Here is a 72089-nt window from a genome sequence, read left to right as displayed (position 1 = left end):
GAGCCAAAAGTACTTCCAGAAGTGAGGAGAAATTACAGCTGTCACCCCAAGCAGCATTACAGAGTTAGGACTTGATAGGAGAAAGAAAGATCCACTTCTACCCCCAAATATTTCCCCTGGGTCAAATGTACTGGTGCCTGAAATTTTCCCATGAGAATTCTAAGTCTGAAAGATCTGGAATTAGGGGACTTGTGCATGAGTTTCTAAAAAATAAATTGATTGTGGGCATGAAAATTTAAAAGAAGGACTTATGTCTCCAAATTGAGTGATTGGTCTTCATTAAAATGCAAATACCTTATGAAAGGTACAGCATTAAGTTGTTTTCATCCATTTACCCCACAGTGTGAATTTCTGTATCAGGTCTGTTCCAAGAGAAACAACAAGAGAAAGCAAGCTTTCAATGAGGTAGATTAGAGAGAAGAAAAGGTAACTGCTGTGCACATGGGCATCTACCCCTAGGGAGAAAGACACAGGAAGACTGTTGTACGGAAGACAGCACTTAAAGATTATGTTCTAATGCAGGGACATTTATTTACAAAGCAGGTTAATAAAAAAATGCATCCCACTTACTCCTTTATGTACCCAGGCAATCTAAGCTCTCTAGATTGATCAGATATATTAGTATGGGACTATTTCTGTTAGAGGGGATCGCATTAGTCAGTTGTGGGCTAATTTCCTACTATAGTTCCCAGAATTTCAATGGGAAAGAGCATTTGGGCATTATATTTTTCTTTAAAGACACTGATTGATGGTTCATATGATGAACCACCTCCCCCAACCAAAAAAAAATCCTGTTTAGAAAATAAAGTAGTGACTTTGAGTATTTGCTACACATAGGAACCTGGGGAAAGAAGGGGGAGGTGGATACCTGGGAGCCAGAAAATGTTGATTCCTACAAAGATAAACCTTCACAACTGGCCTCATCCTCCCACTCAGGTCAAAATTTCCATGCTGTAAATCAATCCATAGTGGTATCACTATTCTTCCCCTATCACATTGCCATTATCTACTGGTCCCTGAATACTCCAGAAAACCATAAGCTACAGAAAAGCAGAGACTATGGCTTCATCATCAATGGATCCTCAACTCCTTACTTAGTGTCTGGTACCTGAGATATACACAACAGAGTTGAACAAATGAATGAATGAGTGAAGGAATGAATGTGCAAGTGAAAGAATGACTGAATGGAAATCAAGAAAGCAGAATGGAGAAAACTCCTGACTCAGGTCATCCAAGGCCTATGGTGGGAACAGGATATTCTCCTGTGGGAGACTGAGAATGAATTACTTTCCATCACCGTGAGTGAAAACAGTTTAGAGGCCTCAAGTTCAAGAACTGCTGCAAAGCTCCTCGAGTTGTAACAGTCAAACAAAATAAGTCTTTAAAGATCTACCCCCCACACACACTCCAGCTGCCTTCCGGAAACTGCAATAACATCTTCTCCTGGGAACACATGGTCCTCGATCCCCCATACTCTCCAAAGGAGTAGAAAAAGGAGGGAAGAGAAAGGCAGCAGAAAGAGGTTGATATGGCAGAAGCTGTAGTTTAAAGTCCTTAGAATAAGAAGAGCAGTGCCACTTGGCTCTGATTTGTACCTTTATCCATGGTAGCTTCTATGAAACAGGACTTTAATCTACTAAAAGGGAATCAACAGGAAGCTGTCAGCCATACCGCTTCACAAAAGGAGGTGTGATACCCTGCCACACCTCCCTCAACACAAGGACTGCCACCCCAAAGATTCTCCCAATCCCATGCTGGGCTAGAATTGTTGGTTATGAGTTCAAGAAGGAGAGGGCAGATCTATGTGGAGAAAGGGAGGGTCTGGGCATGGTGGATTCACCTGACACCCACACCCACCATGACCCCAAACAGGTTTGCAGTAATGTCCGTAGATACCCTGCTTCCTTTCAGTTATGGCCCCCCTCAAAGGGGGTTGGAGTGAGAGGAGTAAGCAAATGGAGGAATGATCCTCACACATCAAGAAACTGGAACAGTATTCAAGGTCTTTCCCCAGCACGCACAGAACAACTCTAGAGGTACTTCCACATCACCTTAATTCCCTAAGCATTCCAGCACGTTCCTAAAAGACAAAGGTCTACTATCTCTTCCCTTTAAAAATGCATATTCCTTCTCAAAGCTTCCCCTTCAGAGGCCTCCTTCGGGTCTCAGATAGCCACATGGTTGCCATGGGAACCTGCCCCTCATTTGCCTCTAATCACCTGTTCTAGAGGGATAAAACTTCAACTCTCATTTCTATTAGATGAGATCACATTAATCAGTTATACTAATTTCCTACAGTGTTTCTGAGAATTTCAGCTGGAAATAGCTTTTATGTTTTGTTAAAAGAAGCCAGTTGCTGATCCATGTATTGCACACTGCCACCACCCTTGCCTGCCCCTGTGAAAACCTCTCTGTTTCACACACTTGAATCCAGTCAGATAGTGACTATAAAATTTCAGCCCCTCTACATTAGGTTTAATCCATCAAATTTCAAAGTTGAAACTTTTATATTGTCAAACCTCCAGTGGCTTTTTCAAATAGAAGCTAGAGAAATAAACACCTTCAATTAGGATTACAGGTGAACTATTAGTGCACAAAGTTGTCCGAGAGTCCCATTCATGTGGAACTGGCCTCAGGTCCCTGTGTATAACATCACACAGCATTGTGTCTGAGGAAAACTACATTTTCTGGATTCTCGGATTTGATCTGAAAGGAAGATGAGAAACCCACAACCTTTCTCTCTTGCCAGCCTCTTCTGCACTGTTCTCTTATTACTGGGAGCTGATACCCTTATGACAGTAGAATTGTGAACAGTTTTTTACCCAGAGACTTGGTGTGAGATTGAAATCGCAGCTTCCTCACCCTGAGATGGCTCTCAATTCTCCAGCTCAATTCCCTCTGGCTTCATGATGGAGCCCACAGTATTTCTCCCTCCTTCTGTCCCCCACCTACCCCCTCTGCTCTTCTCACCCCTATCACAGGCCTGAATAGCATAAAGCACTCCAGCTGATGACCCATGACAGTTCAAAGGCCATTCTGCTTCCCCACCCCCACCTTCCTGTCCTGCCCCATACAGAGCATTGTGCTTAGCACAAAGTCCCTTGTAGAAGCTTAATACATACAGACAATAAAGCAGGCGCATTTGCATTTTCAATTCGGGGAGAGATTGGGTTAAGGGAAACTTCAATGTCTGAATATTAGATGGGGAGTATGAATAAAGGACAGGGTCTTCAGGGAAACACCAGAATCAGTGGCCCAAGGAGGCTGGACTCTGGAGACAGGGAGAAGCAAACAAGAAAGCCAGCACCAGGAGAGGGAACTATAAAAAGGGGGTGCAGCTTGCATTAAGCTGGCTCTTGCTCGTGACTTATTTGTGATTCAGAAAGAGTCCAATGCCCCAGCACTAAAAGAGCTGTGCCCCCTCCCCATCTTACAAGGACACAAGAAAGATAGAGAAGAGTAGCAAACCCACAAGAGCAATGGAACACTTTGCAGGGAAGAAACTTAGAAATACCCACAGTGTGGTGAATTTTATTAGTGAGCATTATCTCTCTTGCTTTCAGAAAATAACAAATGGCTTAAACAGCTTAAGGTGTCGTTACAAACAAAATATATACTGCAACTTCTTTATAACATTTTTCACTATAGAACAAAACAAGGCAGGTCCATCATGGACCCCATTCAAGGAGCTTTAGTTACTGAAGTATCAAAAGTGTCTTGCCAGGGCTTCCCTGGTGGCGCAGTGGTTGAGAGTCCGCCTGCCGATGCAGGGGACACGGCTTCGTGCCCTGGTCCGGGAAGATCCCACATGCCGCGGAGCGGCTGGGCCCGTGAGCCATGGCCGCTAAGCCTGCGCGTCCGGAGCCTGTGCTCCACAACGGGAGAGGCCACAACAGTGAGAGGCCCGCGTACCACAAAAAAAAAAAAAAAAAGAAAAGTGTCTTGCCATTAGGTGTTCCCAAGGCAAGAAACTTGAGGAAAGTGTTATTGTGATGCCATGGGTAATAAAAGCATCTAACAAAATGAGATACTTTCTTTCCTTTGCAGCAATGACTCTACAGGCTACTAGCAGGACATCCACTGGCCCAGGCCCCCTCATGGTCAATGGCAACAAATCTGTAGAACAAAGGTGAGCATAGCTTGAGTCAAGGTCAATAGCCCTACCACATTAAATCCAAGCAAGGGCATATGAAGAATTTGACAAGCCCACAAATAAAATATCATACATCTGTATGCTTATTTATTCCCTTTTTACTTTCGAAAATAATTGAATTGGCTTACAATTGGTAAATTCTTGCTACAATTAGACTAAAATCTGTTAACAAAGAATAAAATAAGTGCAAAGGGAAGGAGATGGGAAAAACAAAATATAGTGACCCCCCCTTATTTTTAGTATTCTAAAACAATCAAGCATAATTGAGAACCAAGTTTCCTGGCAACCAGGGTGAAAATCAAAACATAATGTTAATACTGGATTATAATAGTACCATCCATGGATTTCTGCAAGATGTGACCCATTTGTCTCATAGTCAATTAAAAAGTTTAGCAAGAAAGTATAGTTGAACTGGTCTAAGGACTTAGTGGGATTTAGAAAGTCAAATATCTCCTATACTCTATCACAGCAGACTCGGGACATGAAGCTTTCAGATCAGTAGATCTCCCTGGACTTCCCATGGACAATTAGGCCTTTTTTTCTGCCTGAGTACTACCAGTTCCCAGAGCTTCTTGGTCCTTCACAAATCAGTGATACTTGAGAAGAAGACCCATCTGAGGCCTGTTCCTAAATATTCCCAGCTCTTCCTAACCCTGGGGACCAGGCTCAGCTCCTAACCTTTCTGCTAGAGAAGGTCCTAACATGGTTCATCTTAGAATTTGATGGTGCCATCATTGTTGCCTGGAAATTCTCTGGATTCCCTATTAGATCTTTGGTATACAGCTGGTCAGTACTTCTCTTCAGAAGTTGAAGCTTGCCCTGCATCCTCAGTCTTGAGTGAGCTCTGTGAGCTGCCTGTGGCTTCCCCCTTACCTCTGACACTCCTCCTCTCAGCAGACTCAAAACTCATTCAGATGGAGAATTGTTGTGAACCCTCTGGCTAGAGTGTAGAAGTGGGGGTACTTCTGTATGATGGGTTTCATTGATTTCATTGTCTGGCAGAAGAAAGCAGACAAGTTCACTAGGAGAAACAAACTTTTTCCTGGCCCCAACTTTGGAGAAGAATTTGTCATGAGGTTTTACATAAGGAGGAGCATTGAGCAATATAATAGATGATGTCTTGGAACAAGAACAAAATATGGGAAACCAGCTGCTAACTCTACAAAAAACATCAGTGCACAACTGTGCATCTGGTGCTCGTAAATCAAAACCTCACTGAGTTTATGATGCTGTTGCTGACACTCCAAGACCATGACAATTTAGTCTGGGGCCAGGCACACCCCCATGCTTCCATCCCAACCAGTATTTCCATGATTTTAAGAATCTGAGCTTCCAAAATTCTTATTCTCCACTCTCTTCACTGGGCTTTATCTCAGACCTGCCAGATGTGATTAAAGCTATTCCTTGTGATGAGAATCAGGCAGAGAACCTTGTGGTAAGATGTTTATGGGGGTCCCTAATTCCTAGATAGGCAGCAGTATTCAGTGCCAAGGAAAAAAAGATAATTGTTATCAAGGAATGACCCTGTAACTCTTGGTCACTGTGCTTGGCAGCCATCCCCCATTCCTCACGTCCCTCAGACTGCTTGATGGAGAAGGCTTTTCTCTGTCCTGAAGTGAGCTGACATGGGGGATTCTCTTAAGGAAAGTGTCTCCTTTTCTCCACTCTCTATTTATTACCCTGAGCTTCACTTTATTGTAGCTTCACTTCCCAAAAAGCAGGAGGTGCCTGCTTGGCAACAAGGATAGGGAAGAGGAGATTTAATATGGAGATGAAGAGGGAGAGACGAGTTTACCCAGAGAGGGGTTCTAGCCACCTCTGTTTGTCTCTGGAGCCAAAGTCTCAGCCTTTCCTCAACTTTCCTCTGCCAGAGAAACTACCCAGGCAAGACAGAAGAACAGTAAGGCAACCATTTTGGAAAAGAGAAGGGGAGAAGTCTTCACCTCTTAAGTCCTACCTTCCTCTATACCTCTCTCTGTAAGGGTAGTATGCAAGTAAAGAGACATCTCCTCAGAAAGCAGAAATCAACTGCTCCATACTTGATTTCATTTCAACAAAATTCAAGTTTACATAACTCTTCTAACTTCATCCATGCTTATGCCTTCCACTCTAACTCTTGAGGTCCTGGTTCATCTACTCCAGAGATGAAGGACAACTAGTTCCTGCTATAAGGCTACAGTTGAGTGTCTTGTATGCTGTGGTCAGTTGAGTAATGGCCTCCAAAAGTATCCAAGTCCTAATCCCTGGAAACTCCTAATGTTATGTTATATATAAAAAGAGATTTTTCAGATATGATTAAGTTAACAATCTTGAGATGAGGTTACCTTGGATAATTTGGGTGGACCATAAATGTAATCACAAGGGTTCTTATAAGAGGGAGGCAGAGGGAAATTTGGCTACAGAGGAGAAGACACTATGACATAAACAAAGAGAGATTTGAAGATGATAACACTGCCGTCTTTGAAGATGGAAGGAGTGGCCATGAGCCAAGGAATACAAGGAATGCATCTTGAAGCTGGGGAAAGCAAGGAAACATTCTCCTCTAGAGCCTCTGGAAGGAGCACAGCTCTACTGACACCTTGATTTTAACTCAGTGAAACTGATTTCAGACTTCTGTCTTCCAGAACTGTAAGAGAATAAATCTGTATTGTTTTAAGCCACTAAATTTGGTGGTAATTTATTATAGCAATAGGAAACGAATACAGGAGTACTCTGTTCTGCTTATGTCAGGAAAATTATCCTATCCCACTCTCCTTCCCATCCCATGAGAGATACCCCATAGGATGGAAAAGTCAGCGATCTACTTGAGAATATGGGAAAAGTGAAGACTTAGCCAAAGAGAAATTGTGGAGAGCCTCAGAATGGTGCAAAGAGGTTATCGAAGAGGGAGAAAGGAGTCTATGAAGGAGAAGGTGATGTCTGAGGAGGGGCTACATTTGAAGGAGGGGGCCAATTTGTGGGGAAAGGCTGTGAGGGATTCATAGGCATGGGGATTGAGGAAAGATTTCTCTGCAGTTCTCACTTTCCTTCCATAAATCAGTGTAATCCAATGAGGTGTGTTTTGAAAACTCAGATAAAGACTAAGTTGAAATCGCAGTTCTGCAATGTTAGGCAAGTCACTTTGCCTCTCTGAGTTTCCATTTCTCTCATCCCTACAGCGTATCAGAATAATTATACTTATCTCATAATGTTGTTTGAAGGAATTAACTGAAATAAGGGACAGGAAATCACTGTGGCTGGCAGATAGTAAGCTCTTAATTAAATTAGTGGCCCTGGCCTCCTTGTCCCAGAGAACTCCTTTCAAGCACTCTGCTTTCCTGTTACTCCATTTCCTCTTTCTTGTTTCTTTTGCCTTGGATGCAGGTGAGGGCCTCTGCACCACCTACACACAGATACTGTGTAACTTGGCATATGGTCCTGGGCTTAGATTTGGGAACATTAGAAGAGGTGAACTGAGAACAGATGTCCAGGGCCTAGAACTGGCTGAGAGAAGAGGCTATCAGGCACACTCATAGGTAACCATGGCAACTAATTCACATCTTCTGAGTCTGAGACACCTGACTCGGGAGAGGGAGGGTGAGAAAAGGACAGACAGAGCAATAGGGCTTGTGCTGCAAGGTTCTGGTTTGAGAGTAAGGGAAAACCTGGCAAAGGTCAGAGCCTCTACATTCAACTTGGTGTCCTCAAAACTTGTCTTGCCCTCTGTGGCTCAGTCTACCTTGGTTAGAATCTCTCCTCCCAGAATTGCTTCCACTTGAAGCAATGACTTGACGTCGGGGAGGGGCCTCTTTGGGGAAAAGATATTAGAGGGGATTGGGGTTATATTAGGGGTGTTCTAATACTCTTAACATGGGGAAGAAGAGTCAGAGACACTTTTCACAAACCTCTGAACACCCCCTATAGGAAGGGAATTAGAACTGGAACCAGGTGAGTGGGGATAGTTCTTAATCTGTATCCCTGAACTGGGTGGTTAAAGCCACTAAGTCACCTTTGGTATGAACACTTCTTTGAGTATTTAACAAGTCCTCTGCAATGAAAAGTTAGATTGTTAAGGAAATAGTTTTAGAGATCTATGCATGCATGCGTGTGTGTGTACATGTGTATGTGTGTGTGTGTGTGCATGTGTATGTGTGTGTATGTGTGTTAAATATGAGTTAGAGTGTTGTCTACAATAGGTGAGAGGACTGAAAACTGAGGTGAGTGGTTACTGCTAAAACAATAGTTGTCCACTTCACCAGTACACCTAGAGCCATCCTTAGCTCACAGGCTCTTACAATAAAGTGAGTAGGTCACAGATAGAAAGATGGGGAAGGACATTTCTCGGTTGTGGCTTTAATCTTTGCCTTTTGGGCAATGCAGACCAGGCTAGCAAGGATTCTTTCACTGAACCCTTCCTACAGTCCACTGTATTTCCTTTTTGGGGGGTATTTGTGTGTGTATGTGTACTTCCTTCTTAAAGCTTCTCAAAACTTGAGAAAATACTCCACCCCTTGATGGAAGAGAAAGATCATGAATTTTGGAACCAGGGAAACCTGAGTTCACACTTTAGCTCTTGGGTGAGAAAAATATGTCCATCATTTGCTAGTTGTGTGAATTTGTGCAAGTAAATTCTGACCCTCGATTTATTAATCTGTAAAATGTAGGTAATATTACACATATTGCAAGATTGTGAGGATTACCAACAATACATGTAAAGTGTATTATATCACCCCCATATTTGCCAAAGCAAACATTCCACCTAGCTCTTAGACCTACCCTTTCTTACATTCATCAGGATCTCGTTCTAGTCACTATTAACCCTTGACACCAAATCTTTACATCTGCACTAGCAATTGTTAGTTAATAAACATTTTCCTTCAGCTAGCAAATATGCTAGGATCATGCATACCCTAAGAAGCCCTTTCAATAGTCCTAGCACCACTTAAGTATCTATTTTGCTCCTTTAATTTCACCACAAAAACTCTGCTGGGCATTTTCTACACCCACTGTGTCCAGTGTGTGACCCCGACTCTCTCTCTTCTTCATCCCCTTGAAATCTGGCTCTATTATGGAACTGTTGCTTGTCAATCACTAAAGATCTTCTGATCACTCAAATTAATAGTATTTTCCCATCTTTCTTTTCCTCTGACTCCTCTACCATATTGACAATGTCAATCACTTAACCTTCTCAAGATCCCTCTCTCACAATTCCCTGTTTCTCTCCCCTCCCCAGTGACATCCCTCATCTACCTCCATTATAACTGTCCCTCCTTGCCACATCAATTCAATGGCAGCATTCTCCTAAGCTTTTACCTTTGGCTATTGTCTCTCACCAAGTTCATCTCATTCATTTCCATAGTTACAAAGATCACTTTTTAGAAATCTCTCCCTGTTTCAGTCTCAAGTCCAAACTTCTCTCCAGGGTAGCTGTCCAACAACTCTTGTGACTGGCATCACCATTCTTCTAGTTAGAAAGCTTCTAAACCTCAGGGTCCCTTATTTATTTTCTAGCCCTCCCTCTTCCTCAACACCCACATCCAGTTAGTCATGAACTGCTTTTTCTTTTCCCTTCACAATGTCTCTCCTCTGGCCATTGCCCTCTTTGGCTTTCTTAGTTCAAGTGCTTAATATACTACCTTACACCCGGACTACTGTATTGCAATAGCCTCTTAACTGCCCCCAGTTTCTCTCCTTTCCCATCCATCCTCTGCACTGCTGACAGATTAATCTTCTTAAAGCACCACTATCACTGTCCCTCCACTACTTTAAAATTTCCCATTGTTTACAGGATCCAGACCCCACATCTTATGCTGCCAATAAGATGCTCCACAGTTTGGCTGTAGCTGTCATTCCTCCTTTCCATATGCTCTGTGCTCAAGCCACACTATGCTGTCATGCCTTTCCATGACCTGACTTGCAAATAGTCTATTGGTTAGTTGCATGCATGGGCTCTGGACTCAGATAGGTTCAGGTTCGAAATGTGGCTCTGCCACTTCATATTTGTGTAACATTGGACAATTTATATAGCCTCCCTGGTCTCAGTTTCCTCATCTATAGAATAGGGATAATAGTGGAATCCTGCCTCATAAGCTTATTATAAGGCTTAAAAGAGGTAATGCATCTAGACTGCTTAGCACAGTGCCTGGTGCATAGGAAACAGCAAAAAGTGGGGGCAAGAGTTTGCTATCATTTTATCCATATTAGACCCTCCTCCTCGGTCTCTTGGCTCAATCCATTTCTTCTGCATTGTATGCCCTCTTCTAATCTCACATACTGAAGTCCTTTGCACCCTTTAAGGAACACCTCAAATGCTACATCTTTTAGGAAGTCTTCTCCGCTTCCTCTAATTCAAGCACTTGGCTTGAATCTCTCTCTTGGCATTTTTCATCCCACCTTGGAAAAAAAGTCGCCAGCCTTCTGTGTCAGACTGAAAGCTCTTTTCTACCCTAACTGTGTTCTAATCATGTCTATATTGTCCACTGCACCTACCACAGTAGGTGGCACAGAACAGGGACTTAATAAACATCTCTTACCTGACTGTGGCTGGAAATCACATGATTAAATGGAGAGGGCTCAGAGACTGGTAAACCATGACTATGGAGTGATTAAAGTTGCTAGTGGTGGCATTAGCACCGTCTTTCTTTTCCTTCTTTCTTCCCCTAACTCCTACTCCCAGTTATTTTCTTTCCCATCTTGTTCATCTCCTGTCTTTAGTCTTGCTAGTGTGCACCATGGCCATTATTTAATCCTGCTGATGGCCCTTGAAGGGAAAGAGGTTCCTATGACAACCTCAGATCTTGTCCCTTTGTCCTTACCACTTAAGCTTTGATGAAAACCATCCTCCTGTCTACTACAAATTCTTACAAGAGGGGTTCATTAAACTTATGATCCAATTCTCCATCTGGAACCTGTGATAAAAATACAGAGCAGGAAATTAGACTCCTTTATGTAATGGCACTTACTAGCCTGCTCAAATACCAATCACCACTCTATATCAATAACATTCTTCCATTCTTGAAGACTGACTAGCGGAAATTTTGCTTTTAGTCTATAAGTAAACTTTGAGAACTAGTCATCCAATTTTCAAACTTTCTTTTCCTGGCATCTTCAATGTAAGTCATTTTAAGTACAAAATTATGTCCATGTTGAGTCACCTGTAAGCTTGATTCGTGTCCTCTGAATTTTCAACCATTCACGAAGCCATGTAATTACAGAGAGAAATAAGATATGGTCAGGCCTTTGCCCCCAAGAGATGTACAGTCTTCTAAATAAAGCTTTTATGAACTTTAATTTTTACACACCACTTGGTGAGAAATATTGGTTCTCCCAGCTCCTGACTCCCAATCACAGCATCAGCATCACTATGGCATTCTGGCTGCTTTTCTTTGCAGTAAATGAAGCTGTTCGTCTTTTTTTCTCTCTCTTTTTTTTTCACCAAAGAAACAAAAGGGGAGAGGACAGAAGGAACTAATATTTGTTGAACACTTACTTTAGCAGATGTTTTTCATAAAAGGCATTTGCATTTAAAACACACAAAAACCTAATGACGTTGTTGTCCCCATTTTACAGATGAGGTAGCTGAAGTGCACTGAACTTAAACAATTTGTCCAAGGTCACCCAACTAGCAAAAGGCCAAGTTGGGATTTGATGGGTTATTTCTGTCTTCAAAGCACATACTCTCTCCACTTTACTACACTACTACCCCTGCGTAAATCAATACCTGTACTCCACAGTAAATCCCTTTTTTTTTTGGCACGTGCACAGTGGATATGGGTCCCTTTCTATAGGCTCTGGTATCACATTTCCTCACTGCCACCACCTTTCTGTGATCCTCCACTACCAATGGAAGTCAGAATGCTTTCTCCAACTTCCTTGTCTACTCTGCAAGTGAGTCCTCTGTGTGGACTTCATCTTTGAGAAACTGACAAATCTATCTTCCCCATAATGTGATCACCCCCCAAAATGAATCCCCTCATTTTTACCCTAAGAAATAAAGGCCCTAAAAATGCATCTAGTTAATTTCCCAAGGTTGCATTCTAGAAAAAATGAGGCCATCTTTTGCTCCTAATGGGCTTCTTTAGAGAAAGAGGTAACACTGTTCTAGAAAAAATGATGGAGGAGAAGAAGAGGAAGAGGAAGAGGAAGAAGAAGAAGAAGAAGAAGAAGAAGAAGAAGGAGGAGGAGAAGGGGGAGGGGGAGGGGGAGGAGAAGAGGAAGACTTCTTGAATTTGTCTTACCAAAGAGTTTTTAGGGATGTAGTGGTAGATGTTTCCCTGCTGCTATCGGAAACCCAGAGAAATCTAGGGTCGCATGTTAACAGATGATAATAATTGGGAATAAAGGCCACTTTAAATTACAGGAATAACTCTACTTAAGAAAATCTACTACTTAAAATTCTATACTTATAAAACAGAGATATAGCAATCACACAAGTAGTCATATTACAAAATATTGCTCACTCTTCCCAAATTTGCCACAGGACTTCTTTTCTTAGAAAGCCCCCTAAATGAATTTGAAATTAGAATAGTTTTTGAAAAGTTAAAAGATATATACTTTTTAAAGGAGCACACTTACTATATAATTCAAGATATACCCATAGTGGGACTATGGAATGTAGCAGGCATTCAGTAAATGTTTTCTGACTGAATAATAGAATGGAAATCTAAAATGCAACTATTTTCCTCTAGAATATATTCAATAACTTGAATTAACAGCTTTAAATGTTGTCAAATGTCCGAGGCATTTGCTTTAATGAATAGACACAAATTATTTGTAATCAGCAATATTGATTTATACTACGTGTGCTTGATTCTCCTGAGGAGGTTAAGCACGACCCCTGCAACCTTGTTTACAATATTAATTTTCTCAATAAATTTTTCCTTCGTAGCTAGTGCAGTAGTGAGGCTCTGTACATCATTATTCAGAGGATTCCAAATTCATAATGAATTCAAGAAATTTAACCACAAATCAAGGCCTGAAAAGAAGAACTGATATTTTGAAGGGGGTCTCCTAGTAGTATTGAACCAAAACGAAGGGTGAAAGTTTGAAAACACTTTTTATTAGCTGTTGATTCATTACTGAAAATACTCAAGAGGAAATAGTTGTATTTTGGGATCTTTATTTTATTAACTCAGCAAATAATTTGTGCCTACTATGTGCAAAGATTTCCATCACAGATCTATATTCAGTTTTATATTAAATAAGCGCCTCAAAAATAAAACCCAAAGATAAACCCACGCACATATGGTCACCTTATATTTGATAAAGGAGGCAAGAGCAGAAAAGACAGCCTCTTCAATAAGTGGTGCTGGGAAAACTGGACAGGTACATGTAAAAGTATGAAATTAGAACACTCCCTAACACTATACACAAAAATAAACTCAAAATGGATTAAAGACCTAAACGTAAGACCAGACACTATCAAACTCTTAGAGGAAAACATAGGCAGACCACTCTATGACATAAATCACAGCAAGATCCTTTTTGACCCACCTCCTAGAGAAATGGAAATAAAAACAAAAATAAACAAATGGGACCTAATGAAACTTAAAAGCTTTTGCACAGCAAAGGAAACCATAAACAAGACCAAAAGACAACCCTCAGAATGGGAGAAAATGTTTGCAAACAAAGCAACTGACAAAGGATTAATCTCCAAAATTTACAAGCAGCTCAATATCAAAAAAACAAACAACCCAATCCAAAAATGGGCAGAAGACCTAAATAGACATTTCTCCAAAGAAGATATACAGATTGCCAACAAACACACGAAAGAATGCTCAACATCATTAATCATTAGAGAAATGCAAATCAAAACTACAATGAGGTATCATCTCACACCAGTCAGAACGGCCATCATCAAAATATCTAGAAACAATAAATGCTGGAGAGGGTGTGGAGAAAAGGGACCCCTCTTGCACTGTTGGTGGGAATGTGAATTGGTACAGCCACTATGGAGAACAGTATGGAGGTTTCCTAAAGAACTAAAAATAGAACTACCATATGACCCAGCAATCCCCCTACTGGGCATATACCCTGAGAAAACCATAGTTCAAAAACAGTCATGTACCAAAATGTTCATTGCAGCTCTATTTACAATACCCAGGAGATGGAAGAAACCTAAGTGTCCATCATCGGATGAATGGATAAAGAAGATGTGGCACATATATACAATGGAATATTACTCAGCCATAAAAAGAAACGAAATTGAGTTATTTGTAGTGAGGTGGATGGTCTTAGAGTCTATCAAATAGAGTGAAGTAAGTCAGAAAGAGAAAGACAAATACCATATGCTAACACATATATATGGAATCTGAGAAAAAAAATGTCATGAAGAACCTAGGGGTAAGACAGGAATAAAGACACAGACCTACTGGAGAACGGACTTGAGGATATGGGGAGGGGGAAGGGTAAGCTGGGACGAAGTGAGAGAGTGGCACTGAGATATATACACTACCAAATGTAAAACAGATAGCTAGTGGGAAGCAGCCACATAGCACAGGGAGATCAGCTCGGTGCTTTGTGACCACCTAGATGGGTGGGATAGGGAGGGTGGGAGGGAGGGAGACGCAAGAGGGAAGAGATATGGGAACATATGTATATGTATAACTGATTCACTTTGTTATAAAGCAGAAACTAACACACCATTGTAAAGCAATTATACTCCAATCAGGATGTTAAAAAAAATAGATGTGGTTCACTCTGTGACAGTTTCTAGGTTTATCCACGTGTCTGCAAATTGCACAATTTTGTTACTTTTTATTCCTGAGTATTATTCCATTGTATATATGCACCTCATCTTCTTTATCCATTCTTCTGTTGATGGACATTTAGGTTGCTCCCATGTAAGCCAGAAAGAGAAAAACAAATACTGTATAATATTGCTTATATGTGGAATCTAGAAAAACGGTAGAAATGAACTTATCTGCAAAGCAGAAATAGAGACACAGAAGTAGAGAACTGACGTATGGATACCGGGGGGAAGGGGGGGTGGGATGAATTGGGAGAATGGGATTGACACTACAGTGTATAAAATAGATAACTAATGAGAACCTACTGTATAGCACAGGGAACTCTACTCAGTGCTCTGTGGTGACCTAAATGGGAAGGAAATCCATAAAAGAGGGGGTATATGTATAGGTATGGCTGATTCACTTTGCTGTACAGCAGAAACTAACACAACATTGTAAAACAACTATACTCCAATAAAAATTAATTTAAAAAATAGATATGCATTTACTACAAATTAAAGAGAAAATATTTTGAAAGGAACTCTTAGAAGTACTGAACTAGAGGTGGAGAGAAAGGAAAAGGGTTCAAAGACAATATGAAACTGGGATGGAATGTGCTAGAGAAAGAAAGAGGAAATGTAGCTTCAGATCAACCTTTCCCAGTATCCCAGTGTTGCTGAGGGTTGGCCCTGTTCATCACAATAGGGAAATCTGGCTTCAGAGTAGTAATTGGCTCCTTTGAACCCACAAACTTCAAAGTTCAGGATTTGGTAAGAAATTTGTTGGCACTAGATATTCTGGATACTCTTTGTATACTCTACAATTTTAACTTTTCCAGTGGAAGGAGAAAACATTATCCTTGGGAAGCAGGCTTAAAGGAAATTGATTTTCATGAGAACAACGTATTGAGCAAACAGGCAGGACCTGACTCCCTAATGGAAGGAAGTTAAGGCAGGATATTAAGTTGGGCAGTTAGAGAAGCAGCTAGACTGAGAATGTTCTTGATGGAAGATTCTGATTCTCTGTCAAAGTGAGTGAAGCAACCAGATCATGGGGTCATGGGCAAGCCCCTCTGTAGAGGAAAAGGACAGTGAGAAGTAAGAAAAATCTCTCTGGACTTCTCTCAAGAGTGACCATATTAAAGCTTGCAGATTTTGGCTGGGATGGGAAAAAAGCTATACCAATAAATATTTATTAAGATCCTACTGGGGGCTCATTTCTTACGTTAGATATGTGAAGGAGATCAGAGGAGAACAGTAGAAAAACTACAAGATTGCACCTACTTTTGAGGCACTTACAACTTTGTGAGGGAGACAACACATAAAACATCTGAAGAGTAATCGTACACACAGGTACACATTGTCAAATGAACATGAGACTGAGCACTTACAGAGCGCTGAGCACCTCACCAAAACTTCACATAGATTTTCTCATTCAACTCTAATGAAAACACTTTAAGGTAGTTTTATTATTATAATTATTCTCTATTTTGCAGCTGAGAAAATTGAAGCACCACGAGGTTAAGTTACTTGCCCAGAGTCACACAGAGAGTATGTGGTGGAGCCAGAACACAGACTCAGGTCTATCTGACACAAAAGACCATGCTCTTAACTACTACAATATACTACTTCCCTGTGACATGATAAAGCCTTTGGTACAGACCAAAGATACCTCGTCACTGTGACTATTGCAGCTTCCTAACCACTGTAAATCTGTCATGATCAGTGAAGAAGAGGAGTCTAGGAGCAGAAAGCTTCAAAAAGAAAAAGAAAATGTGAGTAGTGACAGATAGTGCTCTTGAATGCTACAAAATGGGGATTAGAAAGCAGTGAGTAGGAGGGGTACTGAGGTTTTCTCCATTGTTAGAGTCAAACAGCAGGACTATGAGTGAAAGAGGCAAGAAAAGAAATGTTACCACTATTCAAATGCGTAACACCATGAGCATATGAGCAGATAAGAATTAGAATGATGGATCTAGATGTTTCAGTTCTCCTGGATATAAGGAAATGGAGCAGGCATAGAAAGTCCAGCAAATGCTATTTCTTGACTCAGAGGACAAGATGAACATGAGAAGTCAATTAAAAAAATATAACAGGGGGGCTTCCCTGGTGGTGCAGTGGTTGAGAGTCCGCCTGCCGATGCAGGGGACACGGGTTCGTGCCCCTGTCCGGGAAGATCCCACATGCTGCGGAGCGGCTGGGCCCGTGAGCCATGGCCGCTGAGCCTGCGCGTCCGGAGCCTGTGCTCCGCAACAGGAGAGGCCACAACAGTGAGAGGCCCGCGTACCGCAAAAAAAAAAAAAAAAAATATATATATATATATATATAACAGGTTAAAAAGTAAACTCCTCATTCAAACTGAGTATTTGGTATTGTGGAGACCATTTTTTTTTCTCTAGAATGGTTTATTGACAGAATGTTTTCTGAATTCCACCAATTTCGGATTTTTGCTATAAAGTAACAACCATAATGAGAGTCTATGTTGAGGTAAAGGGAAACTTAGGTGTTTATACAGATTATTTAGACTCTCAAATTTTTATATGAAATATCTTGACAGCTTGGGACCAAAAGTATGAGCCTGTTATTCTTTGCACAACTTACTAGGATAATCGTTGCCATTCTTCACATTTAGGCTAGGTATGTCACACAATGACACATCACATATCATTTGGCCCAAGAGATTTCCTGGCCCATTTCATTGTCTGTCGTGTTGACAAATGGAACAGAACAGGGGGCAAGTATTTGGCACCAAAGAATATAGTTGAATTAGAAATATCTGTCACCAGGTCTCAATAATGCCTATCTCCCAGTCTGTTTCTGGGTCTCAGTAATGTTTGTTTCAGCCATCTCAGCAATGCCTGTCTCCTGGTTTCAATAACGCCTATGTCTAGGTCTCAAGGTGCAAGAACACAAATAACAAAATCATTCCCCTGGACACCAAGGGGTTTCTTGCATTAATGTACAATTCCTTTAAAAAGGATCTGTCTATAATGTTCCACAAGTTGTGCTCAAAGGAAAATAAACTTATAATCAAATTTTCCTGCTGCATGGCACAAATTTGAATTATTCAAGAAAGGCACTACTTATAGACAGAGTTGATCAAAATAAAAACCCCAACTTCATCTATTGGTAAAAGAGCTAGTATAGTACTAGTTAAGGATTTCTTCTCTGCTCTGCTTTTTCAAAGACTGTCTCTGGGTAGTTTTCCTGCTCACCAGCCTAGTATCTCTCAGATATCACTTTCAGCAACAGGTTTATATGTATTTAGACAAAAGGATGACCTAAAGAGTGAGGACTGGGCTACCAAGATGACCTTCTGTACCTACCAATTATCCCTGATATCATTAAACAACTGCCCCTGATATCAGTATAGTATAATTTTGGGGAGAAAAAAGAGCTAGGGACACATTTGCATGTCATGTGTTTGTTGCTTACTTTTTAAAAAATGGATAGAGTTGGGGGTCTGAAGAAAGGGAGAGCACTGGGTTTCTAACTGTTTTAGAATGTATGACATGATGATTTAATATATGTATACATTATGAAATGATTACCACAATCAAGTTAGTTAACACACCCATCACCTCATGTAGTTACCTTCTTTTTTTGTGGTGAGAGCACCTAAAATCTACGCTCTTAGAGAATTCAAGTATACAATGCAGTATTATTAACTATAGTCACCATGCTGTACATTATTCATCTTATAACTGAAAGTTTGTACCCTTTGACCAACATCTTCCCATCTTCCCCACCCTACACACCCAGCCCCTGGCAACCACGTCTGTAGTCTCTGGTCTATCAGCTCATCTTTTTTAGATTCCACACGTAAGTGAGATCATACAGCATCTATCTTTCTCTGTCTGACTTATTTCACTTAGCATAATGCCCTCTAGGTTCAGCTATGTTGTTGCAAATGACAGGAATTTCCTTCTTTTTTAAGGCTGAATAATATTCCATTGTATGTATAGACCACATTTTATTTATTTGTTTATCCACCAGTGGACATTTAGGTTGTTTCTATATCTTGGCTGTAATGAACATTGCTGCAATTAACATGGGGATGCAGATATCTCTTTGAGATATTGGTTTCATTTCCCTTAGGTATATACTCAGCAGTGGGATTGCTGGATCAGATGGTATATGATAGGTATAGCCAGATCATTGCTCTCCTTATCAAGCTGTATATTTCTCCCTTCCAGCAGTTAATCTTCAGCCATTCTTTGGATTCCTCCTCACTACCCCCTTTTCCAAGAGATTTTCCTGGATTGACTCTAGAAGAGGTAATGAGTTTGAGCTCATTCCCTAGTCTCTCATTCCCTAGTTATGTTGCTACACTTTCAATTTTATTATTGTGCTTTTGCAACTATTAGCATCTTGGAGATGGTGGGGGGAGGTAAATTTGGGGGATTTTATTTTACACTGGGCACCAATTTTTCATGTTAATGAATACCTTTTGGTAATTATAAGGATATAGAAGAATTAATGCCAAGACAAGTCCTGATTAAGGGAACGTCAAGGGAAAGGGGGAAAGGGTATGTGTTTAATTAGATTTTCTGGGTAACTGAAGGGTAAGAGCAAAGCTGTTTTCCACTGTATTTGCTAAAAACAATATTCCACTAAGATATCTGAGTCCACTGTCACAACTTAGTAAATGAAGTATAATGATATACTTGAATCACTCTTTACTGATTGAAGATCTTTCAGAGCCTCCAGCCATTATTCTGAGCATTAATTCTGATTGGCCAGAACTACAAATGAAATGAAGAGAGAAAGAGTAGAACTGAATGTATTCCAACCCCGGGACATCTGAAAATTGTTTTCTTGACTAAGCTTGTTTCATTACCTCTCTCTTTCACACAAAGGCAAAATGAGACAAAAGAATTTTTTTTTAAATCTCAGATAATTGAAAGCTCTGGGTAGATGGGTTGCCATTAATGAAGGTTTCTTGGAGACCCACACTGAAGAGAGTCTAACAGTCGTCCATGGAACTGTGCTTTCCTGTGCTTCGTATGCACAGGATGCTCCCGATATGCAGTTGCTAACCCTGTGCTTTGAGCAATTTCTACAGAGTGAGTAAAGGTTATACAGACACTTTCACTCTCTTCTCTTGTCCCTTTTGAGACCAAGGACAAGAGTTTGTCAGACTTTTACTTAAGCTTGTTGTGTGGCCACAGTGAGAGCCCTGTCTCTCAGGGCCAGGGCTCAGTCTGTTACCAGATTACTGACCCATATGAGGATTGAAACTGTCATCCTAGCAATGGATCATAACCCACTAGATCTAACAAAAAGGAAGGAAGGAAGGAAGGAAGGAAGGAAGGAAGGGAGGGAGGGAGGGAGGGAGGGAGGGAGGGAGGAAGGAAGGAAGGAAGGAAGGAAGGAAGGAAGGAAGGAAGGAAAACAAAAGAAAATTCCCCTCAAACTAAATTACCTACTTGGTCCTCCCATCTCAGGAAAAGAGATGATCATGTATGCAGTTGCTTAGGCCAAAAGCCTCGGATTCATCCTTAATTCCTTCCTGTTCTTCATGCCCTCTTCTAATGCAATTCATCTGCAATCTATGTCATTTCATTAAAGTAAACTTTTTAAATAAAATGTATAATATGCATACAGAAAAGTATGAAAATATATATCAATTCTACTATGTAAAAAGCCTTAAAATTAATCCACCTTATCCGTCCCAACTTGATCCTACCATTTCTTACCTGTATTAATATATTAGCTTCCTCACCAGTTTTCTCACGTTCCCTTTTAGCCCTTTACTGTCCATTCTCCACATAGAAGCTTGAGGGATCTTTTCAAATTGTAAATCAGATATGCATTCTACAAATTCACCTCCTATCACTCTTTCCCTCACCTGCCTTACCTGCTGCCCTCCAGCCACAGTTGTTTTTTGCTGTTTGCTTGTATGTTTTATTCTTCCAGTAATCAAGTGCTTATCTCACGCAGGGCCTTTGCACATGTTGCCTCTCTACCTGTAATACCTCCCCTCTGACTGTCCTCATAGCTGGCTACTCCATATTCATCAGATCTCAGCTTAAATATGACTTCTTCTTCAGAGAGATCTTCCCTGACCATTTTGCCAAAACAAGGTCACCTCTCCCCATACTGTTTTTTATATTAAGACCCTGTATTTTATATTAATACCCACATAGAATTGATCACAATACTAGTTTTACAGTTATTTTTGAGACCACTTCCACTAGTAGGATGTAAGCTCTGGAAACATTGAGACCATGACTTTCCTGTTCATAATTTTATCTCCAATGCCTACCTAGCCCAATATATGACACATAGTAGGTGTCCAAAACTACGTGGTGAGTGAATAGATGACTGAACGAAAGAATGAATAGAATTCTGAGTTGAAACTTCTCTTTTACGATATCATTACTCTGTCTTCACTGCAAGAAAAGAGAGGATGGGCAAGGATTTAGGGAAGCTGGTGTGCCTTTGAATTTGGAGACACCAAGGAGCACACCTGTAAACCAAAAAGGGAAAATCAAGTTTATTCATTGTTAATCAATGAGACTTGGGATTGAATGATAAAAATCTAATGATGTTAATTTTGGTTCTCAATGCTGGCTGCCAGTCTCTGAAGACAAGGTAAAATGGTAAGTAATAGGACACTGCAGCTTAATCCCACAATTAGGAAGCAGCTATCACCCCCAGGGACAACTCTAGTTACTGACTGATTTTCCTTACACACTGTAATTACATTCAGTACCACCTTAGGCTCCCTAAGTGTCCTGGATACCCCCATTACAGGTGGACCTTCCTTTACACAAGCCCTGTGTATTAACAACCCATATCGGTACAAAGGATAAATTATGGAGAAATTCTTTCATGTCACAAAAACATTCTTAACAAGAGTCCTTTGAATAGCCAGTTCTCCGAGTGGATTTAAAATAGGACTTCATTTACAAAAATATGACTTAACTGTAATCTTTTAGGGACACATTGTCATTACCCCAAGCAAAGCAGCAAAGATGGCTTTTATTCCCTGGCCTCAGATTGAGCCTTCAGCCTAGAACACCAACTGAACCAAGCCGCTAACTGTGGCCTCACACTTACCCCTAATTTAGGCCACAGCACAGATTGATTGTTAATCCTATCACACAGCTCAGGCGCTAAGACCAGACAACCATTTAACAACTCTGGGTCTTTGAGCTGGGGGGGTGGGGGTGTGCTTGTGGGGATGGAGGAACTGCGTCCATGACTCACTGTTAACCCATCCCCGCTGCCGGAAAAAAAAAATAACTCTAAATGCACATCCTACTGCTTGTGAGTCAGGAATGTCATTTTCATTTATGAAGGATGGAACATAATTTTTCTCTAACATTTCAAGTGAATAACTTTACATACATTTTCCCCCCAATTTCCATAGGAATTTGATGCCATGGAAGCAGTCAGCTCCATGTCCCCAGAGCCTGGCAGAAACTCTTATTTTTCTTACACATACTTTAAGATCAGTAGTTCTGAATTCCCCTCCTGCCTCCAATTACGTTCCTGGTGAAACCCACCCTGACTTAGGGGTTCGGGGGGGAGATAGGGTGGTGTGAATTCTAATTCTATTTTATCATTTTGGACTCACATTTCCATTGAGTCTTAAAAGCTGAGTTTCAGAAGTTCAGAGAAGCTTCCGCACCATGTCCCCATTAAGAGGTGTTTGCCTCCCACTGTGAGCGGGCTTCCCTGGTGGCGCAGTGGTTGAGAGTCCGCCTGCCGATGCGGGGGACGCGGGTTCGTGCCCCAGTCCGGGAAAACCCCACGTTCCGCGGAGCGGCTGGGCCCGTGAGCCATGGCCGCTGAGCCTGCGCGTCCGGAGCCTGTGCTCCGCAACGGGAGAGGCCACAGCAGTGAGAAGCCCGCGTACCGCAAAAAAAAAAAAAAGAGGTGTTTGCCTCCCACTGTGAGAATCCCAAAGGTAGATTCATCACAGGTTATGTCAAAAAAAAGAGTGGAAAACAGCAAAGGAGACACCCTCGCTGTTAACTCTCCAAGGCATAGCTTCTGATTTCACTATAACTATTAGGTAAATACACCTAGTAGAACAAAACAGAAAATTTATTCCAGAGGAGAAAAGACAGGGTCTTTGAGTTTTATAATATATGGCTTATCTGGTACTGTTGCCCCCCTCCAGTAGCATGGCTCTTTTTCTAACTGGCTATATTTCTCTCCTTTCCTCAGGTATAATGCGTGAATGTCACAGATATGGGTAATCTGACCATTCTCAATGAATTTCTCCTCCTGGGATTTGGGAGTCTCCATGGGTTACAGTTTTTCCTTTTGGGGATATTTCTGGGAATCTATGTAGTGACCTTGCTGGGGAACATTCTTATCCTTATAGTCATTTCCCTTGATTGCAGCATCCAAACTCCCATGTACTTCTTTCTGTCCAATTTCTCCTTTAAGATCTGGTACACTACCTCCACTGCCCCTAAAATGCTGCAGACCCTTCTCTTAGGTCCCCAGGTGATTTCCTTTGTAGGATGTGTGGTCCAGTTTTACTTCTTCGGTTCCATGGCAGTAGTTGAGCACTTTCTTCTGGCAGCCATGTCTTATGACTGCTAATTTGCTATCTGCAGCCTCCTCCAGTACCCATCCCTCATGAACCTCTACACATGTATCCTGCTTGCAGGTGGGTCTTGGCTGGGTGAGTTCCTAACCCCTGTGGTCACTGTTACCATGACTTTCCAGCTGCCCTTCTGTCCAGCCTATAAGTCTGACCATTTATTCTGTGACCTGACCCCTGTGCTGTAGCTGGTCTGTTCTGATACTGAGACAGTGGAGGAAATCACTTTCCTACTGGCCTCCTTTGTCACTATGGTGCCCTTCCTACTCACTGTAGCCTCCTATATCCACATTGTTGCTGCTGTCTTCAGGATTCCATCAGCTGCAGGAAAGCAATGGGCCTTCTCCACCTGCTCTTCCCACCTCATATTGGTCACTCTGTACTATGGAACACTGGAAACAGTGTATGCCATTCCCACAGCAACCCAGGCTGTTGCCCTGAACAAGATCTTCTCCCTGTTCTATACTGTGGTCACTCCCATGGTCAACCCCACCGTGTATAGCTTGAGAAACAAGGATGTTAAAAAGGCAGTGAGGAGGCTTATGAGTCAGTGGGTATATGCTAAAAGGACCTAATGGCCCTCACCATCCACAGGGAGTCTCTTTTCTCAGAGCAGCCTGGGCTTCTGTGAAGGAAGCCAGGCACTAGGCTTTGTACTTGGGGGCTCAGACCACTGCTGCTCCCTCCTTCCAGAGAAATAGCCAACAGAGCAGGGACCACCCCTGAGGTCCTATAGCCTAAAGCCCTTGGGAATACCAGGTTAATCCTTGCATGGTAAAATTAAGTTTGCCAGACAAGTGACTCCCTCAGGCTATTCTACCAAGCCTTTTAGGGGAAAATTCTAAAGACCCAAATTTGTTTGACACAAAAGTCTATCTCTCTGTCTTTGTCTCTTTCTCTGTCTCTCTCTTTCTGTATGTGTGGTATAGAAATACCTGCTGGTGTTAAGGTTTTTGGTTTCATCATGTGCACGTGCCCAGTGTGCCCATGTGTACACACACACACACACACACACACCTACATACACACGTAGTCACCATACCCTTCCCATACAAACTTAGGTGCCCTTCACTGTGCCTCTCCTCAGGGTTCATGCACATTCACCTCACCTTCTGTGGTTTCTTAGATCATCTGCCTCTCCACTGATCAGAACAATCTCTAAAATCCTAGAGAAGCTATTGACTGTTCTACTCACTTGAAAAGGTAGTTAATCAAGACCCTTGAAGACTGGAATAACATCATCCTTATTACTCTTAATGTCCCCTAGCATGGTGCTCTGCACAGATGCAAAATAATTATTTGTTGATTGAATGATTCAATGACTTACCAAAGCAATGGAGGTTTGGTGGATGAAGAGAGTAAAATAAGTCACTTTCTTTCTGCCTACACTGGCCTCTCCTCCTATTTCCTCCTCGTGGTCATAGACACCCCCATCTCCCTCCACAGGCAGCTCTCACTGAGCACCACAGCCTTGCTCCTTGCCATGTCCCCTCACCCACCCTCCCCACAGTGGCAGATGTATCTTCCTAAAACCCAAAACTGACCCTATTATTTCCCTGTTTATCACTCTCCGTGGTTCTCCAGTGCCACTGGGATGGAATCAGAGATCCTCAGCCTGACTTGTGGCCACCTCTTGACCTCACCCCTCACCAATCTCCTTCTCCCCCTTTGTGCTCTAGCCACACCAAACTTCTCAAATAGAGTTGGAAACTCCTTAAAGGGAAGATCATATGCTCACCATGTCTCTTCAACAGTATCTAGATCCAGAGTGGGACAAAAAGTAGTTGCTCAAATAAGACGTCTTCAATCGAACTGTAATGGGACTCTCACCTTCCTTTCCTCTTTGTTTCCATTTATTGGCTTCTGGCCTATGAAGCAGCTTTGACTTGAGGAAAAGGTAATCTGGACTGACTGTCAGTGATGTGTGTGTGTGTGTGTGTGTGTGTGTGTGTGTGTGTGTGTGTGTGTGTGTGTGTGTGTGTGTTTACCTCATTTCACCTGCCTACCCTCCAGGTGGGCACCATCAGGAGCACAGATAGACTCCCTCCCCCAAAAAAACCTCCTCCTACAATATGAGTCAAAGAATGCCAAGCAGTTTGGGAAACACTTTCCCAGCTGGTTCTTCCTACTCCCTTCCTGATCACCCACAGAGTTCCCTCTTGTATAGGGTCTAATTGTCTCTAATCTAGCTTTAACTTCTTGTAATTACCCTCAATTAGGAAATAGAGCCTGCAGAACACACTCCTTGTGGTTAAGACATGAATCCAGTGCAGAAGTGTAATTACTTTTCAGCCTCTCAGGGGTTCTGCCTAGCCTTCTGTGCAGATGCACAGAGTGGAAATGCTTCATCTGCTCTATGCATACATGTTTTTCTTTTTTTCTTGAACCCAGGTTTTTGATATAGGTTGAGGGTTTCGTTTAGTGCATTGGCCATTGGGAATTTGTTTTTAATTTACTGGTTATAGGTCAACTGAGCTTAGAAACCTTCAACTACTTCCCATTGCCCTTAATAAAGTCCAAATGCCCCATGGAAGTAACCAACATTATCAACCAACATCCAAGGACTCCTGTAGCCCATCTAGAGCCTGGTCATGGCCAAAAAACGATATACCACCTGTCTCAATCTCCAGTCTCATCTTTTGTTGCTTGTTTGCTCTCTGAACTCCTTTCCTTCCTGGATGTCTTTAAGTTCTTCAAACCTGTTTGCCTCCTCATAACTTTCACACATGCTGTTCTTTCTCCCCTTCCTTACTCCACTTTTCACCTGGCTCATTCTTTGGGTTCCACCCAGTCTCTTTATCATATGCTCTTAGAGCACCCTAGCTTTTTCACTTTTTCATTATAAATTTCTCACAACTACATTTGAATATTCTGCATGGTATAATACAGATACAGATATATATCCTCTACCTGGATTATAAACTTCACAAAGGCAGGATCTGTGTCTGTTTTGTTTGAACACTACATCCCTAGTACCCACAGAGCTTAACAAGGAATAATTGTTCAATAGATACTTGCTAATAAAAGAATACAAAAGAGCCATCTAAAGTTACTTCATTTATTTGATAAAGCATTATGTTGCTTTCACTCAAGATACAGTTATTTAATCTTTTTGTGGCCCAGTTAGTTTCACTCTGTTCCCAAGACCACAGTGTACCTCCCTATTCCCTGCCAATCATCACACAAATGTGTATAATTCCGCTGAGGGAACTGGAGGAGGGTGTATGGCTCAGGACAGCTCATCCCTACTGGTGAGAAATATGTCAAAGTGCATGTCCTGCTCACAGTGGTAGTACAGCTTCCCTACTGAACACAAAAGGCAACATTTTTTTTGATTATGGTGCTTTGGTTGATACACTGCTTCCACAGTGTGAATAGTCTTTCTCTATTCAGTGAAACATTATGTTAATGATTGGACAGAGTAATTAATAGCAGATCAGATTACATTTTCATGTCTCTGTACAAGCCAAAGAGTAATTATCCTCATTAACCTGATCGGTACAAACTGTCATACTAGATTAGAAGAGGTCCAGCTTCAGTTTATACCTTAACCCTCACTGTTTTGGCCAGATGGCTTGCTGGTACCTCAGTGGCTGCTCAGGAAAGAGGGAGAAGAAATCTGGAATGGGCAAGTCAGGGGCAAGAAAAAACAACATGAGCTTCAGTCTTGCCCTAAAGGAAGCTTGCCAACAGCACCTGCCTCAACACTAGGAACCCATCCACATTAGCTTTTCTATACAAGGGGGTTAGGCTAGGATGTGGGGAAGGCTGCATGACTCTCACGGCAATGACACTAATTGTGAAAGGTTATAATTGTGCTCCAGAGCATTATAATTGGAAGTAGAACACCAGAGAAAGGACCTAGAGATGGATTTAAGTACCTTAAGAGTAGAGGACTGCCAAGAGATAGACAAGTATCAAGAACCCAGGCAAACGAACTGGGGTTCAGAGTGGGATTGAAAGGTTAAGAATAGAGGCAAACAATATTTAGGGCATTCCACTGTTTCTAAACTTTAACCCATTATCTGTTTCTTCAGTTTCTCAAGCTCTATAGATTCTTCAAGTTTAACTTCTATGTCCAACTTCACCTGTAGTGCAAGATCATTCGCAGCATAAATATGAATGAAGACACAAGCAAAATGTGGGGACATGGTGTCTGGTATCACTACTCTTCTAGCTGCTCAAGATTAGGGTTTAATAAAGCTGATATAAAACAGTGTTTCACAGTACTAGTAAAGTAATAGGAGGGATTATGTGAAAAACACATCAGAATTTTTATATCCAAATGAGAGTTATCCCCTTCACAATAAAAATTAATTTAAAAAAAAGAAGAAAAACAAATAAGTTTAATTCTTTTTTGTTTTGTTTTGTTTTTATTAATTTTTATTGGAGTATAGCTGCTTTACTATGTTGTGTTAGTTTCTGCTGTACAGAAAAGTGAATCAGCTATACATATACATATATCCCCTCTTTTTTGGATTTCCTTCCCACTTAGGTCACCACAGAGCATTGAGTAGAGCTCCCTGTGCTATACAGTAGGTTCTCATTAGTTATCTATTTTATACATAGTATCAATAGTGTATATATGTCAATCCCAGTCTCCCAATTCATCACTCCCCCCTTCCCCCATGGTATCCATATGTTTTTTCTCTAGTCTGGGTCTCTATTTCTGCTTTGCAAATCATTTATACCATTTTTCTATATTCCACATATATGTGCTAATATACGATATTTGTTTTCCTCTTTCTGACTTACTTCAATCTGTGTGACAGTCTCTAGGTCCATTAACGTCTCTGCAAATGACCCAATTTCATTCCTTTTTATGGCTGAGTAATATTCCATTGTACATATGTACCACATCTTCTTTATCCATTCCTCTGTTGATGGGCATTTAGGTTGCTTCCATGACCTGGCTATTGTAAATAGTGCTGCATGGAACATTGGGGTGCATGTGTCTTTTTGAATTATGGTTTTCTCTGAGTATATGCCCAGGAGTGGGATTGCTGTGTCATATGGTAATTCTATTTTTAGTTTTTTAAGGAACCTCCATACTGTTCTCCATAGTGGCTGTATCAATTTACATTCCCACCAATGGTGCAAGAGGGTTCCCTTTTCTCCACACCCTCTCCAGCATTTATTGTTTGTAGATTTTTTGATGATGGTCATTCTGACCGGTGTGAGGTGATACCTCATTGTAGTTTTGATTTGCATTTTTCTAATAATCAGTGATGTTGAACATTTTTTCATGGGTTTGTTGGCCATCTGTATGTCTTCTTTGGAGAAATGTCTATTTAGGTCTTCTGCCAATTTTTGGATTGGGTTGGGTTTTTTTTTTTGATATTGAGCTGCATGGGCTCTTTGTATATTTTGGAAATTAATCTCCTGTCAGTTGCTTCATTTGCAAATATTTTCTCCCATTCTGAGGGTTGTCTTTTCATATGGTTTATGGTTTCCTTTGCTGTGCAAAAGATTTTAAGTTGAATTAGGTCCCATTTGTTTATTTTTATTTTCATTACTCTAAGAGGTGGGTCAAAGAAGATCTTGTTGAAATTTATGTCAAAGAGTGTTCTGCCTAGGTTTTCCTCTAAGAGTTTTATAGTGTCTGGCCTTACATTTAGGTCTTTAATCCATTTTGAGGGTTTTTTGTGTATGGTGTTAGAGAGTGTTCTAATTTCATTCTTTTACATGTAGCTGTCCAGTTTTCTCAGCACCACTTATTGAAGAGGCTGTCTTTTCTCCATTGTATATTCTGGCTTCCTTTGTCACAGATTAGGTGACCATAGGTGCATGAGTATATCTCTGGGCTTTCTATCCTGTTCCATTGATCTTTATTTCTGTTTTTGTGCAAGTACCATACTGTCTTCATTACTGTAGATTTGTAATATAGTCTGAAGTCAGGGAGCCTAATTCCTCCAGCTCCATTTGTCTTTCTCAAGATTATTTTGGCTATTCAGGGTCTTTTGTGTTTCCCTACCAATTGTAAAAATTTTGCTCTAATTCTGTGAAAAATGCCACTGGTAATTTGATATAGATTGAACTGAATCTGTAGATTGCTTTGGGTAGTATAGTCATTTTCACAATATTGATTCTTTTAATCCATGAATATGGTATATCTCTCCATCTGTTTGTGTCATCTTTGATTTCTTTCAAGAGTGTCTTATAGTTTTCTGCATACAGGTCTTTTGCCTCCTTAGGTAGGTTTATCCTTAGGTATGTTATTTTTTTTGTTGCAGTGATAAATGGGATTGTTTTCTTAATTTCTCTTTCTGATCTTTCATTTTTAGTGTATAGGAATGTGAGAGATTTCTGTGTATTAAGTTTGTATCCTGCAACTTTACTAAATTCATTGATTAGCTCTCGTAGTTTTCTGGTGGCATCTTTAGGGTTTTCTTTGTATAGTATCATGTCATCTGAAAACAGTGACAGTTTTACTTCTTTTCCAATTTGTATTCCTTTTATTTCTTTTTCTTCTATGACTGCCATGGCTAGGACTTCCAAAATTATGTTGAATAATAGTAGCGAGAGTGCACACCTTTGTCTTGTTCCTGATCTTACAGGAAATGCTTTCAGTTTTTCACCATTGAGAGTGATGTTGGCTGTGGGTTTGTCATATATGGCCTTTATTATGATGAGCACAGGTTCCTCCTATGCTCACTTTCTAGAGAGTTTTTATCGTAAATGAGTCTCGAAAAAACTATAGCAAAGATCAAGGAAACTAAAAGCTGGTTCTTTGAGAAGATAAACAAATTTGATAAAACTTTAGCCAGACTCATCAAGAAAAATAGGGAGAGGACTCAGATCAATAAAATTAGAAATAAAAAAGGAGAAGTTACAACTGACACTGCAGAAATATGAAGGATCATAAGAGACTACCACAAGCAACTCTATGCCAATAAAATGGACAACCTGGAAAAAATGGACAAATTCTTAGAAAAGTACAACCTTCCAAGACTGAACCAGGAAGAAATTGAAAATATGAACGGACCAATCACAAGTAATGGAATTGAAAATGTGATTAAAAGTCTTCCAACAAACAGAAGTCCAGGACCAGATGGCTTCACAGACAAATTCTATCAAACGTTTAGAGAAGAGCTAACTCCTATCTTAATCAAACTCTTCCAAAAAATTGCAGAGGGAGGAACACTTCCAAGCTCATTCTACGAGGCCACCATCACCATGATACAAAAACCAGACAAAGATATCACACACAAAAAAGAAAATTACAGGCCAATATCACTGATGAACATAGATGCAAAAATCCTCAACAAAATACTAGTAAATTGAATCCAACAACACGTGAAAAGGATCATACACCATGGTCAAGTGGGATTTATCCCAGGGATGCAAGGATTCTTCAATATATGCAAATTAATCAATGTGACACACCATATTAACAAATTGAAGAATAAAAATACCATATGATCATCTCAATAGATAAGTTGAATTCTTTAACTATTATTCTTAAAGTTATGAGCCATTAAATGTTGTCCAGTCTCATGGGTCCAATCAGAGATGGCCAGGACTTAAAGATCAGATAGGCCATCAGGGATTACATTAGCTATAAAAAGGGCCTAAGTATTATGAAACAAATTTAAGGAGGTGACCAAAATATCAGGGAGACATGGAAGTGGCAATAGTAGAGGTCAACACAAGAAATAGGCAGAAGGAATCCAGGAGTCCCAAGAGCAGATAGAAGTGTAGTATTAAAGTAAGAATTAGAAAGGCCTGAAGAGAGGCAAATCAGTACCCTACTCTTAGGGGAAATGTATTATCAATTGTGGAATCAAATAAGAGATTTGGATTCTAGAGGAAGTTATAGGAAATTAAGCAAGACCCCAATAAATTTATGGGGTGAAAAAGTCAGAGTAAGACTGAATTTCTAATATTTCCTCTGTGCAAAACTAAAATTGTTCCAAGAGCTTAGGACAGAGCTAAACTCACAGGGATTTTCAAATGCTCTTAGGCACAACCAAAATTGTAAAACTTGTCAACCACAGCACTGTTGTAGTGAAGAAGCCAGTCACATAATTCTAGTAGTACTTTAGAATGACTATCCTATTAGCCTGACTGCCTGCCTTTGAGAATTGAATTCTACATGGACAATATAATCATTGTTAGCAGAATAGCATCATCATTGGCAGAATACTTATTCTCATGTTTAGTTGGATCCTGTACCCTTTTGGGGTCTCTGGCATGCTGAATTTGCCTCTGAGGTTTCTAGCACTTTTACTCCTTGGATATACTAGAAAAGCCATCCTCCACCCTGGTTACTATTCTGCTTGAGAACACCTTGCTTTGTCCAACTTCCCTTGAAAGTTCAAAACAAATGTCAAGTCCTTCCTGTTTTCATTCATCACTCAAAATGCACTGATATCTTTTCAAAAACTTCCTTGTGTTTAGTGTTTCTTCCAGAACAAGTTAGCTTCTTCATCCAAATTGGATTCCTAGCCATCATTCTTATAATTGCAAGGCACTAAGACATTTAACAAAGCAAATCTTTGACCTTTTCAATATTTCCATTGGGGTCATTTCGATGACTAGATGATCAATTCGTACATCAGCATGGACATCTTTCCTGAACCAATTCTTCCTCTTGATTCTATTCATCCCCTCACGAGTATCTCTTAACACATAAAGTATCTTACTTGCAAATTCATTTCACACAGTATCAATATTGATCCTTTGCTCTACACAATAGCCACTCATTTTTTTCAGTGACATGAAAATAGCACGCATTTCACCACCAGTGCTAGCTAGTGCAAGACTGATTGGCTGATGTTGACAATTTTGTTCCTGAGAGTTAAAACATCGTTCCCGTTTGGCCTTGGTCACAGTTTCAAACATTGAGTAACAACTTCCATTTGGATTGTATAGAGGTAGACTCAAGGATGATTATTTTAGAAATTAGGACACTTATGTTGTCCTTTCTCTTTCATATATTTTGTAATCATCATCCCAGCCAGAACTAGCTGAAGGTCATTGCTCCATGGACTTGAAGGTAGGTAAGTAAGGCTTACTAGGGTCCCTGAGTCTCAGCTTAGTTACTGACATGTACCTGTTACAGCACCCTAGAATATTTGTCTTATCCTATCTCTTGAGGAACTACAGTATATGGTAGTGGTTAAGATAGCAGGCCGTGGAGTTAGCACTGGGTTTGAAACCTAATTTTACCATTCTCTACCTTGGTTAAGTGAATCCCTTTCAACTAATTGCAGTTTCCTCATTTATACAATGAAAATAATGTCTACCTGCAAAGTTCACAAGGCTTAAATGAAATAATATATGTAAAATACTTAGCTTGATACCTAGCACATATTGATCTCTCTACTATTAATTGGTGGGAAGACCAGTCTGACTTAGTGAAAAGTCAGAATATCTTTCAAGGCTATAAAGCAATGCCTCCACTAATATTGACTCTTCTTTCAGAAACTTGCTTCACCGAGTAATGTCAGAAACATATTCCATTCCAGCCATGCTCCAAGGGGAGGCTGTGACTCTCTCAGGCTTGTGGGATATATTTCTGTTTCCTTGGGACATGACCCCACACCAGTCATTCTTGAGCTAAAGGCACTGCAGACCTTTAACTTCCCCACTAAAATGGTCTTGGCTCTCTCTTTTCTTCATCTGCCACTACCACTAGTTAAGGACTGAGAGCTTCCATTAATTCTCTATGTCTCTGTATACCAGGCTGACTTTATTCAAATGAACTTCCTTCTCAATGGATTGATTAACTGAGGTCTTGTTGTTTGTTATTGTTACTTCCAAATATACACAGTGAATTGTATTACCAAATAGATGGCTTAATGGGATCCATATTAATAAACAGATAAATATAGTCAGGTTTCATGTGAAAATGAAACTTCCATTACCCATGTGGTTCTGTTTAAGGTATTAATTTGCCACCAACCCTCTCCCTTCTTTTTGTAGCTGGTGAAATAGTAAACTCCAAACCTAGTTTATAAATAAGACAGTCCCATATTATGAATTAGTGACATCCAAATTAATGAGGTTTACTTTATCTATATTAACCCTAACTACAATGATATATCATTTATCTGAAAGTTCCCTTCCTAGAAAACATAATTGTCTAGTACTCTCAGAGCTAAAGTCTAAAAACTAACCTTTAAAAACTTTAGAACAGCCAAAAGAGATAATATAAAATCTATACATCAAAAGTCATGCAGAAAAAAAAAAAAGTCATGCAGAGTACTTAAAGAAAAACTCCTAAAGCTTTCAGTCTTACTTTATACACACTTGTAACTCAGCATGGTTTCTGAGCCTAGGATAGAACAGAAGATGTCAAAGGGCTACTGGAGGCATAAACAATTTAATCAGCAAGCAAAAACTTTAGAAAGAAGACAGGATTCTTCTTAAAAAATAGACAGCCTGGGGCCATTTATTGGATGATTAAACAGTCTGACACACTAAGGACACACCTTATATCCTAGCCCAACTCAATGATTAGTGTCCATAAAATGACCTGGAATCAACCTGAAAAGGGCAAATTGTGTCAGGTTCACTTGGCATGAAAAAACAGGGATGGGCAAAATAGGTGAAGGGGATTAAGAGATACAAACTTCAGCTTGTCTTGGGGATGTAATGTACATGTAGGGAAGAGTCAGTAATATTATAACAACTTAGTATGGTGATGGATGGTAACTGGTCTCATTGAGGTGATCATTTCATAATGTATAAAAATATCAAATCACTATGCTGTACAGCTGAAACTAATATAATATTATATGTTAATTGTAAATCAATTTTAAAAATATAGAGACATCCATTTGAAACAATTATAATGAAAAGGACATGGCCACTGCAAGTACACTTCTATTATGTGAAACATGCACTTGCAAACATTTCCTTGCCAACCAATGCCAAACAGATCAGGTGTTAAGGTATCTGCCAACCAAGGCATGTCACGCTAGGTTCTGCCAGCCTGGCTTCAATGAACAGATAAGGGTTTGTAATAAGTCCATTATTTATATGTAAATAAAGCAGATGCTGGTGAAATGTTCATGAAACCTTTTCTCTCCCCTCCCTAAGGTGTCGCACATGTGAATATTACCAGAGTAGGTGGTGTCCCAGTTATTTACAACTTTGAGTTAATGAGGTGGCTGTTTTGCTGCATCTGTGTGTGGTGGTGGTCGGGAGTGGAGGGGTATTCTCCAGGGATAAGTCCTGGAGCTCCAGAGAGTTTATTAGACAAAAAGGATACTTGGGGCTGGCCATTTTGCCATACCACCTTCCAGAAGAAATATGTTCCAGCGAGAAAGGAAGATATTGGTAAGGAAAAGTTATTTTTCCAGGTTTCTAATGAAATCAGGGAATTTCCTCTCACCTTGTTACCAATAATAAACATGCTTGCTGGGGGGAGAGAAGTGCAAAATAATGGCCTCCCAAGGAGCTGTTATGCACTTGCTTCTAATAACTCCCCGTGAGCCCATCTCCCAGTGAAGTTCTTTGTAGTTAAAATGCCTTCTTTAACTGAGTCATGTGCGAACAATTAAAACCACCAACTCTGCAGTGAATGCTGTACTAACTCCTTAATCCTAAAAATTAGTGTGCAAAGGAAGGAAGGGAAATGACGAAAGAAGCAGGCTATGTGCTATACGAAACGGAGCCACTTACAAACCTAGCTACAGGGAGTGCATATGTTGCTTATAAGTAAATGCACTGTGTGTGTATCTACACAGTATGATTTATGTTCATCTTGTATGGAGACACATATGAAAGATAGTGTGTGTGTATATATTCATACCCATATATATCTGTGCACATGTATGGATGATGAGTGTCTATGTAAACAGAATGTTTACACTGGGGCCGTTTAGTGGAGGGATAAAGAGTTCAATACACTTTAACAGAGCTCCTAACAACACCCTATGTTTTAGCCCAGCCCCCAATAATGAGTACCCATAAAGATGGTTTGGGATCATCCAGAAAATGTTGTATCAGGTTCATTTTGGTATAATAAGACAGAAAGCTATCTGTCTGAGAGAAAATAAAAAGACTTTGTTATTTCAAGTTATGCTTCTATTATTTGGGACCTGCATGTATAAAGAGCTTCCTTCCCAGCCAGTTGCAGACAGATCAGGTGTTACAGTATATGCCAACCAAAGCAGGTCACACTAGGTTCTGTCACTGTGGGTATGGGTCTGTGTGTCAACATTTTGTGTCTGTGGTGTGTGCATGTGTGTTTGTGTGCACTTGCTCAAGTTGGGGTGTGTTTATGCATGTAGAAATGGGCAGATGTGAGGGGATGTACACTTTTTAAATGAATTCAATCTGATGCGAACACTTGGTTTCTGCTCAGAATCTTGCCTTGACTATCATTGTTCCTAGTTTCCCTTTCTGGTACCCTATTTTGCCTTTTTCAATGGAGGTCCCATGGATCAAATTTGGCTCAGTTAGAGATTGCTCGGATTATCTGATCCTGCCCAGTAACCCCATTGCCCCATCCTGTAGCCTCAACTGCATCCTCTTGCCAAAGCTGCACCTGTTCTTTGGTCCATTCTGGCCAGAGCTACTTCCTTGAAACTGACCTAATGACCCAGCTTAGGCTAAGTTAAGCACTAGTCCTGGCAGAACTAGGGGCAGAGTAAGGTGACAAGGTTGGACTGTAGGGCTCTGCATGGTGTGAACCAGGTTCCCTTGGGGACAGTAGGAACCTGGATGCATGAGAGGCTGTCTGATGTGGGGAGTACTGATTTGGGGTGGGGGAAGCACACCAGAAGCTCTCAGGATCCTTGATCCAAAGAGAAAACCAAGTGGAGAAGTGAAATGAGAACCAAGTGTGGAGGGTTGATGGAGGGTCATCAGTGAGAGGAAGGAAGAGGAGAGAAGAGTAAAAGAAAATATGGAGTGTCCTGGAATACCATTCCAAAGAGAGCCAAGAAGTCCCAATGCTGTCTCTAGGAACACAACAGACAACCATTTATTGAGAGATTACTATATGTCAAGCACTTGCCAGGCACTGGGTAAATAAGACATAGTCCCTTCCCTCAAGGAGCTTGCTGCATATTTGAGGAGATCAAGAAGCAAGTTGTTTTCCCTATTTCTGTGTGAGAAGTTCCACAATAGATGTAAGAAAAGACTTCCTGGAAAAATGGAGTTAGGCAGGTGAATAGTGGGGAGGGGAATGAACATTTAAAGGCCACGTTTTGACTTCAGGATAAAGTCCAAATTCCTTGGCTTGGAATAGAAGGCCCTTCATGAATTGGCCCCAGCTTCTCAGTTCTCAGTTGTCACCACCATTGCCCACACACTCTAGATCCAGTCACGCTGGATTTCTTGCAGTAGTTTGGACATGCACACTCTCTTTCACTTCCAAACCATTGCAGATGATGATCACTTTACATGGAATGGCTTCCCCAGGCCCCACCCACGCAATCTACTTATTTGATTCAACTCAGATAACACCTCCGCTGGGAAGTCTTCCCTTAACCTAGCCAACCTCCTGCCTCAGATTGGTTTGGGTGCCTGTATTAGTTTGCTAGGGATGCCATAACAAAGTACCATAAATTGAGTGTACTAAACAACAGAAATTTTTTCTCACAGTTCTGGAAGCCAGAAATTCAAGATCAAGGCAGCATTGATTCCTTCTGAGGGCAGTGAGGAAGAATCTGTCCCATGTCTCTCTCCTAGCTTCTGGTTGTTTGCTGGCAATCTTTGGTGCTTCTTGGCTTATGGACATATCATTCCCATCTCTGCCTTCATCTTCATGTGGTGTTCTCCCTGTGTGTGTGTATTTCTGTCTAACTTTCCCCTTTTTATAAGACCACCAGTCATATTGAATTAGGGCCCACCTGAACGACCTCATTTTAACTTGATTACCTCTGTAAAGACCCTATCTCCAAATAAGGTCACATTCTGAGATACTGGGCATTAGGATTCCAACATATCTTTCTTTGGGGGACAAAATTCAACCCATAACAATGACTCTCCCTCCCCAGCACTGACATAAGACCCTACACTTATCATAGCATTAATCAACCCAATTATAATTTTCTGTTTACTTACTTGTCTCTCACCAAACTGTGAGCTGCATGAGAGCAGGGAGCATGCTTTATTCATTGTTGTAACCCTAGTATTTCAATACTTAAAACAAAACCAAGCACATAGTAAGTATTCAGTACATATTTGTCACAGTATAAGTGTCACTCCTTTGATCAGAGGCCAATCCCTTCACATATGCACTGGACCTTGGACCTTCCAGCCTTTTCAGGGACCATAAAATACTATATCCCTCTGGTCTCCTGCATCTTCAACTTCTCCCTTTCTAATAAATTCTTCTTCCTAGTAGTATTAAAATATTTTCTATTACTTCACATTGTAAAAACAAACATCTTCCTTTAAGGTCCTCGTTCCAGTTCTCACCAAATCAATTTCCTTTCAGAACCAGGTTTCTCCAAAGCATTATCTACACATGGTGTCTTCTTTCCGTCACCTTTTATTTATTTCTTTCTCTCACTCCAGTATGACTTCTGCACTCATCACTCTACCAAAAGTTCTTTTAGTGAGGTTATCAATGTCCTCCATGTTATCAGATACAATGGACTCTTCTCTGTCCTCATATTACACCTCCTCTCAGCAGCCTTCAGTATAGTTTACCAGGCTTTCTTCCTTAAAACACTCTCTTCTCTCTACCTGAATGAGCCTACACACTTATGGTTTTCCTGCTACCTCTCTATCCCTTCCTCATCCTTATTCTTCCTCTGTGTGACCTCTAAATGATGGAATTCACAGGGCCCCATTCTGGGCTCTCTCCTCTTCTCTCTCTAAACAGTTTCTCTACATGATTTCCCCCATTTCCATGATTTTAAATGCCATCTACATGCTGATGGCTTCTAAATTCTTATTTCTAGCCCAGATATCTCTTCGGAGTTCCAAACCAGTATATTTAACTACCAACTTAACATCCACTGCTATATCAGTATACTCTTATACAAGATTAATCTCATCATTTCTCTTCTCCCCCAAACCTTGTCCTATTCCAGGGTTCTTTCATCTCAGCTAGTGGCACAAGCACATATTCAATTCAAAACCAGTAACCTGAAAGTTATTTTTGATTCCTCCCTCTATAACCCATTACCAAACTCTATAATTCCTACCTCTGACTATATTGAGTTCAATTCATTTCTCCCCATCTCTGCCACTACTCTTCTAGCCCTTACCACCATTGTCTCTCACTGGTAACAATGTAACAGTGTACTAATTGGTTTCCTAATGTCTGTTAGCTCTCCAGTCCCATTAAAAGTCATTTTCCACATAGCAGCCAGATGATCTTAAAACATAAAATGGATCCTGTCACTCTACAAAAAAATCATTCAAAGAGTTCTAATCTCACAGCGAAATGCAGTGAGGCATGGTATTATCTGGTTTCTGCCTACTTTTCTAGACCCTTCTGTGATGTTCTCCCCTCTGATCACTACATTGTAACCATATTAGCACTTTCTCTGTTCCCCAAACATTCTAAGGTCTTTACTACTGCAGGACCCTGCTGTTATCTAGTCCCTCTGTTGAAATCCTGCCCTACCTTATCAGAGAAGTCTTCTCTGATATTTCCAACCCAATCCAAATTATGTACCTGTTGTGGTCTGAAAGTGGGTTGGAAAAGAATTTCCAGACACAAGGAAGAATGTAAAGAAGATGGAATTTATTAAATGGAATGGTCACTGCCAGAACAGCGGGCTGACTTCCTAGTAGTCTGAGAGAGCGGACCCCGAACATGTGCTATTAGTCAGTTTTTATAGCCAGAGAACAAAAGAATGGTTTTCTGATTGGTCAAAGCACATATAACATCCTTCTGTAGGGTGGGAGTGGGACAGAGCAGATGCCTTTCCTTATTTGGGACAAGAGAGAAACATGTCCCAACGCCCAGGTGGGCTCAGGAATTTCATAACCATCGCAACATGGCGGGGAGGACAACAAGAGTCTGATAGGGTGTGTATCGCTGAAACTTTTTCAGGCACGATTGTCCTTTGTCCTTGAAGCACTATTGTCCTTGGAGCACCACAGTACCCTTGTTATATGCCATCCTAGCAGCCTGTGCTTTTCCTTTATAACATTTATCACAGTATTAAATTATGGAGGATCATCAGTATATAGGTAGTACTTGAAGTCAAGGAAATAATAGTAATGTAGTAAGGGAGGAAGACATATAACCATTCAGCTATTCACTCAACAAGTAGTCATTGACTATCTCCTATGCCAAGCACTAAAAATTCAGTGGTAAAACACCAGATAATGTGATTACTGCTCAAACCTAGGTCCACAATGAATCCCATAGAGATACAGGAGAGTATCACTTTACTCAATGTGTTGGATGGGAGAAAACAATCAGGTAAGATTTCCTGGTAAAGATGATGATGAATCCAAGTGTTAAAATATGATGGGGCATTAACCATGTGAAAAACAAATATAGGCAGGAATTTTCAGGCAAAGGACACGAGTAAGGATGCACATGTATGATATGGTAAATTGTGAGATGGAGCTTGGTGGGAGATGAGGTTGCGAACGGAAGCAGGAGTAGGGTCATGGAAGACTTTGAATCCCACGCTGAGGAGCTTGGATTTGATCATGTGAAGACAAGTATCAAATGTTGACTGTGTGAAGTGTACTATGCTGGGCACTTGGGGGTACAGCTAGAAATGACTTTCTATCTCTGTCCTGGGAGGGTTTACAATCTCACTGGAAAGATAGGGCATGCACACAAAATGTGAAGAGCAGTGCATGCTTACTTGTCAAATAAAGGGGAATAGAGTACTTCTGAGGGGAATAAATTACATGAGGAAGACAGCAGGGAGAATTCTGAGAGAACATAGTACTTGAGTTGGGTCTTAAAGGAAAAAAGGGGGTGTATTTAGCTAAGCAAGGGACATTCTGAGCTTTTGTGTTTGTTCATATGTTCTACTAAAAGCTTTGTTAGGTCTTTTACATTATGTTGTTTCATATTAATTGTAAAATTATTCTTAAAATTAAGGTAAATAACAACATTGGGATTTTATGTGCAGAGGTTCTCTTTATAGACAGTGCTTTCAAGAACTACATAGTCTACAAACAGTGTAAAAATATATAATCTGAGCAATTTGAATACCAAGGCCACCAGACTGTAATATCTTTGAGGTCAGATGCTGTATCTACATTGTTCACTGTTCTATTCCTAGTACCTAGCACAATGCCTGGATAATATTAGTTTCAATGCATATTTTTGATTGTCTCCCTTAGCAGAGTCTTTTTGCTTCCCTTCTCTCTTGAAATGTAGCTTGAATATATCCGTTGATAATGTTAGATAGCTGGTAGCAGATACAAAAATAAAACAAAAGCACAAGTGAGGCCATCAAGGCTAAATCAGGTACATAGCAGAAGGAGGATCTGGGAGGGGAGCATAAAGAAAGAAATGAAAACACAGTGAGGAGCTATGAATGCCAGAGAAAATTCAACTCAGAAAAGAGTGCCTTGAGGCAATCTACATGTCTAACAAATTGCTGTAAGTGCTTAATGCACATTTCTCCAAGACTAGTCTTCTAGTGAGCTTCTGTATATTTTATTAGATTCCACTTTTATCTTTCTTAGTCCTAGGCCAAGTGCAGGTGCAGTATTATTAGTCATTTAACACAGTCAGCCTCACTACCAGAATACTTGCCTGAGTGCTAAGCAAATAAATACGGTCCCTTCATTTAGGGAGCTCTCTTATTCTTATCGGGGTAGCACAGTTATTGCTCCTCCAACCCCAAGATCTCCCAGTCTAATTTATAACACACTCACGCACATGCACACACACACACACACAGAAGAAACCGAACACAACTAAAGCACACCTGCCAATCCTCACCTCCAGGATTGAGCTTTTGAAGGGATTATATGCTGCATTATTTATTGTCTATCCCAGAATGGTTCCCCTCCCACCAACTAGGAAATACTCCTCCCCTCTCACAGTATAAATATGCTCAAGGAGAGCTAGATCACTTCAAGGAAACAGAGACAAATCTACTAACCTCTCCCCCAAATCAGCTAAATAGATGATTTGAAGATTAACCAATATTTCAGGTTATAAAGATTATAATCTATCCTAAGTTTTGCTAATCAGACTGGGAGTTCCCTGAGCATGGGGAGAGTGCCTTGACCTTCAGACTGCCATCATTTTGGTTGATTGAATGAAGCTCATCATTATAGACACAACCCTCAGCTTCCTCAGTGCTTCCTCGACATCTTTGTTTTTGAGGCTGTAGATAAGGCAGTTACACGTGGGAGAGACAACAGTATAGAGCAAGGAGAAGGTATGGTTGAGAATTGGCACCTGGCCAGCCAAGGGCAGAGCAAAGACTAACACCAAGGTCCCGTAAAACAAGGTCACAACCACTAGATGAGAAGAACAAGTGGAGAATGCCTTCTGCCTACCAGTCATGAAAGGTATATGCAAGACTGTGAAAAGAATCTTCCAGTAGGAGGCTAGGATTAGTCCAAAGGGGGCCAGAGTCACCAGTGCTGTTAGACTCATGCAGACCAGGTTGACTAGCTGGGGATCTGAGCAGAAGAGCTTCTGCAGAGGCATCAAGTCACAGAAGAAGTGGTCAATCTCATTGCCGCCACAGAAGGTCAAGCTGGATAGCAGCCTGGAATGCAGCTGCCACTGTGAAACCACTAACCCATGAGCCAATCACTAGCCCCAAACATATGGCTCCATGCATTAGTGTTGGACAGTGTAAAGGCCGGCAGACAGGTATTGGTCATATGACATCACTGCCAGAAGACAACATTCAGTGCTACCCAGGGCCCCAAAGAAGTAGAGCTGAATAATACAAACTACCATGGAGATCACTCTGTTCTCTCTCAGCAAGTCCACGAGCAACCTGGGCATGATATTCAATGTATAACAGACCTCCAGATATGAGAGGTTTGCCAGAAAGAAGTACATTGGTGTCTGGAGTCCCTGCTGAGTGCTCACCAGGATCACAAGGAGGAGATTCCCAAAAATGGTGGCCAGGTAGACAGCGCCAAACACCAAGAAGAGCAAGGGATCCAATTCCTCGAGGTCTCCAAACCCCAGTATTATTAACTCAGTCACCATTATAGTGGTATTTCCTGGTCTCACAGAAGTCAGAAATTCCTGGAGATGTGTCAGTTTCTTCATATTATTATGTCAGATTACCACTTAGATTTCCTACACAGTACAATTCTAATCAGCGGTTGGAGCTCTGCACTGATTAGGGCATTTTGGGGGGACAGGCTCTCATTTTAGCCAGTTAAATTTGCCCTCAGAAAAACTTTTATGGAAATTAGCTGAACTTGTCATCTAGTCAGGGTGTGGAATAAGGATGAGGAGACTAAATGGTGGAAGGAATGGCTCAGTGAAAATCTGTCCCCATCCCTAAGGAAACAATTCAGAGTACAACTATATAAGACCCCCAAATTCACATCCAAAGGAGACATGTTTAGCCCATGCTCGGCATCCTTTGTGCCATTTTGGGTAGAAGAAATTCCCAAGGAAAACTCTTACTAAATCCTGACAATTCAAAGAAATGGCAGGCCAGATAGCAAATCATAATCACGATCTTCTTTATCAGAGCATGTAATGGAAGGTGAAATGCCAGGACTGAAGCAGAGAATCACTCCACTGATGTTACTGGGCCATCCATGCTTGTTTGCTGATGACATCTCTGAGACAGTAGAACAGTAGTTGCTGGAGAGACAGTAGATTCTGGAAAACCAGGTGTACTTACTAAATATGTATGAATACAGATTTCTTATTTTTAAATCCTTCCCCATAAGAGGCTGTATTTTAGGCTTCTGGGTACAAAGCCTAGCAGCTGACATCTGAAACTGCTGGTTAGACTCATGTGCACACATCTGAACACACACACAAACACACACACAGAGACACACACACATCTGGATCTACACAGTCAGGTATAGATAGTCACATGTGCTATCTTCTTTGCCATCAGTTTTTTTTGTTTTTTGTTTTCTTTAAATTTATTTATTTATTTATTTTTGGCTGTGTTGGGTCTTCGTTTCTGTGCGAGGGCTTTCTCTAGTTGTGGCGATCCGGGGCCACTCTTCATCGCGGTGCCCGGGCCTCTCACTGTTGTGGCCTCTCTTGTTGCAGAGCACAGGCTCCAGATGCACAGGCCCAGGTGCTCCATGGCATGTGGGATCTTCCTGGACCAGGGCTCGAACCCGTGTCCCCTGCATTGGCAGGCAGATTCTCAACCACTGCACCACCAGGGAAGCCCTGCCATCAGTTTTTAATTTGGCTATCCCAGAATAGTCTTCTAGAAGTGAAATATTTGTGACATGGGACTTTGCCTGCAAATCAGAACTACTGACATTAGGGAGGTAGTGGCCATGGATTAGATCACAAGGCCCAAATAACCAGGCTTTTCATATACATCATAGGCAGTGGAAGAGAAAATAGCATGTTTTCTCATTTAATTTTTCTACTAGTTTTCGTGAGGCAGTGTAGTAAAATTATTAAACACATGAACTCCAGTGCCATACTGCTCAGAATCAACTCCCAGCCTCTCTATTTACTAGCTATATGATCTTGGGTAAGTTACTTAAACTTTCTGGGCCTCAGCTTTCTCAGCTGAAAAAATTATCATAGTGGCTTCTCACAGTGTTGTTTTGAGGAGTAAATACATGTAAAGTAATTAAAACATAGTTAGCACTAAATAAACATTAAAGATTTTTCTTTACAAAATAATTTTTTTGTAAGAACAGCCCCAGAGAAGCATTAACCAACATCATTAATCACTATACTTAAATAAGATGATACGATATAAATGCACAAGGAAAACTGTACATCTCTCATTACTTCTTTACTGTTACTTATCACCACTTAATTTCACCACTTAATTTAACTTAAAGATAATTTAAGATAACTCTAGTGTCTATCTATAGAGTTATATAAGGATTAGATGAGATCATGAATATAAAGTGCCTGCCACATAGAAACTGCTCAATAAATCATGGCTAATAATAGTACTAACAAAAATTTGCCTGAAGTCATCAAATGAACATGAGCTGAGATTCAAACACAGTTCTGTGTGACTCCAACATTCATAATCTTTCCACCACACAAACTGACTCACTGCCTGTTATTATCTACACGTATGTGTATAAGCAAAGAGTTTTCAGAAAGCTGTCTAAAAGAAATAAAGGCAGACTTACAATCTTATACCTTTTAGCCAGCCTTCTTCCTACACATCTACTTTGCACCAGGTACCCACCACATGCAAGCCATGGGCACCCACACTGTTCTCCAGTTCCTTCCCAGCTTCTGACCTTGGTTCTGCCTCCTTTGAGAAGGAATAAGGGGTTTTTATTGGGTATTCTCATCTCAGACTCCCACCTCTTCCTCAAGAGCTATGGCTCAGATTCATTCTCCCTGGTTTCCCCAATATTAAGACCATCCTTAACCAGGTCTTTGGGCCTCAGGCTACAGTGCCGACCCCTGTTGTTGGATACATAGCTGCCTGGCTAAAATCCACATTTTCTTTGCAGTTGGGTCAGGCCAACTGGGTGTGAATTGAATGATGTGCATAACTTTTAGTTCGTGCCCTTAAAAGAAAAGTACATATCCTCACCCTCCCCTTTTTACTCTTCCCATTGGCTGGAATACAGACCTGAGAACAAAATCAGCAGCTGCCACCTGGGACTGAGATAGAAGTTGGATATTGAAAATAACATAGCAACAGCACAGTGCCAGCCTGAACCCTCAGCTAGAATAACACTAAACAGCCTACCTGGCTCTTCTGTGGAGATAAACACATTTCTATTTTGTCTAAGTCACTGAAGGTTTTAGTCGTTTTGTTACAACAACTTAACCTGTACCCTAACTAACAAATGATTATAACTATCTCCTGGGTTATTGTGATTATTCAACAAGATAATCCATATAAAATACTTAGCACAGTGGTTGGCAAATAGTAAATGGCAGCTATCATGATTTCTGTTGTTAGTGACTTCATTCCTCATCTCCATTCTTCCCCTTCTCTGGCATCTTTTTTTTTTTTTTAATAATTCTACAGCATTTCTATTGATTGATTGATTGGCTGTGTTGGGTCTTCATTTCTGTGCGAGGGCTTTCTCTAGTTGTGGCGAGCGAGGGCCACTCTTCATCGCGGTGCGCGGGCCTCTCACCGCCGCGGCCTCTCTTGCTGCGGAGCACAGGCTCCAGATGCGCAGGCTCAGCAGTTGCGGTTCACGGGCCCAGTTGCTCCGCGGCATGTGGGATCTTCCCAGACCAGGGCTCGAACCTGTGTCCCCTGCACCGGCAGGCAGACTCTCAACCACTGCGCCACCAGGGAAGCCCTCTGGCATCTTTAAATACCTTATCCTAACCAAATTTTGGTTCTCTCAAGACCCAGTGCCTGGTCAGGCCCAACAACCTTTGATACGGATTTAACAATTTCCTACTCCCATGGGCTCAAAAACTCCCCGCTCATTCAGGAAGGGAATTTAAACACAAACAACCAGATTTTGCCCTTTTCCTAAACAAACCACAAATAACATATTTGACTGATTTGGGACTGGTTCATATTCCTAACAAGCTAGATAATCAGTCTTCAAACTGGGGTATGCAGAACCCAAGATCAATGGTACTCAAATGGGGGAGATTTTGCACACATTCACCCCCCCATGTATTTGGCAATATCTTCAGACATCTCTGGTTGCCACAACTGGAGAGGGGCATCTAGCGGATAGAGGCCAGGGATGCTCCTAATCACCTTATAATGCACAGGACAGCCCTTTACAAAAGAGAAGTATCTGACCCCAAATGTTAATGATGTTGCTGTTGAGAAACCCTGCCCTAGAGATGCACAATGACTTCCCAAAGAGGTAGGCAGACAGAGAGTGTTTTAAGAAAATTAATTTCTACTTTATATATGAACTATTCTCTAAAACTGATCTACTGTGAATGTGCCTGTGGTTGAAGAATCATTCCGGTCCTCTTTTCTCACCTCCCTTTTCACAATTACTCTTCTCCCACTTTTCAAGAGAAAGGTCTACTCATTAGGCATCTTGAAACTTACCATCGTTGCAGTCACTTCCTTCTGTGAGAGTACAGCAGAGTGGAGTGGATAAGATCTTGAAGTTAGTTAGAGCATAGTCTCAGGTTCTAATTAATTCTCTGTCACTAACTCTGTGACTTATTTGCTTGTTTATTTTAACACTTTGCAGACTTCTGGTAACAGGGTTTTTTTCTTTAGTTTAAAATTTCATGGTACATATATATTTGTTGAATGTATAATAGGATGATCAAGAGAAGACTTTCAAGTATAAAAAGATGTATGAAATTAGGATAAAATTCTGTGGGGAAAGTGATTGGAAGTGTGAGTTCAAGAAGAAAAGGTAATGATGTTAAGTGTCTGACTGTTAGAGAACTTGTCCATTTATATTTTCCTGCGTGATAGTGGACATCAAAATACTACAGTATTTAGAATTCATTGAAAAAGTTAAAAGAATGATGCAAGAGTTTAATTTTAAACTGCCAGTATTTACAAGGTGACAGAAATTATACAGTGTTTGCATCTATTTGAACTTACAATGAAAAATTTCTAGATGTCAATTTGAAAATGTGTAAGGGGCCAGAGTACAGTACAAAGTTTAAAGAGCTATGTTCCTGCTGAATCCCCTCTGTGTCCTTTCTTGCTTGATGAAAAAACAGAAAGAGGAAAAAAAACAGTCACATAGAGATGTGATTAAAATGCAGCAGCAAATCCTACTGCACAAGACCAGTTTTCTCCGGTCCCCACTCACCCTGCCAGCTAGCTTCCAAGTGTTTTTCTTCTCCTGTTCAAGGAGTTCTTCATGCTCCCCCAGCCTTCCTTTCAAACTAACACCTATTTTTTTCCTTTTTTATGAAATAATTACTCTCTTAGTCATCACTGCAGGTCTCTGGACTCTTACAACCTGCCTATGACTCAACATGCTTTTAGCAAGTGGGCCTCCAGATACAATCCACAATTATCAGACAGAACTTTGAAAAATATATTAAAGAAAAGGAAAAGTTTTAAACAGTGGTATAAGGTGGTCCTCAAACACACACTCACACACACATACAGGCTGCACTCACAGAAAAGTTTTCTTCCCCATGCCAAAACCACTGGGAAAATGGACAAGTCAATCAAATGAATAACTCAGTTGTTTGTTTTTATGCAGGAAATGGCAAAACCTGGTTCTTTTTTGGATCGCAACCTTTATTGTTTCAGGCAAGTTATGAAACCGGTGTGTGTTCACAGGCTCAGGAAAGTAATTTCATATGCACACACAAGCATACATCTACGCACACTGGGGATGTGTGATTGTAGCTGTGGTGAGCAAGAAAGGGTGTGTTTTTTGCCATCCAACAGCCCAGACCTACATTTTCACATTGAAATCAGAGAACACAACCTTAAAATAGAAATGGCAATAAACAAAATAGCTCATTTTCATCTGGATTGGTTTGCAGAGCATAGTTCTCTACTGGACTCTGGCCTGGTAAATGTCTCTTGCCTCCCTGGAAGTCTGAGCTGCCATTTGATTCTTCCCTGTCTGAAGACAGCTTCTTTACATTCTAAAATAAGCCAAGGAAAAAAGTTCTTCCTCATACACTCCTTTAAGACCAATCAACAGGTGTGGATTTGATTTCCAGCTTATCCTATATTCGCTGTGTGACCTTGAGTAATACTCTTAACATCTCTAAGTCTCAGTTTCTTCATCTTCAAAACAGGGATAATGCTATACACCTTGATTGAAACACACAATGAGTGCTGAAGAGTAAATGAGACATACTGTGTTTAACGATTATTTAAAGTACTATATATAAAATACATTAAAATAACAATTATAAATATTACAATAATTAATTGTTATTAGTAGCTCCCAAGACCACATATTCCACAGTTGATAAGCTTTAGCTATTAGAAATAAATCAGAATCAGAATCCTTTTAAATTCATCCCTGGTCTGCTCACTGATTCTATATAACATAGATCTAACATTTTCTAAGGTAATAGATAGTATCTTGATCTATATCTTGATCTTCAGATAATTGAAGAGAGATATTGTGGTCCCATTCTACTCCCACACCTAGATTTTCTTTGCTCTGGGCTAAAAGAAAACTAATCGATTGAGAAGATTTTAAAGAAAAGAAAAAGTACAATATCAGTGTACTCACACTTCTGTTCTCAACATTATTGTTTACTTGACTGATGGCTACTGTCCCCTTTGGAGGTTGTTAACACATGGAAATGATGTTTTTTGAGTCTGGAAAAGTGAAAGAAGATGCTTCAGTTTGCTCTTTTATTCCCAGTACTAGTTAGCGCTTAATACCCTTTTGATGTACTCATGAATAAGTGGATGAAAATCTGTTGTCGATTTTATTTTTCCTAAGCAGGATGGCCTGGAGCTCCCAAGTCCTGCTGCACAGCCCAGCATGATGAACCCCAGGATCCTGAGCCTTGATTCCAGCCCACATTCACAGAACACCTGGCTTTGCCCCTCTATTCTTCCAAGAGGGTATTTCACAAACTTTTGGAAGGCTGATGGCACCCTGAGGCCATCTGATGCTGGTGTCAGTAACTGATGCCAAGATAAACCATTTTTTGTTTTGTAAGGGGGAGATGGGGCCCCAGCAACCTGGTCCTAAGTTCTCTTATAGATAAAGCAAGTGGGTGTACTATATTATTTGCTTATTAGGAATTAATGATGCAGCCTCAACTTCAGATCAGATGACTTAAAAAGAATAGACTTAGCCCTTCACAGCCAAAGAAAGAAAACTTCCATGGGACCAACTGGAAAGAAGAGTTTTGTATGTTTATTTATTTTCTTTATGGTTTTTGTTTGTTTTGTTTGGTTTGGTATTTGCTTGCTTATTTTTTAAATTATGCACACTTCACCCCCTCTCTAGATTTCCTGAGCTAAGTTATGAGGCTACATCAGAGGTAAAAAGTCAGCACCTCCCGTCCCACCCTAGTCCTAGTTCTCTGCCACCTCAACCTGTTCAGCTCCATAGGTGAAGGGGATTAAGAGGTACAAACCTTCAGTAATGTAATAAATAAGTTGGGCAGAAGATTACTAGACTTATCCTCATGATCATTTTTTAATGTATACAAAAGTCAAATCATTATGTAGTACATCTGTAACTAACATAATATTGTTCATCTACTATATTTCAATAAAAAGCATAAAAAATAAAAATCATCTTTTTGTTCAAGATCTTAAGTAGTACAAGTTAAAGAAAAGAGAGAAAAATCACATATTAGGAATTTTATATAACACAAGGCCCAAACACGACTGAGGAGCTATTTTTCTCCAATCATCAGGTCGAGTACATCCCAGAACATGATAAATTGTCAATTCCGTGAGTAGGAGCAGAGTCTGTCTTGCTTATGCTGTACTCCAATCTCTAGCACTGTGCCTAGACTTTTAAAATGCACTCAGTAAATATTTAAGGAAGGAAGAATATAAGGAATGTAAGGAAAAGAAGGAAGTTTCTAAGCAAATATCTAAAGAAGGAATGGTTCTGGAATAAGGCATTCTATAACTCTAAGGCCCTGGAGGTAGAAGGGACCATGAGGGACCACTGGTGTCCAGCCTTTCACACTCACACAGGAGGCTATCTGAATTATTTATCATTCTATTTGAAGAATTCATAGGACAAAATCTCCATGGCTCTCTTTGCCTCCCATTTTTATTGCCAGTAAAGTCATGCTCACACTCTGGTCTGTAACTTAATGAAAGTTTCCAGGCTACACATCCAGGTTCACTACTCCCACTTGAGCTATCAATGTGCCACTTAGGAAATTTACCTGTATTAATTTAGTCTCCAGAGCAGCCAAACAACTGGCCAATTTTCAAAAGAAAAAGAATTCAATCAACCTAGCTGTATCCCCTTTTCCCTACTTCCTTGAATATGCATGGCACCTAGATAAGTCTCTCTATATAATAGGCACTCTGGTTTATTTAGAGACAGGGAAAAGGTTCTTGTAAAATTATAATTAGTTGAGATTCAACAAAACTAAGAAAGTTTAATATACTTTGCTTTTAGGGGAGAAAGAAAAATTAAAATAGAAGCCATCACAATTAAAATTACAACAATTTTCAAGGGCTCTCCTGCATTCAAATCACATTCAGTCCAGTTTCCTATACGTTCTATAGCTGAGGCTTTGGACAATGGTAACAAAGGGTATGAATGATCCTCCTATGGCCCTGAAAGAGTTTCAGTGTATCAGGATTCACTGATCATCTCAGATGTTTCATAGTAATTCAAGCCATGTGGACACAGCACCTTGGAAAGATTTCAAAAATGGGGTTTGAAATTAAGAAAGTTCTTTAGATGCTAAGAAAAGTATGACATGACTCTTCAGAGATCTAGAATAGTTTATGGACAGAACACCCAATTCTTTAACCATTCTGCAATGGTTTTGTCATATCATCGTTGTACTGGTAGAAGTGGTGGTGACAGTGGTCATCGCAGTGGCAGCTGTTAACATTTATTGACCCTTCACTACATGGTGAACTCTAGGCTAAACCTTTCAGGTGGATTAACTTATTTATTCATAAATTATCTTTCTTAATCCCCAAAAGAAACATATCAGGTAAATACTAATATTATCTTTACGTTGCAGATGATGAAGCAAAGGAAAAAAGACGTTAAGCAACTCATCCATGGTTACTAACAGGGCAATTCAGATTTTATTTTGGCATAAGGCTCTCTGTCCCAACCACAAATATACCCCACTCTTTGGCCCTCTTCAAGTCATACTCTAACATACAAATTAGTAGAGATTAGATGGTAGGTTTAAAACCAGGTAAGAAACCAGGTTAAAGTCAGAGGAACTCAACCCCAACCAATCCCCATTTCTGTATACATAGATAAAAACTTTCTCCTCATGTTGAGTAAAGACCAGCATTTTCAGATGCTAAGGAAAATATGGCATTAACATGTAAAACTATAATTTATATGAAAATGGTTTTCTAATGGTTGTTACATTTAGAAATATAAAATTAATCTATTCATAACTCACTATAATAAGGAAGAATTAGACAAGCACTTTATATCTATCAACTCTGTGATCTTTTGTCATCTTATTAAAATCAACATAATTCTGATTATAGGCCAGGTGTCCAGACTGCCTCCTAAATTGATAGCAATATAGGATTAGCACCTCATTCTTTAAAATATTCACATAGTTTATGCAAAAGCATGATTGTTAGCAGGATAATAATTGGCTTAATTAGGGAAAAGGAGGGGAAGGAAACAAGCATTTATTGACCACCTGCATCATATTGTACTAGGTGCCTCCACATACATTATCTTGTTATGATGATAATACATATCTCACATGGTTGTTCTGAAGATTAAATGAGTCCACGTACATGAAAGTGCCCAGGAGAGGCAGAGAAAGGGACCTGACAATATAGATCACATCCCATGTTCCAGTCCTGTGATGTGTGCTATCACATACATTATTTCCTTTAATCTTCTCAACAGCCCTGCATACTTGGCCTTGCTACCCAGATTTTATGCATAGGGATACTAAGTCTCAGACAAATTTTTAACTACTAAAGTCACACAGATAGTAGATGGTTGAGTTAAGAGTGCAGACCCTGAATTGACTGAATTATACATCCACGATCTTGCCACTATATCAGACTATAGCAAAAGCCTGTTTAACAGCACTTTGTCATAGGGAGGGAGGAAAGAAAGGTATCAATATCCATTCATTCATTCATTCATTCATTCAACAAATATGCTTTCAGCATATACTCTGAACCAGGCACTGAGCTAAATTATCCCAGTAAATCTTCACAACACACCTAGGAGACAGGTACCAGGATTACCCTAATTTCAGGAAAATGGGGCTCAAGGAAGTTAAGTTGACTTTCTCAGCATCATAGAGCTAGGACATGGGAGAATCTGGATCCAAAATTAGTTTGTCTTCAAAGCCTTTACTCTTTCCAGAATATTGTGCTACTTTTAGAAGGCAAATTATGTGCCCCCCCCCCCGTATGCAAGGTATTTTAAATTATCTCAGATACGATTAGGAAGCTCAGATTGCTGGTCCCCAGTCCTAGGGCTCTATTACATGATCTGACCTCTGAAGCCTAGGAGGGAGAGACACAGAGGCAGAAAAAAAGACACAGAAAGAGAGAAACAGAGAGAGAGAGAGAAATACTCAACCATGCTGGTCACCCTGGAGATGGAAAGGACCACAAGAAACCATCAGGTCTAGCCATCTGCTTTGTAAAACAGCATTCTGAACTACCTGCCTATTCTCATACTAAAGATGTATTGATGCCATCCAAAACCCAGGATTTTTCTGTGTACACGGTGGGTACTAGACCAGAGTGTGACATGCACCATGCAAACCCATCTCCACCACCAGACATAGAATGTCATGGCCCTTTCTACTAAATAAAGAGCAACACAGGAAAGACTGCTACAGAAGGAATGGACTTGATGGATCTCATAAGAAGAGTGGGGTTGTTTTGTTTCATTTTTTTGTTTTGTTTTTTTTAACATCTTTATTGGAGTACAATTGCTTTACAATGGTGCATTAGTTTCTGCTTTATAACAAAGTGAATCAGTTATACATATACATATATCCCCGTATCTCTTCCCTCTTGCGTCTCCCTCCCTCCCACCCTCTCTATCTCACCCCTCTAGGTGGACACAAAGCACTGAGCTGATCTCCCCGTGCTATGCGGCTGCTTCCCACTAGCTATCTATTTTACATTTGGTAGTGTATATATGTCCATGCCACTCTCTCACTTCGTCCCAGCTTATCCTTCCCCCTCACCATGTCCTCAAGTCCATTCTCTACGAAGAAGACTGTTTTTAAGTCATAAAGTTGCCTCCAAAACCAGTCTTCTGTCATTCACCTCAGCAACATCCCTTTTAACCCTACTAATATATGGGCCGATGACCATACTTCTGGGTAGGCAAGCCTCAGCCTACCTTCTTCTTCCCCTAAGGTCAGTGGTCATTCTCATCTCTGGTTGTAGCTACTCCCATAACCTCCACTCTTGCAACAGTTCTCAATATTCTGCCAGCAAGGATACGATTTTCTGAAATAAATCTTGAGCAAACGAACTTATCTTCCCAATTATTTAAAGATGGCTCCCTTGGCTATTCCCCACAAGGCTATCTTCCCATACCTGCATCAGGGGAACAGAACTGGAATTCAGAGGCTCCAGGAAATCCTTGCCAGGTGACCCAAGGACTGCCCTAGGGTATGGGTGGCCCAGAATGAGATTCTGGTGTTAATGAGGCCTAGATGGAGGGTTCAAGCTCTGTGGAACCAGTTAAAATCCTACACAGGGAAATCTGTGCTGCACCTGCAACCTCTGTACTGCCACCTCCCAAATTCAGGCCCTGGATCACAATGAGGAATGGGACCAGAGAGGAGGAGGCCTCCAAGCAAACTCTTCAAACTTCACATGCTAATGGAGCATTTCCACAGGAGAAATAACTGCAGACTTCACACTCCAGAGGCAGTGTAATGTAACAGGATACACAAGGCCTTTGGACCTAGAAATCTGGGTGACTTGGGGCAGTTACTTAATCTCTCTGTGTTTCTGTTTCTTCCTTTTAAAAGGTCATGAGCTCGGTAGAGAGGGGCTGAAGTATGAGGCATGGCATCACATTTATTGAGTGCATACTTTATCCAGGCATTGTACTCAGTATTTCACGGATACACTCACTTCATAGGCCCCAAATTTCTTCAAGTTATGAATTATTATTGAAATAGTAATGTACCATATAAGAGAGTGCCTGGCTCATAGTACACTTAATAAATGTCAAATCCCTTCCTTTTCAAATCTATAGGGAAATGACAAGAATTCCAGTTCTCAGAAAATACATCTATTCAGTGTTCTCCCTAGTGCTTTTGAAGTCTGCAGTTTGCAGTTTGAAGAGGCTTTGAAGAAATCGTTTTTAGAAGTAATCATAAAATGTCAGACTGGAAGAGACTTTAGAGATTGTTGATGTCTGACTCCTCAAAAAATAGAACAGGGAGATATTTACCTGTTACTTGTTCTGCAGCAAGAACTACACCAGAACCAAGGTGCCCTCCCTCCCAAGTGTGTGTGATCCTATGACTCTTAAGGGCTGGCTCAGAAAAAGCCACTCCTAACCTTACATTAGCAAAAGTCATTCAGACTCGGGTTGGCTGCAGGACATAGAAGCTGCTTGGGGTTCAAGAGCTGCTGCTCCATAAGACTTTCAGGAAATGGCTTTGGGACAAGGGAGGGAGGGGAGAGAAGCTAGAATCCACAGGATTTACCATCTTGTGGCAGCTAATTTAGAAACAAAGGCAGAAACAAAAGCAGAATCTTGATCTCTTGATAGCCCCATCTTTGGAGATTAGGGAACTGCACAGGGTTCCATTTTCCCTGTGGGATCTTGAAGTCCACTGCCCTCTCTCATGAACTAGTTTGCAATTCCCACCATGAGTCACTCTCAGCTATTGCCTCCCAAAGACCTTTGTCAAAAGGAATATGCTGGCAAGAATTCTGTTCCTAAAGCTGGAGCTATGCATAGAAAGTACTCCAGAAATATCTACTGAATGAATCAATCAATGAATCAAGGCCTGTTTAGAGAGATCCTTCTGCTGTCTCACTGGAACACGGGAGTAGGGCTGAGTTTCTAAAGCAGCCCATAGGCATTTTTGGTTAGTTTAGTTTCTCACCTCCTGACCTAGAGCTGGAGAATTGGCCTTCTCTGGAGGAGGAAAAGCCATTCTCCAAAGGCAAAAAAGTCCAGTCCCTGTGCCTCCGCCTGAAATTTTCCAGAAAGAATGGTAAGCAGACCTCCAGGCAGGCAAACATAAAAGAACTGAGGCCAGAACTACAATTCCTCAATGATCTAAGGGGAGTAGATGTGGAAAACAAAGCCCCATTCTCTGGTGATACCTTACTTGCCACTCACTTAAAGGAAAGGCGTGAAATAATTCCAACTATTATTCATCAGTCATTCTTCATCTACCCCTTGTAGAGAAATGGCCTGAGTGCGAGTAGGAATGGGAGCAATCGGAGGGCTACATGGGTTGTGTGTGTGGGGATGGAGAAGAGGCATTGATCAAGGGAACGGTCTTGAAGTATTAGAGAAAATTTCAGTCTATAACATTCTCAGAATGAACAACTAGTCCTTTTTGCTCACAAGCTTAAACTAAAGAGTCCATAGATTAACAAAGCATGAAAAGAATCCTAGAACCCTGGATGTGTACATATACACATACGTAAACTCAAATGATCACAGGATACACAAGCAGATTCAAGCACATGTAAAAGGTAACAAAAAAACCAAGCCAACACATAATATCACACAGATACAAATACTTAAATATGCACACATACAAATGACACCACACACACGTGCGTGTGTGCACACACACATACACACACTTTCAGACAGACTAGTAACATCTTCTGGGCTAACTGGACAAACTGAATGCTCCCCAAATGGTAGCTTGCTACTACTCGAAACTCTTCCTTTACCTGCTCCAGCTTTTAAAGTTTTTCCTAACTTGTTCGATTTTTTAAAAGTTGTAGTAACTCCCAACACAGTTTATCACGTATCCTTGGCAGCTGGTATTTGAGGACTTCTAGAGTGTTTACTTGAAAGACAGTTTTATCTTGAATAAAGTAAAACTCAGAGGTGGAAATAGGAAAATACTTCCACAAACCAGATTTTTCTCCTCCATTATATTATTAAATGGCAAATCTTCCTCCCTAAACCATACCTCCCTGTCCACATGATATCTTGGCCAATTCAAATTTTTCTGAACCATATTTCACTTTTGAATAGACATTTTCCAGATTCTTGTCCCAGTCCTGCTCCTACTGAGGCAACTTCACACACAGGTTCTCTTAAGCAGCACTATGTTTGAGACAGATATTAAGGAAAGAACAGAAAACTGAGATCCTAAATCATATGTCTGTGATCACTGTCCCAAGTCCCTTTTTGGGCATGAATTGAGTTGGTAGCAACTTGACTAATTATGATTTTGCCAAGAGTAGGAAGGCAGCGAACTTGTTTTCTTCACCCTCTGGATCACTATAATTACAAACCTCACACCTTTCTGTGGTGCTCTTTACAGTTTACTACGTGCTGTTGTTCCTTTGTTGTTCTTTTATTCCTTTGTTCCTATTGTTCCTTTGTTAGTCCTTGAGACACCTCTCTGAAGTTATTCAAGCACATTTAAATACAGTATCCATTTTAATGATGAAGAAACTGAAGTCCAAGAGGGTGTGGTGACAGGCCTAAGATTCACAAAGCTAAGTAGTGTCAAACCTACGTCTTGATACTAGATTTTTATGACTCTGATGCCAATACTTTAAAAACTGCATTCCCCGTGACACTCCCCCCGCCACAACACAGACACACATAGTAAGGCTCTATTCTAGTTTCACACTTTCAGAGCAACACCCTGATCTTTTGCCTTCTCTTGCTCCCAGCAAACAACCTATTTTACATCTTTTCACCCTGGACCATCTTCTCTATGCCTAAGTAGATAATATTATTTCACTTAATCTTTAGGAAGGGTTAAGTAACTTGCCAAAAGTCACGCAGTCAATAAATTGTGGAGCCAAGATTGCAATTCAGAGCCATTGGGCTTCAACGCTTATGTTTTTTTCTATAACATTACACTGACTTTAAGAGCTAATGTGTTAAACTAATCTGATAGTGGGCTAATACTGTACAAACACCAATCAAAAGGAAATTGGAACAATTGTATTTCTTTTGTTATTGCAGTCAATGTGACACAAGAGCAGTTTAATACATTTTTCCTAACTAAATTCTATCGTCAGGACATTGAACACCCACTGTATGCCTGGCTAGACCCTGTGACACAGTTAGGGAAAAATACAAAACAGTGTACTAAAGCACTGAATGGTACACGTTTAAATGTCCACTTGTAAATTGGAAGCAATAATAAATTAAAATAAGTTATAAGGGTGATCAACAAAGAATCAATTAAAGGTGGCTGGAATTATCAAGAAGGAAATAAAAGTTTTGCTTGGCTAGGAAAGATTTGAGAAATTGTAGAAAAGACAGCTTTCCATACAAGAGAAACAGCATAAGCAAACACATAAAGGCAAGTTTGAATATACCATGTACATGAACAATGAATAGACTGGCTTCATTTCCATATAAGATACAGTTTGGGGAGGAGTTCAAAATAGTGTGTTATGCAAAAACAGACTCAAAATGGATTAAAGACCTAAATGTAAGGCTAGACACTATCAAACTCTTAGAGGAAAACATCAGCAGAACACTCTATGACATAAATCACAGCAAGATCCTTTTTGACCCATCTCCTAGAGAAATGGAAATAAAAACAAAAATAAACAAATGGGACCTAATAAAACTTCAAAGCTTTTGCACACCAAAGAATACCATAAACAAGGTGAAAAGACAACCCTCAGAATGGGAGAAAATATTTGCAAACGAAGCAACTGACAAAGGATTAATCTCCAAAATTTACAAGCAGCTCATGCAGCTCAGTAAGAAAAAAACAAACAACCCAATCCAAAAATGGGCAGAAGACCTAAATAGACATTTCTCCAAAGAGGATATACAGATGGCCGACAAACATATGAAAGGATGCTCAACATCACTAATCATTAGAGAAATGCAAATCAAAACTACAATGAGGTATCACCTCACACTGGTCATCACCAGTCAGAATGGCCATCATCAAAAAATCTACAAACAGTAAATGCTGGAAAGGGTGTGGAGAAGAGGGAACCCTCTTGCACTGTTGGTGGGAATGTAAATTGATACAGCCACTATGGAGAACAGTATGGAGGTTCCTTAAAAAACTAAAAATAGAACTACCATAAGACCCAGCAATCCCACTACTGGGCATATACCCTGAAAAAATCATAATTCAAAAAGAGTCATGTACCACAAGGTTCATTGCAGCTCTATTTACAATAGCCAGGACATGGAAGCAACCTAAGTGTCCATCAACAGATGAATTGATAAAGAAGATGTGGCACAATGGAATATTACTCAGCCATAAAAAGAAATGAAACTGAGTTATTTGTAGTGAGGTGGATGTACCTAGAGTCTGTCATACAGAGTGAAGTAAGTCAGAAAGAGAAAAACAAATACCGTATGCTAACACATATATATGGAATCTAAAAAAAAAAAAAAGGTCAGGAAGAACCTATGGGCAAGACAGGAATAAAGATGCAGACCTACTAGAGAATGGACTTGAGGATACGGGGAGGGGGAAGGGTAAGCTGGGACAAAGTGAGAGAGTGTCATGGACATATATACACTACCAAATGTAAAATAGCTAGCTAGTGGGAAGCAGCCACATAGCACTGGGAGATCAGCTTGGTGCTTTCTGACCATCTAGAGGTTGGGATAGGGAGGGTGGGAGGGAGACGCAAGAGGGAGGAGATATGGGGATATATGTATACGTATAGCTGATTCACTTTGTTATAAAGCAGAAAGTAACACACCAGTGTAAAGCAATTATACTCCAATAAAGACAATAAAAAAATAATGTCTTGTGTGGAATAGCTGGTTGTTCCCAACACGAGAGAAATTTGCATTCACACACATGCTATTTTTCATACTCTTACATTGGGTATTCATGAAAAAGATGGGAGAAAGACTTCCTTGCAAGCTTCCTCAGACTCTTCTCTCCTATGAAGCAAAAGCCTTAAGATGCTAAGGGTGGGGCAGAAAATTCTCTCACTTCCATGGCACAGGCAAAGATCTATTGCTTTGAGTGAAGCAGGGGAATTGAAGCAAACCTGTCTGTTGCTGAGGAAATGATAAAGAATCTTTTACCCAGAACTCAGGAAAAATACTTTGCCCCTTGGGGAAGAATATAAGCAAATCCATCTACCTCTGCAACAGGGGAAGGAAATTTTCTTGGGCCTAGGCTCTTGAAAACATACCAAGCATGGAGCTGCTACTACTGGGAGAGGGACAGGAAACTCTTGCCCAAGACCAAAGACAGATACAAAGCAGAGTTTCACTGCCACTGTAAGGATGGCCAAGAATACTAGGAACCTTCATTCCTAAAGCCCACGTGTACAGGGCCTGCCTGAGACTGATACTGGACCAAGTCAACAGAGAACATGCTATGCCCCCATGAGGATCCCAGAGCAAAGTAACAAGTAACAGCATTTTTCTACTGAAGGAGGGGCAGGAACATAGACAGAACTCCCCTCTGTGGCCCAGGCATGCAAGGGCAACTGAAAGCTGAGGGGGAAGAAAAACTGAGAAAAACCCTCTGGCAACAAAATTCACACTCTAAGGATGTGATATTAGCAGTTTACCACTACAGGAATTTAAAGCCAGTAGTGCACTGATGATAATGATAGCACAAGTCACAAAGCCTGCTCAATTACAGAGTGAATTGACTCAGTTTCACTATTAAATGGCCTTATGCAAGAAGAGGCAGGGTCATATCCAGGAATAACTATTTACCATAGTTCTTACTATTCTTCTAAACACAATGTCTGGCATTAAATAAAGTGGATACATATATATGTATAACTGATTCACTTTGCTGTACACCTGAAATAATACAACATTGTAAATCAACTATACTCCAATAAACATTTAAAAATTAAGCTATAATATAGGGGGGAAAATTGAGAGAAATGCAAAAGCAAGAAAAAATAATCTGTTTTCAAGAAATTAAGTAACAAACTAAACCTGATTCAGAGATGTTGCAGCTATTGGAATGATTAGAAAGAGACTTTAAAATAACTATAATTAATATGACAAATGACCTAGTAAAAAAGATGGATGTATATGTATGAACAGATGGGGAATTTTGGCACTGTAATGGAAACTATATGAATGAATAAAATGGAAATACTATAAATTGTTTTTAAAAGCACAGTAACAAAATAATACAGTAATGAGTTTACACAGCTGAAGAATGACTTTGATGGGCTCATTAACAGTTGAATACAGCCAAAGAAAAGATTAGTGAACTTGAGGATAGGTCAGCATAAGTTATCCAAACTATAAGGCAAAGAGAGAAAAAAGTGAAAAAAAAATGGGACTTTCCTGGCGGTCCAGTGGTTGAGACTTTGCCTTCCAATGCATGGGGTGTGGGTTCGATCCCTGGTTGGGGAGCTGAGATCCCACATGCCTCACAGCCAAAAAGCCAAAACATAAAACAGAAGCAATATTGTGGCAAGTTCGATGAACACTTTAAAAGTGATCCACATCAAAAAAATCTTTTTAAGAAAAAAAAAGTTGTGGGTCAACATGTAATTGACTAACATACAAGTAAAGTGAACTTCAGAAAAGAAGGCAGAAAAAAAAATGGTAGAGAAGAATCATTTGAAAACATAATGACTGGGAATTTTCCAAAAATAATGAAAGACTATAAACCACATATCCAAGAAACTCAGATGTGGACAAATATAAGTATACACTTCAATATAGATCACAGTCAAACTTCTTAAAACCAATTACAAAACAAAAATACTGATGGTAAAAAGATGTAGTATATTCAGAGCAAATAAAATCATGGTAGACTTTTCATAAGAAACTATGCAAGCCAGAAGATAATTGGGTGACATATTTAAAGTACTGACAGAAATATATGTCAAACTAGAAGTCTATACTTATTGAAAATATTTTTCAATAATGAAGAGAAAATAAAGACTTTCTCGGACAAACAAAAGATGAGAGAATTTACTTCTAATAAACATGTGCTACAGGAAATGTTAAGGGAAATTATTTAGGCAGAAAGAATAAGACACCAGATGGAAACTTGGATAGAAAGAAATGAAGAGTGACAGGAATGATAAAAATAAAAGCAAATATAAAAGGCATTCTGTGAGTATTTTAGTCTCTTTAAAATTAAATAGGCAATTTCAAGAAAAAAATAGTAACATATTTTTGAGTTTATAACATATGTATAAGTAAAATGCACGGCAACAGTAGCACAATAGATATGACGGAGTAATGGGTAACATTCAGTATAAGGTTCTTATACTACATGTGAGTTGTATTATATTACTTGAAGTTGGACTCTAATTAAAGATATATATTATAAATCATAGTGAAACCAATAATAAAATTTTGAAAAGATTGTAAATAAGTCAAGAGAGGAAATAAAATGGCATCACAAATATTATTCAACCTATTAAAACAAGAGGAAAAATTCAAAAAAAAGAGATGAGACGAACAAAAAACAACTAGCAAGATACAGATGCAAATGTAACCATATCAACAATTCCATTAAATGTAAATGGTCTGAACACCCACAGAAAAGGTAGATATTATCATATTGGCTACAAAAGCAAGACCTAATTATATGCTTCTTACAAGAAGCTCACTAGAATTATAAAATAATTTGTAGATGAAAAGGAAAATAAGATATACCATGAAAGCCTTAACCAAAAGAAAGCTGGAATGGCTATATAAATGAATATCAGACCAAGAATTCTTCAGAACAAGTAATATTTCTACCAAAGATAAAGGGGGACATTACATAATGATAAGGAATTCAGTTCATCAAGACAACAACATAACCCTAAATGTGTGCATACTTATCAACGGAATTTCAAAATACATGAAGCAAAAATTGTCAGAACTGAAAGGAGAAGAAGATAAATACACTATTACAGTTGGATACTTCAACACTTCTCTCTCATTTAACAATAGAACAAGTAGGCAGTAAGTAAATAAGGATATAGAAGGTCTTTATAATATTATCAACAAACTTGACCTGACTGTTATAGAGCACTCCACTCAACAACAGAAGAATATGCATTGGTTTCAGGTGCACATGATGCATTCACAAAAATGCTTTATTTTCTGGTGCATAAAAGAAACACAATAATTAAAATAATTGGTTATATAAAGTATTTTCTGACCAACATAATTAAACTAGAAATCAATATTCTGGAAAATATCGAATTATTTTGAAATTGAACAACACCACACTAAGAACTCCATAGGTCAAAGAAGAAGTCCAAAGGAAATCATGAAATATTTTGAATTTAATGAAAATGAAAATACAGCATATCAAAATATGTGAGACAGAAATAAAACATGCTTAGAGGGAATTTTTAAAAATTTTTTTAACATCTTTATTGGAGTATAATTGCTTTACAATGGTGTGTTACTTCCTGCTTTATAACAAAGTGAATCAGGTATACATATACATATATCCCCATATCTCTTCCCCTTAGAGGGCAATTTATAGCAGTAAAGGATTATATCAGAACAGACAAAAGCTTTTGAAACAATAATCTAAACTTCCAAATTAAGAAACTAGGAAAAAGAACAAATTAATCCCAAAGCCAAAAGGAGAAGGAAATATAGAGAACACAAGTCAATGTCAAAGTAAACAGCAGAAAAGCAACAAAAAAGCAACAAAAAAAGCAACAAAAAGCAACAAAAAAACCAAAGCCTGGCTCTGAGACAAGAACAATAAAATTAATAAACCTCAAGACAGATGGATCAAGAAGAAGAAAAAAAGACATAAATTACCAATGTTACAAAGGAAGGAGGGACATTACTACTGATCTTACAGAACTTAAAAGCATAATAAAGCACTATTCTGAACAATTTTTTGCCAATAAATATGATCAGTTAGATGAAATGGACAAATACTTTGAAAGATACTACCATTGTTCACTCAAGAAAAATAAACAACGTAAACAGTCCTATATCTACTATAGAAATTCAATTCATAGAATCATCAAACAAGCAGAAACAACAACATAAATTATAAACAAACTCTTCCAGAAAGTACAAGAAACACTGTCTAACACGTATTATTACAGCATCATTACTCTGATATCAAAGCTGAACAAAGGCATCACAAGTAAAGAAAAGTACAGACAAATATCCCTCAGGTACATAGATGCAGAAAGTCTTAACAAAATATCAGTAAATTAAATCCAGCACTATATACAAAGGAAAATGCATCGTGATTGCAGGCAGAATAATGGCCCTCAAAAGATGTCCATGTCCTAAGCCTCAGAACCTGTGAATATATTATGTTATATGGCAAAGGAGAACTGAAGTTTCAGATGGAGTTTAAGTTCCTAATCAGGTAACCTTAAAATAGGGAGATTATTCTGTATTAGCCAGTAGGCCCAAATGGAAACACAAGGATCTTTAAAAATAGAAGAAGGAAGCAGAAGAGTCAGTGTCAGAATGATTCGACAGGAGAAAGACTCAACTGGCCATTGTTATCTTTGAAGATGGAAAGGACTCATAATCCAAGTAATGTGGGAAGCCTCTAAAAGCTGAAAAAGGCAAGAAAACAAATTCCAAGGACTTCCCTGGTGGTCCAGTGGTTAAGACTCCATACTTCCACTGCAGGGGGCACGGGTTCAATCTGTGGTCAGGGAACTAAAATCCCACATGCTGCGTGGTGCGGCCAAAACAAAAAACCAAAAATAACAAATTCCACCCCCTTGAGCCTCCAGAAAGTAAAATAAGCCTGCCAACACCTTCATTTCAGCCCAGAGAGACCTGAGTCAAATTTCTGACCTACAGAGCTATAACATAATAAAGTTGGGTTGTTTTACTTGTTTGTTTGTTTACTTATATTTAATTGAAGTATAGTTGATTTACAATATTATATTAGTTTCAGGTGTGCAACACAGTGATTCAATATTTTTATAGATTATACTCCATATAAAGTTATTATAAGATAATGACTCTATTCCCTGTGCTGTACAATATAACATTTTTGCTTATGTATTTTATACATAATACTTTGTATCTCTTAATCCCATACCCCTATCTTGCTCCTCTCCCCTTCCCCTTCCCCACTGGTAACCACTAGTTTGTTCTCTATATCTATGACTCTGTTTCTGCTTTGTTAAATTCACTAATTTGCTTTATCTTTTTTAGATTTATCATTTTAATAATTTTTAAGTGTACAGTTCACTAGTGTTAAGTACATTCACATTATTGTGCAACGAACTCCAGAACTCTTTTCATCTTGAAAAACTGAAACTATATACCCATTAAACAACCACTCCTCATTCTCTTCTTCCCCCAACCCCTGGCAACCATCATTCCATTGTCTATCTCTATGAATCTGACTACTCTGGGTACCTCACAGAAGTGAAATCGTACAATATTTGTCTTTTTATGACTAGCTTATTTCACTTAGCATAATGTCCTCAAGTTTCATTCATGTTATAGCATGGGAAATGTAGGATTTCCTTCTTTTTCAAGGCTGAATAATATTCCATTGTATGTATATACCATATTTTGTTTATCTATTCATTTGTTGATGGACATTTGAGTTGCTTCTACCTTTAGGATATTGTGCATAATGCTGCTATGAGCATGGGTGTACAAACGTGGGTGTATCTCTTTGAGATACTGATTTGAATACTTTTGGTTATCTACCCAGAAGTAGGATTGCTGGATTATATGATAATTCTCTTTCAAATTTTTTGAGGGACCTCCATACTGTTTTCCACAGCAGCTGCACCATCTTACATTCTCACCAACAGTGCACAAGGGTTCTAATTTCTCCACATCCTCACCAATGCTTGTTATTTTCTGTTTTTTTTATGGTAGCCATCCTGACAGGTATGAGGTGATATCTCACTGTGGTTTTGATTTACTTTTTCTTGATGATTAGCGATGTCACACATCCTCTTAAGTGCTTATTGGCCATTTATATATCTTCTTTGGAGAAATGTCTATTCAAGCCCTTTGTCCATTTTTAATAGAGTTGTTAGCTGTAAGAATTGTTTATATATTCTAGATAGTGACCCCTTATCAGATACACAATTTGCAAATATTTTCTTCCATTCCGTGGGTTACATTTCACTCTGTTGATTTTGTCCTTTGATGCAACAGTGGCTTTTTGAATTCAAAATAGCTTACATTTATCCCAACTAAACTTCATGACTTTGCAAGTTTTCATCCTTGCTTCAAATGCCCCCTACCTTTCTCTGTTTGGGTAACTTTTATGCAACCTCTAAGACTCAGCCCAGTTGTCACTTCCTCCACTTCTGTCTGAGTTGGAAGCCTTAGTCCTATATTCCTAGAGTATTCTCTGCAGGTGCCTCTATTCTGACTTTAGTCTATTGCGTTACAATCCTCTGATTACCTTGGAGGCAGAGACCATCTTGTTAGTCCTCATTTTCCCAGAGCCTAGTGCAGTGTTTGGCTCATAAATTCCTATTGAACTAACAAACGTTATATTTAGCTGAACATTCTACACTAGAGAGATCAGAGGAAGTCAACAAGGATAGAGAGTGATGATGATGATTACAAAGCAAGTGTATAATGTTTTATAATCATCAAATAATGTAGGCATAAATTAATTCATTTCCCCACAGGTTTACTGAAGTATGATTGAGAAATAAAAATTTTATGCACTTCAATTGAACAACATGATTTTTTAAAAGACGTACAATGTTATGATTTAATACAAACATACATTGTGAAATTATTACCACAATCAAGTTAGTTAACACATCCATCACCTCACAGTTTTTTCTGTTGTTATTTGTTTTTGTTTTTGTTTTGTGGTCAGAACATCTAAGGTCACTCTCTTGGCAAGTTACAAATTTACAATACAATGTTAATAACTATGCTATACATTAGTTCCCCAGAACTTATTAATCATATAACTGAAAGTTTGTAACCTTTGACTAACATCTCCCCATTTCCCCCACCTCCTGGTGCCTGACAACCACCATCCTACTCTCTGGTTCTATAAGTTATACATTTTAGATTCCACATATAAGTGAGATCATGCAATATTTGTCTTTCTGGTTTATTTCACTTAGCATAATGTTCTTTAGGTTCATCCATGTTGTTGCAAATGGCATAATTTCTCCTTTTTATGGCTAAATGATATTCCATTGTGTGTGTGCATGCGTGTGTGTGTGTGTGTGTGTGTGTGTGTGTGTGTGTGTATCACATTTTCTTTATTCATTTATCCATCAGTGGATACTTAGGTTGTTTCCATATCTTGGCTATCATGAATCATGCCACAACAAACATGAGAGTGCAGACATATCTTCATTATATTGATTCTGTTTCCTTTGGATGTATACCTGGAAGTAGGATTGCTGGATCATATGATTGTTCTATTTTTAATTTTTTGAGAAACCTCAGCGCTTTTTTCCGTAATGATTGTACCAATTCACATTCCCATCAACAGTGTAAAAGCATTCCCTTTTCACCACTCCCTTACCAGCACTTATCTCCTGTCTTTTTGAAATTCGCCATCCTAAAAGGTATGAAGTGATATTTCATGGTGGTTTTGATTTACGTTTTCCCTGATGATTAATTAGCGATGTTGAGCAACTTTTCATGTACCTGTTGGTCGTTTGCCTTCTTTGAAAAAATGTCTATTCAGGTCCTTTGTCCATTTTAAAAGTTATTTATTAAACTTTTTTTAATTGAAGTACAGTTGTACAATACAAGTTTCAAGTGTACAACATAGTGATTCACAAGTTTTAAAGGTTATACTCCATTTATAGTTGTGAAATAGTGGCTATATTTCCCTATACTGTACAATATATCCTTGTTGTTTATTTACTTTATACATAGTAGTTCTTATCTCTTAATTGTCTAGCCTTATCTTTCCCTCCCCCTTCCCTCTCCCTGTTGGCAACCACTAATTTGTTCTCTGTATCTGTGAGCCTGTTTCTGTTTTGTTATATTTGTTTTATTATTTTAGATTCCACATGTTAATGATAACATAGAGTATTTGTCTCTCTCTGTATGACATATTGCACTAAGCATAATACCCTCTAGGGCCATCAACCATGTTGCTGCAAATGGCAGAATTTCATTCTTTTCTATGGCTGAGTAATATTCCAGTATGTATGTGTGTGTGTGTGTGTGTGTGTGTGTATATATACATACCACATCTTCTTCATCAATTCTTCTGTTGGTATACACTTAGGTTGCTTTCATATCTTGGCTTTTGTAAATAATGCTGCTATGAATATTGAGGTGCATGTATTTTTTTAACATCTTTATTGGAGTAAAGACACAGATGTAGAAAATGGACTTGAGGTGCATGTATTTTTTTAATTAGTGTTTTAATTTTCTTCAGGTATACAACTAGGAGTGGAATTTGCTGGATCATATGGTAGTTCTATTTTTAGTTTTTTGAGGAACCTCCATAATGTTATCCATAATGGCTTCACCAATTTACATTCCTACCAACAGTGCACTAGGGTCCCCTTTTCTCCACATCTTTGCCAACGTTTGTTCTTTGTACACTTTTTGATGATAGCTATTCTGACAGATGTAAGGTGATATCTCATTGTGGTTTTGATTTGTATTTTTCTGATGATTAGCGATGTTGAGCATCTTTTCATGTGCCTGTTGGCCATCATATTTCCAAAGCTGTGTTGTTTTAAGCCACTAAGTTCGTGGTAATTTGTTACGGCAGCAATATGAAAGTAATACAGGGGCCTTAATGGGTGGCCCCTGTAAGGTTGAGGTAATCCATCAAGAAGTACTGCTCACTCTTTCCAAATTAAGAACACGCCAAATTTGGCTGCTAAATGGAAAAGCAGTGGGAATAATCACCCTTTCTCTAAATAGGTCTTGTATAATGAGTTTTAATCCTTAAGGGTCCTATTTTATGTTGGGCCAAATTGACTAGAATAGCCAAAACTATTTCAAAAAAGGACAGCATTGAAAGATTTACACTAGTTGCTTTCTTTTTTTTTATGGAAAATTTAATCACATACCAAAGTGGAGAGAATGTGCCTCCATCTGCACATCACTTAGCTTCAACAATGACCAACTCAGCTGTTTTGTTTCCTCTACACCTCTATCCAATTGTCACACCAGCTATCTTGAAGCAGATCACAGCCATCATATATTTTATAATATTTCATAAAAGACAAGGGCCCCTTTTTTAAGTATAACCATATACACTACTTGCTTTCAAAACTTACTGTGAAGCCACAGTAATCAAGAAAGTGTGGTATTGGCAAAAGGGTAAACATATAGATCAATGGAACAAAATAGGAAAGAGTATAGAAAAAGATCCAAAATACTTATGATCAATTGATTTTCAACAAAGGTAACAAGGTATTCAATGGAGAAATGATAGTATTTTCAACAAATAATGCTGGAACAATTGGATCACCATAAGCATAAAAATGAACTTTAACCCATATTTTAAAACTAACTCCAAATGTATCACTATTCTAAATGTAAAACCAAAACACTTCTAGAGAAATTCAAATTGACCTGGGTTAGGCAAAGATTTCTTACACAGGACTTCTAAAGCACAGACGCAGACGTAGAGAATGGACTTAAGGACATGGGGAGGGGGAAGGGTAAGCTGGGACGAAGTGAGAGAGTGGCATGGACTTATACATACTACCAAATGTAAAATAGATAGCTAGTGGGAAACAGCCACATAGCACAGGGAGATCATCTCGGTGCTTTGTGACCACCTAGAGGGGTGGGATAGGGAGGGTGGGAGGGAGATGCAAGAGGGAGGAGATATGGGGATATATGTATATGTATAGCTGTTCACTTTGTTATAAAGCAGAAACTAACACACCACTGTAAAGCAATTATACTCCAATAAAGATGTTAAAAAAAAAAGACTGTATGGTACTGGCACAAAAACAGACACATAGATCAATGGTACAGAGTAGAGAGCCCAGAAATAAACCCATGCACATATGGTCAATTAATCTATGACAAAGGAAGCAAGAATATACAATGGGGCAAAGTCTCTTTAATACATGGTGTTAGGAAAACTGGATAACTACATGTAAAATAATGAAACTAGAACATTTTCTCACATCATATAGAAAAATATATTCAAAATGGATTAAAGACAAATGTAAGACCTGAAACCATAAAAGTTCTGGAAGAAAACATAGGCAGTACGTTCCCTGACATCTTTCTTGGCAATTTTCTTTTGCATCTGTCTTCTCAGGCAAGGGGCAACAAAAGCAAAAATAAACAAATGGGACCTAAACTAAAAAGCTTTTGCACACTGAAGGAAACCATCAACAAAATTAAAAAGCAACCTACTGAATGGGAGAAGATATTTGCAAATTATATGTTCGATAAGGGGTTAATACCCCAAATATGCAAAGAACTCATATAACTAAATATCAAAAAAAAATCCTATTAAAAATGGACAGAGAACCTGAATAGGCATTTTTCCAAAGAAGACATACAACACAAGATGCTAGCAACACAAGATGCTCAACATCACTAATAGGTAAATGCAAATCGAAACCACAGTGAGATATTACCTCACACCTATCAGAATGGCTATGGTTAAAAATACAAGAAATAAGAAGTAGTGGCGAGGATGTGGAGAAAAGGAAACTCTAGAACACAGTTGGTGGGAATGTAAATTAGTACAGTCACTATGGAAAAGAGTGTGGAAGTTCCTCCAAAAAACTAAAAATAGGGAGTTCCCTGATGGTCCAGTAGTTAGGACTCTGTGCTTCCACTGCAGGGGAACCGAGTTGGACCCCTGGTCGGGGAACTAAGATCCCACTGAGCAGCGTGGCAGAAAAAAAAAACAACCTAAAAATAGAGTTGTCATATGGTTTAGCAATCCCACTCCTGGGCATATATTTGGACAAAACTATAATTCAAAAAAATACACACACCCTGGGCTTCTCTGGTGGCACAGTGGTTGAGAGTCCGCCTGCCGATACAGGGGATACGGGTTCGTGCCCCGGTCCGGGAAGATCCCACATGCCTTGGAGCGGCTGCGCCCGTGAGCCATGGCCATTGAGCCTGCGCGTCCGGAGCCTGTGCTCTGCAAGGGGAGAGGCCACAACAGTGAGAGGCCCGCGTACCGCAAAAAAAAAAAAAAAAAAAAACACACCCCAATATTCATAGCAGCACTATTCACAATAGCCAAGACATGGAAACAACCTAAATAACCGACAGATGAATGAGTAAAAAAGATGTGCTACCTATATATAATGGAAATGTACCCAGTCATAAAAAGAATGAAATCTTGTATTTATGTGAAATACCCTCCTTAGTGAATTATGTCAGATAAAGACACTCTGTTTTCACTTATATGTGAAATTAAGAAAAAACCCAGAACAACTTAGCAAATATAACAAAGCAGAAACAGACTTACAGATACAGAGAACAAACTAATGGTTACCAGAGAGAAGAGGATTGCGGGGAGGGGTGAAACAGATGAAGGGGATTAAGAGGTAGAAACTACCAGTTATAAAATAAATAAGTCACAGGAATGTAATGTGCGGCACAGGAAATATAATCAATATTTTATAATAACTTTGTATGGTGCGTAATCTATACAAATATCAAATCACTATGCTGTAAACCTGAAACAAATATAATATTGTAAGTCAACTGTACTTCAATAAATGAAAATAAATTTAAAAAACAAAATAAAAGGAGAACAATGATTCAAAATGAAAAAAATAGAAAGACTTGGTATGCATTTGTTTTATAAATCTAGTTTTTCACCTATCCTGCTGGCTTCAAGCAGGATACAAGTCAATTGTAATTGTTCCAGCCACACCACTCAAGAACAGGTTGAAAGCCAAGGTCTTCAGTTCTGCCCATACTCCACCACTACAACTGGTTCAATGACATTTTTATCATTGAATCAAGTAGTTACTTGGGTGACTACAAACTTAGCCTTAAGTATGACTTAATTTGAAACATTCCCTTTTGAGTCCTTGACTACGTGTTACACAACAATGAATAGCTGAAAATAAAATGTTCTGTCTCCATGGCCATACAACCCTAAATAATCAAATGTAACTGTCAATTACTTGATGCAACTATCTGAATCAAATTGATTGAGCTGGCCAGTTTGGTTTGTTGATATTTTCATCTTCCTCTTTTCATTTTCCCCACCTCCACAGTGGCTTCCTTAGAAATCTTAAGTTTCCTAAAAGAAGGCAGAACTTACCAGTCAAACAAAAAATAGCAACATGAGGATAGGTGGGCTTTGGAAGGGGAATAAAATTTTCATAATAATGGACTGTACTCAAAATTCATCTGACCCCAGACAAGGCCTAAAAAACTTCAGAGGTCTCCGCATTAATTCATTCATGCATTCATTTCACCAAGGAACTGCTCCCTTCTTGCACACTTTGATGGCCTGGGAGAAAGAAGTTGTAGAAGGAAACACACCCCCTCAGAATTCCTTCGGTAGTATCCAAATCTGCAAGGGGAGGACAAGGTTAGAGAAGAAACCTTGGCAATATGTGAGCAAAAGTATTTCAAATCCTAACTGGATACAACTCTCTCAGTTAGGGACTTAGTTTGTGTTCAGGGTACTCAATCTGTGACCATTTTCATGGACTCGGTAAAATGGTCAGGGTCTAAGGGATCATCAGTCCAGACAGCACCCAAATGATTCTATAATCATTTCCCCCCTAAAGCCAACATTGGGGAAGACAATGGACAGAAAATTCTACAGTGATGACTGTTCCTGACGCTACCCAATTATCCACAAGTACAAGTACTCTTCTTCAGCATCATACTGTCAGTCTATCTTTTTTTTTTTTTTTTTTTTTGTGATACGCAGGCCTCTCACTGCTGTGGCCTCTCCCACTGCAGAGCACAGGCTCCGGACGGACGCGCAGGCTCAGCGGCCATGGCTCATGGGCCCAGCCGCTCCACGGCACACGGGATCCTTCCGGACCGGGGCATGAACCCACGTCCCCTGCATCGGCAGGCGGACTCTCAAT

The sequence above is a fragment of the Orcinus orca genome, chromosome X (assembly GCF_937001465.1).
Source record: "Orcinus orca chromosome X, mOrcOrc1.1, whole genome shotgun sequence".
Taxonomy (NCBI): domain Eukaryota; kingdom Metazoa; phylum Chordata; class Mammalia; order Artiodactyla; family Delphinidae; genus Orcinus; species Orcinus orca.
The sequence above is the reverse complement of the archived record's forward strand: the minus strand, read 5'-3'. Positions refer to the sequence as shown.